At 46.2% G+C, this 71,246-nt stretch overlaps 2 protein-coding genes and 2 non-coding genes across 8 annotated transcripts; 3 read left to right on the top strand and 1 right to left on the bottom strand.

Moving 5' to 3' along the window:
• Window positions 1-11,840: 11,840 nt before the first annotated feature.
• On the top strand, window positions 11,841-21,008 carry nop58 (NOP58 ribonucleoprotein homolog (yeast)). Its single transcript, XM_039757818.1, has 16 exons — window positions 11,841-12,043; window positions 12,286-12,362; window positions 12,480-12,532; window positions 12,713-12,837; window positions 13,091-13,227; window positions 13,440-13,504; window positions 16,893-17,027; window positions 17,152-17,297; window positions 18,386-18,512; window positions 18,810-18,973; window positions 19,062-19,196; window positions 19,304-19,365; window positions 19,576-19,727; window positions 19,881-20,027; window positions 20,185-20,291; window positions 20,374-21,008. The coding sequence occupies exons 1-16, from the start codon at window positions 11,999-12,001 to the stop codon at window positions 20,428-20,430; spliced, it is 1,734 nt and encodes a 577-aa protein (XP_039613752.1). The 5' UTR covers window positions 11,841-11,998; the 3' UTR covers window positions 20,431-21,008.
• Window positions 13,271-13,362, top strand: LOC120532005. Its single transcript, XR_005634193.1, has one exon. It is a non-coding gene; the product is annotated as a small nucleolar RNA SNORD70 (small nucleolar RNA).
• On the top strand, window positions 17,340-17,423 carry LOC120532007. Its single transcript, XR_005634195.1, has one exon. It is a non-coding gene; the product is annotated as a small nucleolar RNA SNORD11B (small nucleolar RNA).
• Window positions 21,009-30,747: 9,739 nt separating the features above from the next.
• Window positions 30,748-67,549, bottom strand: carf (calcium responsive transcription factor). Of its 5 annotated transcripts, none has more exons than XM_039757815.1 (16): window positions 67,395-67,549; window positions 53,775-53,998; window positions 50,914-50,999; window positions 49,623-49,814; window positions 46,966-47,077; window positions 46,799-46,883; window positions 45,894-45,975; window positions 45,612-45,801; window positions 45,408-45,528; window positions 35,128-35,271; window positions 34,752-34,994; window positions 34,217-34,379; window positions 33,889-33,964; window positions 33,688-33,809; window positions 31,256-31,610; window positions 30,748-31,175 (listed from the first exon to the last, which is right to left on the bottom strand). In XM_039757815.1, exons 3-16 carry the CDS (start codon window positions 50,986-50,988, stop codon window positions 31,099-31,101), a joined length of 2,037 nt encoding a protein of 678 aa, XP_039613749.1. In that variant the 5' UTR covers window positions 50,989-50,999; window positions 53,775-53,998; window positions 67,395-67,549; the 3' UTR covers window positions 30,748-31,098. The 5 variants fall into 5 exon arrangements, with proteins under 5 accessions (XP_039613749.1, XP_039613747.1, XP_039613751.1 ...); XM_039757813.1 differs by having other exon boundaries at window positions 67,431-67,549; XM_039757817.1 differs by having other exon boundaries at window positions 31,256-31,607; window positions 67,431-67,547.
• Window positions 67,550-71,246: the final 3,697 nt, after the last annotated feature.

Genomic DNA, 71,246 nt, shown 5'->3' with positions numbered 1-71,246 from the left:
TTTCTAACCCGCTGAATCCGAATAGGGTCACGGGGGTCTGCTGGAGCCAATCCCAGCCAACACAGGGCACAAGGCAGGAACCAATCCTGGGCAGGGTGCCAACCCACCGCAGGACACACACAAACACACCAAGCACACACACACGGGCCAATTTAGAATCGCCAATCCACCCAACCTGCATGTCTTTGGATTGTGGGAGGAAACCCACGCAGACAACAAGCAAACTCCACGCAGGGAGGACCTGGGAAGCAAACCCGGGTCTTCTAACTGCGAGGCAGCAGCGCCACCACTGCGCCACCTAAGTACATTATAGAAAAAATAAAACAATGTGACAGCTTGGAGTTAAAAGAAAGATTTTATTATCTTTTATGCCATATGTTTTATGGATAAATAATTTTGCACATATTTTATTAGTTAAAGTATGCATTGTAAGGAAATGTTATTTCTTTTAGTATTTTATGGTCACTGAACAAATAAGCCTGCAGAATTTCCTTTTGGTAATAAACAAATGGCAGGTCACGCCTGTGGTCGTTTCCCTGGTTATGCAGGAGATTCGTGTAAAACGTTTTTCAAGGGGAAAAAGAAAATAAAACTGAATTGGAATCGGCCAATCAAGTAACATGAAGTCGGTGATGGCTTTCGGCCTTAAAACACCCGATCAGAGCTTCCTTAATTCTCTGACGTATCAGACAGCTGTTTCTCTTGAGTGGATGTCTTGTGATTTTTGTCCTGATGTAGGCCGGTGGCTGCGGTGGGCTGGCGCCCTGCCCGGGATTTGTTTCCTGCCTTGTGCCCTGTGTAGGCTGGGATTGGCTCCAGTAGATGCCCGTGACCCTGTAGTTAGGATATAACAGTTTGGGTAATGGATGGATGGATGTAGGATCTGATAAAAAGGTAGGAAAGAATCTGAAAGTGGCATTCTGATGACTCGTCGGGATATTCAGCTGAAATATTGACGATATATTTTTTTTTTTATTTAGCCCTGGAATGGGTAACTGACACAAACATGAAGAAGAGAGTAATATTAACCACTTCACAGTCATTGCTGTTGGCTCCAGAGAGTGAAAGGCTGTCAGGTCACACAGACGTGAATCTAGAAACACTACATAAATGAACGGCGCTCTCTACAGTATATATGAGCAACGTACTTATCTGGTTTGTTTGGATTGCAGGACTTCAGGGTGATGAAATAAAAGGCAAACTGGCAAGAGCTGCTCTAGACACAAGAGAAAAAGAAAATCCACACCACGATTAATAAGGCTGGAATACCTGAATGGCAAGTCACTTGGGATAACAGTGATAAAGGCAGACACTTTTATAAATGCCATCCAAAGGTTAGCCAGGGTGGCACTCAGTGTCCTCCTTCAAGGAAAGAAGAAGGCGAGGAAATGAGCACTGGACTCTGCCGTGGTCATTGAGGACTGAGCAAATACCTGCGCACGACGGGAAAACGTAAATGGGAAATGTGAGAGGTGCAGGGAAGCTGAAAATCAGAAGCATTTTATAATGACATGCAAAGGGTGAAGGAGACAAGTCGAGGAATCGCAAGGGAAATTTAGACAGGAAGGACTGCAATGTAATAATATTTTAATGATGTGGGGAGAGATCTAACATCAATGGCAAGCAGAGGTGTGCTCAGTTTCTCTTTTTGTTCTTCCAGTTGGAGCTCAGGCAGATGAAGTGACTTGCTCAGGGTCACACCGTGGTGGCAGAAGTGGGATTTGAACCCACAACCTCAAAGCCTTATTCACCTTGCCAGCCTGCCAGATACCAGAAAAGGAGAAATATGTGATAGATAGATAGATAGATAGATAGATAGATAGATAGATAGATAGATAGATAGATAAATAGATAGATAGATAGATAGATAGATAGATATGAAAGGCACTATATAATAGATAGATAGATAGATAGATAGATAGATAGATAGATAGATAGATAGATAGATAGATAGATAGATAGATAGATAGATAGATAGATAGATAGATAGATAGATGGATACTTTATTATTCCCAAGGGGAAATTCACAAAATAGTAGTAAAAAGTGTCCAGGGAACGAGTCCGCATAAAAGAAAGTGATAGGAGCGATCAGTAAAATAGAGAAAAAGGTAGAAAAATAAAGTGGTACACGGAGCTGCTGGAAAGGCTGCCACTCGCGACAGCGCCTGAGAATGTTAAAAGGAGGATTTTGAAATCTGCCCTAAACTTTGTTGTGTTGTCCTCATTTTTAAACTTAAGCAGGTAATGTGAAGAAAGCTCAGCAGCGCTTGTACTTTTTACACCAGCTAAAGAAATTAAATATTTCCCAGCCAATCCCAGTTCAATGTCAGTTCAAGATTACATCTCGCCTGAAGAAGGGCCTGAGTTGTCTCGAAAGCTTGCCTATTGTAATCTTTATAGTTAGCTAATAAAAGGGGTCATTTTGCTTGACTTCTCACTACATTCATATTAATGTTTATTTTATTTACTATACTAGCTGTCCCCCCACAGCTCTGCCCACATAGTACTAAACTTATAACCAATTAAAAAAAAAGATGCAATTCTGACCAAGCATAAGGTGGGTATGCTTCGACGTCTAACATTGGCAATGCATCTAATCGTGTTCAGCTCGGACAGGAGAGCATCGTCCGCATGGGGAGAAAAGCACAAGGCCGTGATATCTCTGCCAATGAGCAGCCACCCTCTAAAACACACGTCTCTCAAAAATGTCAAACGTTACTCCTTAACAATCTCTAGGTGATAATGTCTGCTGAGCAAACAGGTATCGCTAACTAAGCTGAACTAAGATGCACACCAACACGTGGCGAGAGATATAGAGCGACTTGAATGGAAGCTGGCGCATGAGTGAGGAGGGTACCGCCCCATCCTTTTCTCGGCCCACAGCCTCTCTCTCGGATTCGTGCAAATAAATCGTTGTCGCAAGCAAACTTTGATACTTAGCGCGATGAGATGAGAGGTCACAAAATCAACCAGAATGTTCAAGCAAATTATAGGAAAAAACCCGATGAAGAAGTTCTCTTGTTCGCTAGCTAAGTGGATGTAAGGTACGCTCTGAGGCTGGCACGTGAGTGAGGTGGGCCCCGGCCCCCTCTGCGTCTCTTGGATTCACACAAATAAATCGGTACGGCAAGTGAACTCTGATACTTAGCGCGATGACAGAAGTCATAAAATCAACCAGAATCTTCAAACAAATTTAAAAAATAAAAAAACCTAAATCCATGAAGTAGTTCTCTTGTGAAAAGCGGACAGACAGACAGACAGACAGATGTTGGATTTTATATATATAGAGACTAGCTGTCCCCTGCAACTCTGCCCACGTAGTAGTGAAACGGGACAAACAATAAACAAAAAGGTATCACCAGCTAAGCGGAGGTGAGGAACACAACGGTAGACGGACTCCCCACTCCTGACGTGACGCTTCCCCCTCCCCTCTGTCTCGGTTTAGCGTTAATGTATCACACCTGCGAGCAAGCTATGTTTCTTAGCGCGATGAGAGAAGTCACAAACTCAACCTGAATGTTCAAGCAAATTGTAAAAAAAAAAAACCGATCTAAATCCATGAAGTAGTTCTCTTGTGAAAAGAGGATGTAAATTACGCTCCAAGGCTGGCGTGTGAGTGAGGAAGGTTTAATGGGGATAGAGACATCCAATCGAGCAAATTCCAAACTAAATGGCCAAGCTCTTGGTATCGGGACCAGCCTCTGATAACAAAGGTGAAAATCTGAGTAGCACTGACACCTTTGCAATGACTGTTTCAGGCAAGAAGGCGTGAGATGGACTCAAGCAAGAACAAAGACCCATAATTCAAGGAAGGATGCCCGGCTTGGATGGAATAACTCACTGATGGGAAGGCACTGGTTCTGTAACTGGAAGTGACTTTCATCCAATCCAATTTTCTTCCAGCTTTGTCTTTCAGCCATGGTGAAGCCTTTTCTATCTCCTAGGGATTTTAAGAGAGTTACTCCTGCTTTTATTTTTTTCTCGACTTGATTACTGTGTGGACGCTGGGTGGCACTGTTGCCCCTTTAAACCCAACAGACAGACACGCAGGACACAGGGTTAAAAGCACTAAGAAGATTTTGAATTTCTTTTTCTTTCTTTTCAGCGCCTCCAAGCACCACAGCCACAATAAACACAAGTAAATACAATAATAACTGCAATTCTCTCCATATATATATATATATATATATATATATATATGTATACACACTCACCTAAAGGATTATTAGGACCACCATACTAATCCGGTGTTTGACCCCCTTTCGCCTTCAGAACTGCCTTAATTCGACGTGGCATTGATTCAACAAGGTGCTCAAAGCATTCTTTAGAAATGTTGGCCCATATTGATAGGATAGCATCTTGCAGTTGATGGAGATTTGTGGGATGCACATCCAGGGCACGAACCTCCCGTTCCACCACATCCCAAAGATGCTCTATTGGGTTGAGATCTGGTGACTGTGGGGCCATTTTAGTCCAGTGAACTCATTGTCATGTTCAAGAAACCAATTTGAAATGATTCGAGCTTTGTGACATGGTGCATTATCCTGCTGGAAGTAGCCATCAGAGGATGGGTACATGGTGGTCATGAAGGGATGGACATGGTCAGAAACAATGCTCAGGTAGCCCGTGGCATTTAAACGATGCCCAATTGGCACTAAGGGGCCTAAAGTGTGCCAAGAAAACATCCCGCACACCATTACACCACCACCACCAGCCTGCACAGTGGTAACAAGGCATGATGGATCCATGTTCTCATTCTGTTTACTCTACCATTTGAATGTCTCAACAGAAATCGAGACTCATCAGACCAGGCAACATTTTTCCAGTCTTCAACTGTCCAATTTTGGTGAACTCGTGCAAATTGTAGCCTCTTTTTCCTATTTGTAGTGGAGATGAGTGGTACCCGGTGGGGTCTTCTGCTGTTGTAGCCCATCCGCCTCAAGGTTCTGCGTGTTGTGGCTTCACAAATGCTTTGCTGCGTACCTCGGTTGTAACGAGTGGTTATTTCAGTCAAAGTTGCTCTTCTATCAGCTTGAATCAGTCGGCCCATTCATTCTCCTCTGACCTCTAGCATCAACAAGGCATTTTCGCCCACAGGACTGCCGCATACTGGATGTTTTTCCCTTTTCACACCATTCTTTGTAAACCCTAGAAATGGTTGTGCGTGAAAATCCCAGTAACTGAGCAGATTGTGAAATACTCAGACCGGCCCGTCTGGCACCAACAACCATGCCACGCTCCAAATTGCTTAAATCACCTTTCTGTGCCATTCTGACATTTAGTTTGGAGTTCAGGAGATTGTCTTGACCAGGACCACACCCCTAAATGCATTGAAGCAACTGCCATGTGATTGGTTGATTAGATAATTGCGTTAATGGGAAATTGAACAGGCGTTCCTAATAATCCTTTAGGTGAGTGTGTATATCTCCTCCACACCTCCCAGCAAGCTTTGTCCACCTCCACCTGACTCTGGCTCGCCTGCTGGGTCTTCAGCAGTCAACCCAGAAGGAGAACTCAAGTTCTTTAAGCAGCCCAGAAGTACTTCCAGGCTATGGGGAGGACATGACTCCCCATGTACTCTTGCAGCGTCCCCTGGTGGCACCTACGGTACCCAGCAGGGCTGTGGTATAAAACTACATGTCCCAAGGTGCCCTGCGGGAATCTGGGGCACTGCTACGTTGCAGAGAAGGTGCCATCTAACATCTTGCGGGAAGCAGTGTCCCAAGAAGTTTGTCTTCCCCCATCCTCCCATTCTGTGGGCGTCCCAGTCGGGTTGAACTGCCGGCCGTCTATCACAACTGTAACTCATTGTATTCTGGGATCAGCAAATCCCTGATTCGCAGGTTGCAGTTGGTTCAGAATGCTGCTGCTCGTTTCTTGGTTGGAGCAGGAAAGTTTGCCTCTGTATCCCCAATTTTGGCCTCGTTACAATGGTTGCCGGTTAGTTTTAGAATTGGTTTTAAAATTTCGCTGCTGGTTTTTAAATCAATACACGGGTCTGCTCCCTAATATTTAGCTGAATTGTGTCTTTCACACCGGCCATCCAGAGAGCTTACATCTATCGGTCAGGTGTCTCTTGTGGTCCCACATACTAAGTGTAAAACTACAGGGGTTCTGAGCTTTTACAGCCGCTGCGCCTCGTCTGTGGAATTCTATATCTTGCTACATTCAGGATGCACCTTCAATTGATTTGTTTAAAATGAGACATTTGTGTTCTTTAGCTTTTCATGATCTTCAGTGATACTGGTAATCAATCCCACCTTCTTAGTCCTATCGGTTGTTTTATGGATTTTTGTCTTACACGTCTTGTATGTTCTACGTGAAGCACTGTGGCTACAGCAACGCTGCTGATGTTGTATTAAATGTGCTCTATAAATAAACTGACATTGACATCGAGAGGTTCCACTTTCCTTCATAAACCTGTCGTGCTCATCCCATCTACGATTCTCCCCAGCACACTTGCTGAACTCTTAAGAGAATTCTGAAGAAGGTTTCAGGGTAGCACTCTGCTCTCACATTCTCCACGATGACCTTCCTCTGAAACTAAAGAGTTGATGAGCCGCTTCCTCCCATGGGAGCTGAAAGCTGAAAATCTCTTCTCTTTGTTGACCAGAAATGAAGTACTAGGGTGTTGTACCGTGTTAGCCATTGTGAATGTAGTAAGAAGCCAAGCAAGATGACCCCTTTTACTGGCTAACTAAAAAGATTACAATATGCAAGCTTTTGAGGCAACTCAGGCCTCTTCTTCAGACAACCAGAAATGAAAACTTAAAATTTGAGTGGATACAGTCTTGGACAGTGAGTCAGGAAACTAAAAGGTGAAAGAAGGGTGGCTTCTACATTCCAAAACACACTTCAAAATCTACTATGAAGTAACTTGAGATACCCAAGGCCTTCGCTGTCGCTAGAAGTGAACATCATTGAAAATCTGTGGGCTGAGCTTAAACGTGATGTGACGGCCCAAGAATACCTCATAGCGGAAAACAATTTGTAAGGAAGAATTTGGACAAATGTCCGAAACAACATTTTCACATCCATTGTTAACTCAAGAGGCAGGTTTTCAGGCCTGCATCAGCCATAATGGGAACCTGGCTTTAACCATTCCAAAATACTTTTACATGTCTGAAAAGCAACAAAGATGTCCTGCAAGGGAAAGGAAAACCATGAAACCCCTGATTAAAGCCATGATGCATCTTCATAAATCATTTATTCAAAAAATCAAAAGTGAAATGAAGACAAAAAAGATCCAAACTAAACAAGACGAGACTACACAAGGCTAAATCCGTTGCTCTTTACCTCTGGAAACCTAAATCTGCAGCCTGATGGCAATTGCTGGAATTTAGAGAAAAGAGGATGGCTACTGTCTGACAGAATTGATTTGGCTTCCTTTCGAATCTGTTTGCAATGCATTTCAGTGATAGAGGTCTGCTGTGAGCCAGTGAGGTACGCCAGCAGCAAACGTCTGGAACTCTGACACGTTCTTCAAACTCTGCGTCTATGAGGCCTGCTGCATTGCGCAGGACCCTTCTCACCCTTCATGGATTCTGCAGCATTGCAGTCAGATCTGTCAGATTATGTGAGAGCTTTCACCCGCCATGTTCTCAGTCTCCCCAACGCAATGCAGACCCTCATGATCTTCCACACTACCTTAACATTCTTCATCATGCGCTCTCCCTCCAGGTTATCACTTTATCCATTACAACAAGAGATCAGCCACCACATCGAACTGTCAAACCTGCATTTACTGGGTGTTGGTGCAACTGTGGTAGGGAATTGCATCATTACATTATCTTCAGTCGGAGTCCTCTGATCCTGCTATGGGTTCCTGCCCTATGGAAAATGCTGTAACCACCAGGGGGCGCACCCTGAGCCCCAAACCACAGACACAGTGAATCCCAACACGTTTCTAGGATAAAATAAATCATATTTCTTCATCCACAAGCACGTTCCCAAAACTACCTTTTCAAAAATCAGCCAAAATAACAATAAATTAAACCAAAGCCTCTGCTTTTCTCCTCCAGTTGAATGCTGCCCACTGCCTCCTGACCCTGACTCCCTGAACCCGGAAATGCTTCCGATGTTACACTATATCTTCCTAGAAGCACTTCTGGGCTATAGAGAATGTAGCAATGCCCTCTTCCGACAGCACCCTCTATCAGCACACCCAATGACCCTGACAGGGTTGCACTTCCGGACTCCAAGACCCAAACATCCCTGCAGGTGTCCCAACTGGACTGCCACACAAGGACCACTGCCACCTGGCATATGGGTGATGGAACTGCTTCTGACTCATCCATCCATTATTATATACCAGCCGGGCACAACATTATTTTCTTGTCCTGCCAGCCAATCCATCTGTCCTTCAGCTCTGGCCTCCTATCCAGGTAAGACACCATCCTCCTTTTCAGGCAGGATACCCGGGGAAATAGGACTATCGACCTACTGTATGCCAACGTTAAAGACGCATACAGTGCCACCCCGCTGCCTGCACTTGGGAAAACAGATCATAACCTGGTTCTGCTTCAGCCTCACTACAAACCAAGAGTGAAGGCGCTACCTACAACCACACGCTCATTCAGAAAGTGGTCCCCTGAGGCAGAGCAGGCTCTGAGAAACTGGAACTACGGACTGGGATATCCTGAAGGGTCACATAGTGAGAACATTGAGGAGGTCATTGACTCCACTACTGACTACATCAACTTCTGGATGGACATTGTAGTTCCAGTAAGAACAGTACGCTGCTATGCTAACAACAAGTCATGGATTACAAGTGACATCAAAGGCCTTTTGAACCAGAAGAAAAGGGCTTTTAAAGGCGGTGATCAGTATGAGCTCAAGTGTGTGCAGAAGGAACTCCGAGTCCAGCTCAGGGCGGCGAAGGAGCAGTACAGGAGAAAGCTGGAGCAGAACTTACAGAATAACAGCATGAAGGAAGTGTGGGATGGGAAGAAGATCATCACTGGCTGCAGCTCGAAGCGGGGTCCACCATCGAGAGAGACGTGGAGAGAGCAAACCAAATGAACAACTTCTTCAATAGTTTTGACCACCCTAACCCACTCTCACCTCAGAGTACTGCACCCTTTACCCATCCTTCTGCTGTTACCAGCATAGGAGAGACATCCCCACCCACAATTACAGCAGCCCAGGTGAGCAGAGAGCTGAGGAGACTCCGTGCCAGCAAAGCAGCGGGTCCAGATGGAGTATCGCCAGGCTGCTGAAGGCCTGTGCGCTGGAGCTGGAGAGTCCTTTACAGCGCACCTTCAACCTGAGCCTAGAACGGGGGAGAGTCCTGAGGCTTTGGAGAACATCTTGTATCACCCCAGTCCCAAAGCTATCACGTCACAGTGAGCTGAATGACTTCCAGCCTGTCGCTCTGACGTCACATGTGATGAAGACCATGGAGTGGCTGCTGCTTCACCACCCGAGGCCACAGGTCCACCACGCCTTGACGCTCTGCAATTCGCATACCAGGAGAAGGTGGGAGCGGAGGATGCCATCATCTACACGCTACACCGATCCCTCTCCCACTTGGACAGAGGCAGTGGTGCTGTAAGAATTATGTGTCTGGACTTCTCTAGCTCCTTCAACACCATCCAACCTCTGCTCCTTAGGGACAAGCTGACAGAGATGGCAGTAGATTCATACCTGGTGCAATGGATCATGGACTATCTTACAGACAGACCTCAGTATGTGCGTCTCAGGAACTGCAGATCTGACATTGTGGTCAGCAACAGAGGAGCGCCACAGGGGACTGGACTTTCTCCGGTCCTGTTCAGCCAACATACATTGGACTTCCAATACAACTCGGAGTCCTGCCACGTGCAAAGGTTCACTGATGACACTGCTATGGTGGGCTGCATCAGGAGTGGGCAGGAGGAGGAGTACAGGAAGCTAATCAAGTACTTTGTTAAATGGTGCGACTCAAACCACCTACACCTGAACACCAGCAAAACTAAGGAGCTGGTGGTGGATTTTTGGAGGTCCAGACCCCTCATGGACCCCCTGATCATCAGAGCAGACTGTGTGCAGAAAGTACAGACCTATAAATACCTGGGAGTGCAGCTGGATGATAAATTGGACTGGACTGCCAATACTGATGCTCTGTGTAAGAGAGGACAGAGCAGACTATACTGCCTTAGAAGGCTGGCGTCCTTCAACATCTGCAATAAGATGCTGCAGATGTTCTATCAGAAGGCTGTGGCGAGCACCCTCTTCTACGCAGTGGTGTGCTGGGGAGGCAGCATAAAGAAGAAGGACGCCTCACGCCTGGACAAACTGGTGAGGAAGGCAGGCTGTATTGCAGGCACGGAGCTGGACAGTTTGACATGCGTGGCAGAGCGACGGGTGGTGCGGTGGTAGTGCTGATAGCGCTGCTGCCTTGCAGTTAGGAGACCCAGGTTCGCTTCCCGGGTCCTCCCTGTGTGGAGTTTGCATGTTCTCCCCGTATCTGTGTGGGTTTCCTCCGGGCGCTCCAGTTTCCTCCCACAGTCCAAAGACATGGTGGATTGGCGATTCTAAATTGGCCCTAGTGTGTGCTTGGTGTGTGGGTGTGTTTGTGTGCGTCCTGTGGTGGGTTGGCACCCTGCCCGGGATTGGTTCCTGCCTTGTGCCCTGTGTTGGCTGGGATTAGCTCCAGCAGACCCCCGTGACCCTGTGTTCGGATTCAGCAGGCTGGAAAATGGATGGATGGATGTTATACTTTCATTGTTATCACTCTTTAATTTAATATTGTTTTTATCAGTATGCTGCTGCTGGAGTATGTCAGTTTCCCCTTGGGATTAATAAAGTATCTATCTATCTACCTGCTCTCCTCCTACACCATCTACTGTGGTCCCAATACCCTTGAGAGTGCTACCAAAAGTCTTAAATGACTACAGACTGGCGACTCTGATTTCACACATGATGAACAGTAAGATTCATGTCTTCTGCATGTTTATTACCAATCCATCCAAAACTACTAATCCGGCTGTTCAGATATTCCCAACAGTCTTTCAATACACTCTTTGTTGAAAGATCTTCTTCATGACCATAGAGATGTACACAATATGTCATACCTAACTAAAGCTTATGTAAATATATAACGGCATTGGGCCCATTTCTCCTGTATCACAGAGGCAGGAGGAGATCTAAATGCTCCACACCACATACGTGGGCCTTATGCTTCTATTTCATCTACCTTTTCCAATACAGATGGGAGCAGCAGACCTGTAAGCGATGCCCCCATAATCTATGACTGGTCTCATTAATGCACAACAAAGTGTATTGGGAGTCATTCGATTAAACCCCAGACTTCTAATGACATTCAGAAAAACATTGCACTTTCCTATTATTTTATCAAGGTAAATCTCATATCCATCCACCTTCCCAGGAAATGACACCACTGACACCTGTTGTCTAGATTGTCCTTAGTATCTCAGGTCTATTGTCGGCTTTGACGATCTTTTACTAAAACAAACAACCAGTGGTTTTGCCACAGAGACCCAGAATCCTTACTGTGTACCCCACGTCTCCACTTCTTGTGTTGTTCCCTTAACATTTTTAACTGTAAAGTTAAAAGTTCTGTCCCATCATCAGCACACAATGACTTACATATCCCAATATAGTGCATTGGGAATTTCTCTTATCATTCTATGGAATATCACCAGCCGCTCTCTTCTACCCCTCGCTTGCTGCTGGCTCCTCACTAGCCCAAGTCAGCCGAAAGTCGACCACCAGCTGCTGTCATCATCTCCTTTCGCGGTTTCCGCTGTGCGCTTGCGTACGAGCGAGCCCGCCTCTTCCGGTTAGGCGCCGACGCTTGCTGGCTACTGCGCATGCTCCCGTCTCGAGTGTCCGCGTGGTGAGTGGAGAGCGCGTGTCGTTGCAGTGCAGAAGAAGCGCGCAGTTTTCAGAAGTTTTTATTTCGGTATTTTTTGCCGTCCACACATCCCGGGAGCTGTTCAGTGGGACAGCGGCCCCGATTCTCTTCCTACGTAGCGTCGTCTTTTTCTGAATCAGAATGCTGGTGCTGTTCGAGACCGCGGCGGGCTACGCAATCTTTAAGGTGAGTTTTGCATGGTGGCGGGTGACCCCTCAGGAAGTGTAAAAAGTCATTTAAGGTGTTCATTTGTCGAACATGGGTATCCCCACATATACCTACACGAAAACCTCCAGGTCTTGGGCTTCATTCCGTAGAGTGGGGCCTCCGTAGCAGACTCGCCTGCGGCCTTGCGTATAGCGCAGCGCCCCCATGAAACCAGCAAGCCCGCCTCCTTCCTCATTTGACGATTCTTTCTTTTCTCTCAGGTTCTGAACGAGCGGAAACTTCAAGAGGTAGATAGCCTGTGGAAGGAGTTTGAGAGTCCGGAAAAGGCTAACAAGATGTAAGTAAGCTATGGGACCGAAATGCGTGTCTTGATTGAGTTGCACGGTGCCAGCACGAGGCCACCCGGCGCGCTTGTCCAGATCCGCCAACTGATTTTGTATTTGACTTTCCGCAGAGTGAAGCTTAAACACTTCGAGAAGTTCCAGGACACCACTGAAGCTTTAGCAGGTACTGAGCGCCCGGAATGCCACACAATACCGAAAAAAAGGTGCGCTATCTGCACCAGCGTGGCATTTCGTGCCCGTCTCTTTTCAGGGCATTTCATTCAAGCAGTGCCCACCTAAAAGGTAAAGCGCTCTGATTTGCGGCGTCTGCTTAAATGTAGTCTTTTTTTTCTTTACCCAAAAGCGGCCACTGCGCTAGTGGAGGGCAAGATTGGGAAACGTTTGAAGAAAGTTTTGAAGAAGGTGGTAGCCAAGGAGGCCCATGAGGAATTGGCCATCAGTGATGCGAAGCTGGGGGGCGTCATTAAGGTCAGCTGATCTTTTGAGCCGTCTAGCCAGGCAGCAGTTGAACATGTTTTGCACACCCATCAATGATGCATGCCAAATTTTCTGCTTTCTTGTGATGAAAATTTGAAATATTCGTCACTACCTCTGAGATGGTAAAGTGTGCACTGTTAAAAAAATAAACTGTTAAGGCTCCAAATGACTTTTCTTTCAATGCTTACCTTTTAAGGCAGTCCTTGGAAAATGCTTTAACTTATTCTTTCTTTGACACCCTCAGGATAAGCTGAGTTTGAACTGTGTGCACAGCCCAGCAGTAGCTGAGCTAATGAGAGGAATCCGCACCCAGCTTGATGGATTGATCACTGGTCTTCCTCCTAGGGAGTTCGCTGCAATGTCTTTGGGTTTGGCTCACAGGTATTTATCAACTGGTTAGGACTGTGCATTGACAGTCTTACATTTTACTGTTGTCAATGATGCATTCTGATTGACTGACTTTCTGTGTGAGGTATTTTTATCAGAATTCGTCACTACCACTGAGACAACTGCTAAAGAAACAATGTGAGTGCCCATGACCGCCTCCTGCTTCTGATGCACAATATATATATTTTTTTTTTCCCCTTGAACAGCTTGTCTCGCTACAAACTAAAGTTCAGCCCAGACAAGGTGGATACCATGATTGTGCAGGCCATCTGTAAGTATCTTCCTCTCACAACCAAGTGATTTACTTTGGCAAGTTGCTCTGCCCATCCAGTGTAACCCCATTAAAACTTCATCAGTCATTCACATTGTGGGTTTTAAGCATTATTATGCATTCCTCATAGTTCTGCTTGTTCCCCTGTCAAGATGTAGTTTCATAATCAAAACATTTACAAAAAAAAGAGAAATCCTAGGTAGTTTGAACTTTATATACTGTGTTATGATGGCAATAATTGGTACAGCTAACTGCCGTCTAGAAGGGTCCCAACATGTTCCTTGTTGTTAACTGGAGTGCTTTTGAGCTTACAGACTGGAACATGGGTATACCTGAATGGATTATTTTGCTGTGTTACTCACATCTGAGTTTTTCTTCCTTTTATTGTTTAATTTTTTTTTTATTTAAACTTGGTACTGTCCAGGGACATGATAGAATACTGAAGTACAGTATCTAGCACTTTTCTAACCTAATCAAACCATTTCCCGTATAAAGTAGGGTATCCACTTCAATAACCTCCAATGTTTAGCATCCTCCTGGATGATGTGGATGCCATTTATGCACCAGTGTAGTTATATTATGTATTAAATGGTTAATGAGAGAGAGTGTTAGTCAGAAAAAGACGAGGGTTAATTAGGGAGTCAAAATGACCAGGCAGTGGAGATACACCCTACACTTTAGAAAAGATGCTCAGGAATCTTTTCTGACAACAGAGTCGGGACCTTCTTGTTACATTTAACCTGATAACTGGTCCTGGGGTGCTGTACAATGGCTGTGCCTCATTTGGAAAAACAAAAATGTAAATAATTGTATCTGAAAATTAGGCGGAGTGGTGGCTCTGAGACTAGGGATCTGCGCTGGCAATCGGAAGGTTGCCGGTTCGAATCCCGTAAATGCTGATGGGGACTCTGCTCTGTTGGACCCTTAAGCAAAGCCCTTAACCTGCAATTGCTGAGCACTTTGAGTAGTGAGAAAAGCGCTATATAACTGCAAAGAATTATTATATTATTATTATGCAAAAAGACTGTTTCCCCTTGGAGACTAATACACTATATTAATCAAATCAACTCTGGAAGCCTGCTTGCATCCCCAAGCCCCCCCCAAAACACTGGGATCCACACACAGATCACAAGTAGGTGTGCGCTGTTGGCCTTACCAACACTACTTCTAGCAGCAGCCTGTGCTTTTCCTAGATGGTCTTCCACCCCAGTACCAACCAGGCCCAAACATTACATTAAACGCATTACATGTTCTGAAGAGCAGGTGGTTTGGTTGCTGTTGAGCAAACGTTTTGTGTTTGGGTGTTGTGGGAGGCTGTAGCTCATGTGCACAGCTTTTCATTTCACTAGACTCAGAACTACTGCCACTAATACAATAGTTCAGTTAATAAGAGACCCGTTTAAATAGTAGGTTGTGGTTTTTCTTGGCCTGGTTTGCTTTGTAACTTAGTATTTTAGCTACTTCAGTTTTAAACTTGCTACTTGGTCTCTGGTAAAATGTTACTATAGGGTTAACACTGTGATGTATGGAACAAATGTAAGCTTTGTACTAGAAGGTCATACACATGAATTTTCCAGTTGGTAGCTCTAAGTGAGCCTAATTGCTACCCACCCTAACCCAGCCAAGTATTATGTAAAATAATCGCCTCCTTTTTTTTGTTTTTTGTATGGTGTGATGTAATAAACACTTCATATGCCAAGTTTACTTATCTTAAAAGTAATTTAGAGTTTTGAGTTGCTTTTTTTCTGTGCACTTAACAGTGACACAAAACTCGAACATACAACAACAACAACAACAACATTTATTTATATAGCACATTTTCATACAAACAGTAGCTCAAAGTGCTTTACATATTAAAGAATAGAAAAATGAAAGACATAATTATAAAAAATAAATCAACATTAACATCGAATAAGAGTAAGGTTCAATGGCCAGGGGGGACAGAAAAAACAAAAAAAACTCCAGACGGCTGGAGAAAAAATAAAATCTGTAGGGATTCCAGACCATGATACCGCCCAGTCCCCTCTGGGCATTCTACCTAACATAAATGAAACAGTCCTCTTTGGATTTAGGGTTCTCACGGAAGGGCTTGATGATGATGATGGTCACGTAGACTTCTTCCTTTTAATCCGTCCATCATTGTTGGAGCATCATGAAGCTTTGAGTAGGTGGAGGTGGCGCAGGCCACCACCACAAAGAAACCGGAAAAAGAAACAGAAAAGAGAGTAGGGGTCAGTACCGATTTTAGAGCCACCATGAATAGTTGTTATGATGAATTGAACATACAGAGTATCAGGATTAAGTTAAATTACGATTAAAATGAAGTTATAAAAAGGCCATGTTAAAGTAATGTGTTTTCAGCAGTGTTTTAAAGTGCTCTACTGTATCAGCCTGGCGAATTCCTATTGGCAGGCTATTCCAGATTTTAGGTGCATAACAGCAGAAGGCCGCCTCACCACTTCTTTTAAGTTTTGTTCTTGGAATTCTAAGGAGACACTCATTTGAGTGCAAACTCAACAGAGCAACAGAGCAAACTGGATGGTCGGAGGCCACAAGTGGTAACTTTGGAAATTTCCATTATGCAGAATAATGTGCTGGTAGTCGGTGTGGTGCAGTGGCTAAGGCTTTGAACTTCAAACCCTGAGCTTACGGTTTTTCAATCAGGGGTTGTCAAACTCAGTCCTGGGGACCCACGGTGGCTGCAGGTTTTTCTTTGGCTAAAAAAAAATTAAAATGTACTAATCAGTTATATGGGAATAATGTGTGTGTTTTATTATTTATTATTATTATTATTAACCAATATTTTCATCTTGATTTTCATTCTACTTTCCAGGTGTTATAATTTTAATTAATCCGTTATTTACTAATTAGTTATTCTGACATTTAAAGTAGTTGCAGCCTTTCATAATTCAGTGTTCGCCTGGGAGTCTGCTCTACTGCTTTTTTAATTGTCATTGTTAAGATACAATGAAAGGAACAAACTACACAGATAAAGAGCAAATATAATGAAATCAACAAAAGAAAGTTAAGCATTTAAATCAATAGCAAAAAACAGTAATATTTTTAAATATCTTATAAATGTAAAAAAACACTACTGTGCTTTTCTGAATGTAGAGTAAAAGAAGAGGAAAAATACCAGCTAATTAAATGAGATCGGTTATTGTCACTGATTATGAATTTGTTTAAAACAAAACCTTTGAAGCCACAGTGGGCCCCAGGACAGACTTTGGGAACCCCTGGTTTAAATCCTTTTGCTGAGACTGTTGGTTTTCCAATTGGAAAACCAAAACACACGTAACCAGTTGTATCTCAGGTGTCAGCCAGATGTGTTAGTAATAATGCTATGTTCACATACTAACTGCTCAGGTTAAACTCTTGTGTTCCCTAGCTCTCCTTGATGACCTGGACAAAGAGCTGAACAATTACATCATGCGCTGCAGAGAATGGTATGGCTGGCATTTTCCAGAACTTGGAAAAATAATCTCAGACAACCTGGCTTACTGTAAATCTGTACAGAGAGTAGGTGAGTGGGATCTGTGGCGTGTGCATGTCGGTGTTTTTCTTGTCCTGTTTCTTCTGTTCTTAAGCCCAGCTTCTCTTGGTAGTTCTTGTGCTGAAGTGTTTTATTTTGTGCTGGTTCAATGCAGGGGACAGGGTTAATGTTGCCAGCACAGATCTTTCAGACATTCTTCCAGAAGAGGTGGAAGCTGAAGTGAAAACTGCAGCAGAGATCTCCATGGGAACAGAAGTATCAGAGGAAGATATCTGCAATATTTTGCATTTATGTCAGCAGGTATGCACTCGCCATAAAACCTTCAAAGGCCTTTGCTAGCAGGGTTAGCAGTGATGATGATGACTTTTGTCTCACTCCTGAAACAATCATGTGGGTGTCTAAGTCACTACCTCATCTGAGCCAACTCTTTGTTCTGTGATGACTCCAGTGTGGTGTTCTGGTGATGAGCTATTGTGTCTTTGGCTGCTCAGAAGACCCTGTTGGGGGGGTCTCTGTTTCAGCCAAAGCTGGTTGTACTCTGCTACATATATAGCCAAGCATAACCAGTGGTGTCCTTTTAAAGTGCTTTCATATTCACACTCCATCCAACCCAAACATTTAACTCTGGCGTTTAATTTTGCCTATCAAATCTTTCGCTGTCCCCTTAATCTGTCAGAATTGTTCTTAAGCCAATAAAAAGTGGAACATGTAAACACATTACAGTGTACAGATTTTGATTTCAGTTGTACAGCCTCTGCTTTTCACCACTGGGCTTGGTCGAATTTGTAAGGTAACCCCCTCTCAGACCACAGCATCTTATTGTGGGTTTATGTTTCACATTAATGGGGCCTAATTAGTATTTTTTTTATTTAATTAACACAAACTTGATGTAGCCAGTTTTTAGCTGTAAAGCAAAACCACCATCAGTTCCCCTAGGCTAGAAATGTGGCCATACAGTATTTTTTTTGTACTACTGTGGGCTGCTTACTCCATAGGCCCAGCTATTTAGTCATCTTGGTAGACCCCTGGCCTTACATCTGTAAGAACTACAGCAAGTTACAATGGTCTTGTTAAATGCATAATCTTGGAATTCTATGGCTGCTTCATCCTGGCCATCAGACCTTACTTTATTCTTTCTTACTTACTATTGCCTAATCTTATATATATAAATATAAAATAAACCTTTTCTTTCTGCATCTTGTAAAGCACTTTGACCTACATCATTTATATGAAAATGTGCTATAGAAATAAATATTGTTTAACTCTAAAGACAGACATCTAGAAAACAGTTGCAAGCTTGGAACACCTAACCATAGCTGACAAGGGCCGACATAAATCATTGGTCTTTTCAGCTGATTTTAAGGCCTTTTTATGTCCACCCTGTCCAGGTTATCGAGATCTCTGAATACCGCACACAGCTATATGATTATCTGAAGAACCGGATGATGGCGATTGCCCCCAATCTGACTATCTTGGTGGGTGAGCTTGTGGGTGCCAGACTTATCGCACATGCAGGTGAGTTCTGTCTTTTTTTTATTTTCAGGGTAGATTTTTGTCAGTGGTGTTTATGTGCTGAGAGATGTGTGTAGTTAAAGGCTAGCAAACTGAATGTTGTATAAATGTAATCGACCACTAGAAGCCCCTTTAAAATCAGAAGCACAACAGCATTTCTCCCTGTAAGAAGTGCTTACATCTTAAAACTGAGAAGACACTAGTGTGTTTGTCATCTGGCCCATACTTGTAAAACAGACGACCCAGCTGAGGGTCATGTACTACTGCTAGCAAAGTGTAACCCTTTATTGTCTCTTTTAGGTTCTCTCTTGAATTTGGCCAAACACCCAGCATCAACTGTGCAGATCCTTGGAGCAGAGAAGGCTCTTTTTAGAGCTCTGAAGTCCAAAAAAGACACTCCCAAGTATGGTCTGATCTATCACGCCTCATTAGTGGGGCAGACTACTCCCAAAAATAAGGGCAAGGTAGGCTGTCCTCCAAGCGCAGATTTAGTTTTGTCCCTCCTTTGTGTATTATGGGCCAGTTGCCTCATCAGCTGTTGTTTGGCTGTAGATTTCTAGGATGCTGGCATCCAAAACAGCTTTAGCCATTCGTTATGATGCTCTTGGAGAGGACACCAATGCAGAAATTGGAGCAGAACACAGAGCCAAACTGGAAGCCAGGTTAAGGCACCTGGAGGAGAGGGGGGTAAGTGGTGAATCCTTATGTAGGCATGTGATTGTTGTGGATACCCCACTGTTAGACTCCATTATTTATGAGTCGTTTTTCTCCCCAAAACTAACCTCTCTCAACAGATCAGAAGAATTAGTGGCACAGGCAAAGCACTGGCACGGACAGATAAATACCAGTACAAGAGGTAAGAAGTCCTGGTAAAGAATAGCCAGTTCTGTGTTTTGGGGACTTGGTGATGAGAAATCCCATTAAGGGCTGCCTGACAAACAGTGAGGGCAACTTCAGTCACTACCTCTTCTGAAAGACCCAAGCTGGGTATCTTTCATAAAGTACTTTGACCCACAGAATCCTCATGTCTGCCCTCTTGTTGTTTTGTTCTCTCCCTTAACTGCAGTGAGGTGAAGACTTTTGATCCTTCTGGTGACTCCACGTTGCCTCCTGTGTCAAAGAAAAGGCGGTTTGAAGAAGTGGAGCAGGAGGAAGAGGGTGAAGAGGTCACTGTTGCAATGAAAGTGAAAAAAATTAAGAAGGAGCCAGCAGTAGAGGGTAAGGAAAAGCCTGTAAAATAGATGGCAAATAAGCTGGCATTTATGGTGGCAACAGTTTACTGGGGTGTACAAACCACCACTGCTATATGTGCTTGGTGTCCCAAATTGACAAGAACGGTTTTGGGAATGACTGCTACCGGCTTTCTTGTAGAAGCCACAGCTGAAGATGTGGAGACGGAGACTCCAAAGAAGAAGAAGAAAAAAGAAAAGCACAAGACTCCTGAAGAAGAGGTGGAGGAGGAGGAAGCCGCCATTATTGTGAAAGTCAAGAAAGAAAAGAGAGCACCCGAGGAAGCAGGTGGGGACGAGGGGTCACTTGAGTCAAGATGTTGGTGTGACAGAGTGAATGGGCTCAGTGACATGGGGTCAGCACAGAGTCCTTTTTGGATCATCAAGCCACATTCCTCTTATGAAGTTTCCATTAATCCTTACTATTAATTTTCTTTATTTGACAGAAACAGTAGCTGAGGCAGAAGAGGAGCAGCCTAAGAAGAAGAAGAAAAAGGACAAAAAGCAGGCCATGACAGAGGAGGCTGAGGAAGAACCTGAGCTCCCAGTGCAGGTGAGCCCGAGTCGAAAAGCGCGGGTGAGTAATGAGGTGCCAGCCTTCACCCCGGGGCTCATTATATTTCATCTTCCTTTAGACATCGGAAAAAAAGAAGAAGAAAAAGAAAACGAAAGTGGAGGAAGAGGAGGATTGAAGTGCTTGCTGCACTTTTTATTTGAACCTGTCAGTTTTGTGACAGCCGGTCAGCAGGTGTGCGACTTCATGTACTGTATTGTCACATGCTGCTTTTTTATTTCTTGTGACTTATTTGTGTCCCCCTGTATATTTTTCCCCTTCTTTAACTAAAGCTAATGTTAAACTACCAGACATCTGCTGGCATTTTTAAAAACAGAAGTCCTGCCAACTCTAAGGGTCTCATGCACCAGGGGAATGTGGGGCTCATTTGAGAGTAGCACTATGTGACACACAGTAAGGTGGTATCTCCATAGGTGGGCGTAAGGCAGAGGTAAGCTGAAGTAATGTTGGTTCAAGTCCATGTCACAAGCCCACTCCGTGACCCTGAGCTGCTCGCCTTCATCTCTTCACTTGTACATTTCTGGTAGAACAATTTTGACAAGAAGAGGCCATTCAGTATAACAAGCTTTGATGGTCTTGTTCACCTTGTTGAAAGCTTGTAAAGTGCCTTGGAATGGTTGGTTCCATCGACTGTAAAGGCCGGGCAAACATGGCATCACGATATGTAAATAAAACTTGAGGCTGTGTAGATACTCATTGAGATTAGTGATGGCAGATGTTTCAAGATCAGGTAGTGACTGTAACTGTGGGGACACGCAGGTCAGAGTTTCATGGGGCCCTGTGAATGTCCAGTATAGCACCTTTAACATTGCACGGCACCTTTCTTGGCACTGATGATGGAGTTGTGGGGTGGTGAAGTGGAGGAGGACATTTCACAGGAGACTGCATGTGACAGTAGGGGACCCTGTAAACCTGTACTGGAGTTTCAGCACCAGAGGCCGATGTGTTCAGACTCGGCTTCATTTAGGGTAAGGAGGGCAGATATTTTAAGGTTGGGGTACATCTACTCGTGGCACCAGAGAGTGGTTGTGTGGCATGTTGATACACGCGTGAAGTGCGGGGCACACACAATGACTTATGAGTATATAGTGCCTTTCATGTCCGTCTAGCTGAGGTTTCTATACTCGCTAATCCTAGTGTGTTGCATGTTGATGAGTCTGCCAGTCAGAATGCCACTGGAACCTGCCCATGAAAAGTGGGGGTTCCCTGTAAGCCTTTTATATAGCGCCTTTCAAAGCTAGCACCAGTCATGGCCCTAAAGAGTGGGAACCTGCTGATTAGTGCAGGAAGGCTAGGATGTCACTGGACTGTACACAGGAAAGCCAGTATGCAGCACCTTTCATGCTTATTTGTGTTATATAGCGCCTTTCACATGCATCACCGTCGTGGACCTTGAGACCTGTGGTTTGTTGTATGCGGCGCAGCACACAAGTCATAATCTCACTGGACATTGTACTCGTATAAGAGACAATAAGGACCTTGTTAACCCAGTATATAATATAGCGCCTTGATCTCCTGTCCCATCCCTGTCTATTATATAGCGCCTTTCATATCTGTACCTGGCCCTGGAGGGGGGTGTGATGTATTGATGTCGATTCTGCCAGCCCCTCTAATCCTCTCTACCCACTGCCAGTCTTCATTTCTCCACATATGTTGAGGTCCGCTGGCATGTCGGTGGTGCAGCTAAAGCAGAGCCGAGCCACCTGCACTTGGCAAACGAGGTGGTGTTGGAGTCCACACTGAGTGGACTTTAAGGATCTTTATTTTTCACTTACTATTTCATTTACAAATGTCCATCTGCTGTGAACCTTTTAGCACGTGCTGTCCCCTTTTCGAGTATTCAGTTCTGCTCAGTTGTGACCCTAGTTCCTGCACTGGGACACTTGCTGTGCCCATGATTGGTGGGCACCCATGCTTGTTCACTGGCGCCTCTTCATGCCCAGCCAGCACATGTTCTGTTCAGATTGCTGTGCCCTTCTCCAGATTGGGTCAGATGTGGCAATGCTGTACACCCTGTGCCACTTGGCATTAAGTGCCAGTTTTAAACTGAGCAGCCATTGTAAAGACCTATGCAACTGCCCCCTTGGTCGTCTTCCCCCTAATGAGGGTTGTCCTGCTGGCCCATGTGCCTGTTGGGTGCTGACTGATGGGTTGGCTGTGCCATTGGGTAGTCTGATATCTGAGGGCAGGCTTTGAGGCCCGCAGTGATGCCACAGCAATAGGGCACCACCTGCAAACTCCATCAGGGGCCAGATTCTGTGTCCGTTGATGTTTAATCCCCCGTGTGCTGAGGTTTGTGGACAGATTGGCATAAACTGGCATCACGCATTTGATCATATGGGTCGTTATAGATAAAAATAAATGGAAATGTGATCATTTCTAGGAGTCGAGCCCTAAAACAAGGACTTGGTTAAGGACAGGGCCGTCCGCTCACTGGTGGTCCCATCCCAGCAGAGGCCTTCTGAAGCCCTGTTCAGAGTCACCATTGTTGATAGCTACTGGTTGTTTCCATGGCTCCCGATTCATCTTACAGGCTGTGCCATCGTGCTGGCTGATGGGAGTTGTAGTCCAGGCGGTGGCTCTGCCACGGGCTCATTGAGTGAGGGGCTGCGCACAATCGGATAAGGATGCCCTCTGCCCCGCCCCCACCTAACAGTCTGCTGCGTTGCTGATTGGCTAAGGAAACGTACATTTAAGGTGGAGTTTGGTGATTTTCAAGTTGAAATTATTAATTCACAAAGAAAAAAAAATACTTAAATGTTTTCTATACATTAAAAAAAAGAAAAATGTTGCATACGCCCGTTTCCACGCTCACTTAGTGATGTATAAAAACTGAACTTGGCGTAAAGCTGCACACGTTCTCAAGCCAGCTGGTGCCACCCAGCGTCACAGCAGTGCTACTGTTCCTTTCTTTTTTTAAATTCACATCCCTGACGCGACTTTATCAAACACACTGGCATTGGCATTACCCGCTTATCGTTTAGTAGTTGAAGGCATCGGCTTGGCATCAACCTGCCACAGTAGAATGGTGCGCGGAATGGCCAAACTGCTCCAAACACCACGGCTGCTTTAGCGTTGATGCCCTCTGTGCCCACTCCGGGCGTTTTACTTCAGTGTGTCCGAGTGGGGAATCCCAGCATCGAGCACGCGCCGCCACGGCCACGCGCACCGTCGGTTTGAACTTTCTTGTGCGGACCTCGCGCTTCACAAGCCGCTTCATTACAAGAGCTCTAAACGCACGGCGTCAGTAGAACTGCCAGGACTTCGAAGTCCAATCACCTCCCTGGAAACTTGGGGTTCAGTTCTAATGTCGCCCAGCCTGCGCCACGTGTGCTTTCATATTAAATATTTGACATTCATTGTCCCATACAAGAACAGTAAAGGAGAGCGCTGGGTATTCACAGAGGATGACAACTCGCTTCTAAGTCTGTCGTCGTGGAGCTCTGGATATCATTTCTAAGATGAAATGCAGTATTTATTGCATCATACAGATACACTTTAAACTTCATTTAAATAACGTTTATTGTACGTGTGGACGAACTGGCGCCCCGTCCTTTGATCGGCCCTGCCTCGCGCTGCAGGCTCGCTGGGAATGGCGCAACACTGGAAGGGGAGATGGATGGAAAAATGAAACACGAAGATATTTCAGTGCTCTTTAAAAGTGCCGAAGAATCGCCGCTCTCAGCTTCCTGATGGCTGAACGTCAATTACTGAGCTGATTGTGTGGCGATCGGTTACTTGGAGAAAGAAAGGGAGGGACAGGAATTGGAGGTCCGTACGTTTGAAAGAGGCAGACCTGCGGCACTGAAGGTCGCGCGCGAGGACAGGAACAAACTCGTCACTATCACTGCGCCACCGTGTGCCCATAGTTAGTAACTCCCATCCTCATGAAAATGATATCAAGTATCGATCTCAGTATTTAAATTATTCAGAGCGCTGTAATATCACCGATGACATGGATGTTCCTACATTGATGGATTAAAAGCCAGACGTCTGCATGACTGTCCCCGTCAGGTCCTTGAACCCTGAATACAAAGATGTTAGGTAGAATGCCCAGAGGAGACTGGGTGGTCCCGTGGCTTGGACCCTCTGCAGGTTTTATTTTTTTCTCTCCAGCCGTCTGGAGTTTTTTTGTTTTTTCTGTCCTCCTTGGCCATCGGACCACCCTACTCTTATTCAATGTTAATTAGTGTTGTCTTATTCTGATTCTTACTTTGTCTTTTATTTCTCTTTTCTTTATCATGTTAAAGCACTTTAAGTTCATTATTTGTATGAAAATGTGCAACCGAAATAAACGTTAGCCCGTTAATAAGCACGTAGTGATTCACACTCAGAGAATACGAGAGCATTTAACGTGCTACTTTAGTTACGATGGGATCTGAGAAACTCGTCAACCACACGATTTTAAGATAAAGTTTATGAAGTTCTACTTTAATGCCAAAATAAACTACGTGATAAAAGTGGAAATGTCGAGATTAAAGCAGTGGCGCAGTTCGAGTTCGTGCCGCCTGTGCTTCAGTTTGCTGCCCTCCAACTTGAATATGTTAACCTATTTAAACAGAAAATTAAAATGGCGTATCGAGAACAATGAAGATATCGATGTATTCCTGTGGGTGGCGCTGCTGCCTCGCAGTTAGGAGACCCGCCTGCTGGAGTTTGCGTGTCCTCCCCGTGTCTGCGTGGGTTTCCTCCGACAGTCCAAAGACAAGCTGGTGAGCTGACCTGGCGATTCGAAATTGTCCCCAGTGTGTGTGTGTGTGTGTGTGTGCCCTGCGGTGGGCTGGCACGGTGCCCGGGGTTTGTCTCCTGCCTTGCGCCCTGTGTGGGCTGGGATTGGCTCGGCTCCAGCAGACCCCCGTGACCCTGTAGTTAAGATATAGCGGGGTGGATAATGGCTGGATGGCTGGCTTCCTATATGAAACAGCAATCATTCTTCACATCTAATTATTTATAAGCATCAACTACAAGGCGACAGTAGAGACGCTGCACTGCCCTTCTGATTCTTACTTTAATATAATTAACGCTGCGAGTGACGGGTGAGGATGAGCAACAACGCATCGGCTTTGACAACGAAAGGAAATTCTAAATTGTAATCGAGCTTTTGATCTTCTGCTCCGATGTTTTGGTTTCTTTTTGCCTCCTAAATTGTGTCTGACGCCGTCACAGAAGGACAGGCTGGAAATGATTTTTGAATTTGCATTTGTGTGTAAAAATCAGAAAACTGGACTTTTTTTATTCATATTTTTCGAACCCCGCTGCTTACACACGAATTGTGCTGAGCCTTTTGGCCAATAATGACGCCCCCAAAAACGTGCCACCCGAGGCTGACCGCCCACCCGTAGCTACGTTGGCATTTCGACCTCCCCACCCCCATTGTGTCCTTACTTTGTTTTCTTCTTCTCCTCTCTGTACCCCTAATACGACACTCGGACGGTGGGCTACGACTTGCCTTTACACGCCACTTTGCTCTTCTTATTTACTTCGGGCACTTTGTGACTTTCTCTCTGCCACTCTGTCACTTGACTGTCTTCCTTTTGTTGTTTATGTCATTGTTTAAGCCAACAAGACAGTGCGTTTTATTCTTTGCCTCCACTTGATATTCACTGAAATTATTTCCCCTTAACCCCCGTGTTTTTGCCGTTGTCTTTATACAGCTTAAGGGGCTAATTATATTGATTTGCATATTCAAAATAGGCGTAATTCTGGGAGGGGCGGCAGGCGTGTGCACGAGTCACGCCGACCGGGAATTACGGAGCGCAAGAACGTGGACGTTGTGGTCCGCACACATTGATGGCCGTGGATTCTTTTTAGTGCGAATTAAACGCACGGCGTTATGGAGGAGGAGGAGGCCCTGGAGATTCATTCATAACGAACCCTATGGGGCAGCAACAGAAGATAAAAGGCGTTAAAGTGAAACTAAATCCGTCAACTTTGAGTTTCGATAAAAGAAGACGCGCCGTCGGTGCAGAGGTGGGTAGAGCAGCCAAAAAGTGCCCTCAAGGCAGAGTCGCGTTACTTCAAAATCAAACGACGCAAGTAGAAGTCACAAGTAAGTCATCCAGAAAACGATTTGGTGAAAAGACGACTCAAGTGCCGAGTAACTGTTTGAACATAATAAATGATTTATTTATACTAAGAAAAGGCAAAGCCCTCACTCACTCATCACTAATTCTCCAACTTCCCGTGTAGGTAGAAGGCTGAAATTTGGCAGCTCATTCCTTACAGCTTACTTACAAAAGTTAAGCAGGTTTCATTTCAAAATTCTACGTGTAACGGTCATAACTGAACCCTACTTACGTACATGTGTATATACCGGCCATAGCCTGCAGCTCGGTCGCCGTGTGAGGCGGAGTTACGTCACCCATCGTCACGCCTCCCACGTAATTGAGTGCCTGCCCATATAAGGTAAATATTCGCGGGTGAAGGACTGTGCTTAGCATATTCATGAGTGCCGCTCTGACGCTGAACAAGCCTTTGTGGACACATCAGTAGGAGAGCAAAGTGTGAAGATTAAGTTTAAATTACGTTCATAATACGCTGCCGCTAAATATTCACAGGCCAATCCACAACTTGATAACAGGAATGCCTGCTAAACATCTTAGATTCACGAGTAGCGATTTGGGTGGTGAACACTTCGCTGAATTAAAACTTTTATCTTTACAACGATTGACAAACACGGAATGTAACTTGAACACAACACGTCCTCCAAATACGAACCTGATTGAAAGAAAGAATGAGAATCAAATCCTTGATGACAGCAACACTCACGACAGTGACAAAACAATGACATTGACAATCGGGTTACGTTATTTTTAAAATGTTTCCTTTTCTTTTTCATAACTTCTTTAACACACGACTTCTTCGCTGCGAAGCGCGGGTATTTTGCTAGTTTTGTAATAAGATATAAAAAAAATAATGTGCAAATTCTGCTATTTCCAAATAATAAAATAAAAAATGAGTAAAAATAAATCACGTCTTTACAAAATAAAGAGACACAAACGACACAAAGTTCCAAATCTCAGTTTTTCACTACCCTGCAGCAGGTGACATGTCTGTCTGAGCAGTGACGAGATCTCCTACTGGGCGCTGACAGTCTAATAACTCGCACAGCGGATACACGGCGGCTTGTGGCGTCCAGGAGGTCTCGCTTTACTGTCACTGTCACTGTGCCTGTGCCTGTGCGGTCAGAAGGTGCTGCTTGAGCTCCAGCAGGAGTTCGCTCTCATGTTTCACGTACGAGTGGAGCCTTGGACTGCGAGTGTTTTGCAAGATGAGCTAAAATTTGTAATCCATGTTGACTTGATAAACGAGCGAGGGCTGGCAATACGAGTGGTCCGTCTACGATTTGTCTGCCGAGCGTCACGTGATCTCAACTGAGCCGATGGTGGCTCTCTCTCTCTCTCTCTCTCTCTCTCTCTCGCTGCGGAATTGTGGGTAATCATCTCCCATTCTCCGTCTGAGTCGGCGCGCCCATAGACATACTAGACAAGACCTGACCAGCAGCATCGCGCGTCAACGTCGCCGCCATATTGCGAGTGGCACCGCTGTGGAGTGAAGTCATGAATGATGTGCTGCTTGGGATTACAAACCGCCGGACGCTCCAAACCAAATCACGGGGAGGACATTTCATAGGTGAGGCTGAACAAGTGCTGTGGTTATAGTCGGCCATCAGAAAATCCTGTTTTAGAATCTTATTACGAGAAGAGTACGAGTAGCGTTTCTTCTTCACAAATGCACTCAAGTAAAAGTAAAAAGTACGACGCAGTAAAACTACTCGTAGAGGTACAATTTTTAAAAACAGTTACTCAAGTAAATGTAACTCGTTACTACCCACCTCTGCTTCCGTGTTTTTGACACGTTTGTGAAGCCAAAACCTGAAAATGTTTGTTTTCATCGCCTGGTCGTGGCACGCGGGTGTCCTCGAGGTAAACGGCATGCGTTCACGTTCAGTTCACTTCTGGGAGTTTGCACGTAAATACGGAAGTCAATCAAAATGACACCAGCCACGTGACACACACACCTTACGTTGATTTGTTTGCTGGAGGGGAAACCACACCACCCCGAGGGGGTGAAAGGTCAGCGGAAGGAGATGAGAGCTGAGGAGTCGCTCACGGCTGCTCATCTTTTAAAATGGCTGAAGCTCCTGCTGCTGGTGTTTTTTGCGTGAAGTCCCTCACCTTGTCCGGCACTCAGCAGTTGACGCGGATGTGCTTTAAGGGTTAAGCTTTACCTCGGGTCCCATGCGGTTCATTGTGAAATGCCAGGACTGGTAGAAGGCGTCCAACTTTAGAACACAAATTTGCTTGGCAGCCGCACGTCCAGCTCGTTTGTGAAGAATTTGACTTGAAAAAACACCAAACTCCTCCTTCAACAGCCTTTGCATCAGCCAATCAGCAGCACAGCAGAGGGCGCTCCCATCCAATTGTGTAACAGGAGAAGCCTGAGGCAGAGTGGACTCCAATTCCCAGCAGCCAACAGGACAGCACAGGGGCTGATGGGAGAGCAGGGTCGGATAAGTGCATAGCGGCGCTGCTGCCATCCAAGTGTGCGTTTGTCACAAGTGGAGCAGCGCCTGGTGGTCCAGAGGTGGCGAGACTTTTCTTTGCCACGTGACAATCTGCACAGGGGCGCAATGAGGACCAGCAGGGGGTTTCCTGCGTGGGATTCCTTATGCAGGTCCAGTGGATTGGCACCACTAAGCTGACCCCTGAGGTGTGTGTGGTCACCCTGTGACAGACTGGCACCTCATCCAGATGTTGTTCCTGCCTCATGCCCGCCATCTGCTGGCAGGGGATCCAGTCTCCTGTGCCCCCGTGCTGGATAAGCGGGTTTAGACGACGGATGGTTGGTTGGCAGATACGCATGCCCGTGGTAACCACATTCTCCTTCATCGATTTGACTATTCTGTAGGACTTCAGTGAAGCACTCGGCCCCAACGGGACCACCTCGATTACCAGTGGTCATTTCACACTCTCATGGACATCCCATAATCTGAGATATAAAAAATAAAACAATCAGCCACACATCCCATTACTCGGGCGACTGACTACGTCAACCACGTCACGCCACTGGTTCAGGAGAAACTCTCCACGTCACACCTCCAGCCACTGGCCCTCAAGTGACATCACATGGGGGTCTACTGGCAGGAAGTGGCTGTAGGCAGGATGCCAGCCCAGTCCATGCCCAGGCCTACACTGGCATTCAAAGGGCCAGCTTGGTGTCCCCATTGATCCAATGCTAAATAATAAAAAAAGGGAAAAGTCTAATAGGACAGGAGCCAGCGGCAGGATTTGAACCCACCAGGCTTTGTGTGGGCCACCAGTACTGAAAAAGTACCATAAGACCCCAATGTGGTACGATGCCAGCATTTCTTTAATTTCAGACCCCAAAGTAAAGGGTAGTTTTCACAAAGCTTACGCTCAGCTCAGCTGCTGCCACCCTGACCCACTTTGAACGTGTATATTAACAGAACTGGTGCTGCAGACTCCAAGGCGGACCGCCCACTGCTCCTTGTATTGATCTGCGGAGGGTGGCAGAGCCGGGAGGCTGCTGTGGGACGGGCGATGTCGAGGTTGGCTGGTATTTGCTTTTGTGCCATTTTGGTAGCAACACTGAAGTGGAGGTTGAAACCAACGGCAAAGTTTCAGTACTCAAGACGCCACGTGGCCTGAAAGAATGTCGCAATCAGCGAGGGCCACAGGGTGGCACCCAATGTGACCAGCCGCACTGCCACCCTGTGGCCACCCACCTGCAGCACACAGACATTCCTGAGGAAGTGACAGGCAGTCCTAGTGGTCTACGGTGGGCTACATAGCTTTGTCTTAAATGAGCACAGACTACCGTGATGCCCACACATTGTTTTCACATTTCAGCCCCTGGCATGGTGCCCAGAAGCACATATCCTTAGGTGGCAGTCAGGCCACACCAGAAGGACCACAACGTGATGACGGGTGCAATCTCACATCCCACTCAGGGGCCGCAGTGCTGACACTGGGATGTCACCTGATCCCACCCATTGTTGACCACTGATGGCCTTAAGCCCACCCATCGATCACTCCAGCCAGCGGCTGCCTCTCATCGAGTTGGCATCATTGGCTCATCAGTGCCCCTCACTCAGATTCACAGGTTTGTCTCATTTAGTCACGAGTTTGATGGCTGAAGGCCCACTGGGTTCAAACACAGCATGTGGCGTCAGCTCACATGAAACAGCAATGAAGTCACTCGAGGGTGCCAACCTGGCAAGACATTGCAAAGGGCATCACCACCACCTTAAAACCCAAGGGCACAAACACAAGGCTGGGCAGAATGGCCTCTGGGTGGGTACGAGTCAGCAGGACCCCACAGCCCTCAAGGTCCAACCTGAACAAGAAAACGGCCCACCAGACTCCAACATCAGTGCCACCTTCTGTGTCAATCAATCATGACGTGGCGCCCATCAAGAGACAGCAAACTTTTATTTCATAACACAAAGCTCACCGTTTCCACAAATCTTTGCTCCTAGGCACAGGTCACTCACCAGCTCGAAATACACAGAAGTGCTGCCCTGTGAGGACCTGTGCCAACCTGAATGGCAGCTCAAAAGTCTGTACAGTCCTTGGGTGTCCATCTGCTCCAGCCAGGACACACTGGCTGCGTTCCTGAGGTCACGTGGCTGGCACCTGCCCACTGAGGTGATGGGGCTGGCGCCACCCTGATGGCTGAAATCCTGAGGTGATGTGGACGCTGGCCTTCCTGTGTGGTCCCAGCATACCTGAGGTGATGTGTCTTCTCTGTGCGCTCGTGCCCGTCAGTCCACCGAGGCCTTGTCGCTGCGCTCGCCCTCCTCCTTCACCCTCGCTGGGCCCAAGCAGCTGGAAACTGGAGCTGAAACGGGGTGTGACCACAAGTGAGGGGGCATGGTGGAGCCACCAAAGGGGGCATTCATAGCAGAGAGTGCCACTTACCGGCTGGAGTGTCATCCCCCACAATCTGAAGCGGGATTGTCTGGCCGTCCTCCAGGAGAATCTGATGGACTCCTCCCGCCAGGTGACCCTCGCCCACTGCGGACACAGTGACCAGCTGGCCCATGCTGAACAAACCGGACTCGGTGAGGTTGACCATGGTGGGCGGAGCTGCCATGCTGTCTGTCAGAGAGGCGCTGGGCTGCAGGAATTGGGAGGGGGTCAGCAGGGGCGGGTGGGAGGTGGGCATGCTGCTGCTCTCCAGGATGTCCTCCACTTGACTCCCAGGCAGGGGCTGCGCATTCAGTGACAGGAGGCTTGGAGCGCCCTCTGCGGGAGGAAATGTGGGCGGAAGCTGCTGAGGAAAAAACACGTTTCTAGGTCACCTCGAAAACTGAGGCTCCGCCCAGACACTCATTAAAGGCTCCGCCCTTCAGTAAGTCTCACCTATAATAGTTAAAGCTTATTTTGGGCTAAATAACCTATTGTATTGCTCTAAAAGCTCCGCCTCTTCAGTCAGTCCCTCCTACTTATTAAAGGCTCCACCCCTCCAGTCAGTCTCACCTACACTTAAAGGCTCCATAACACCTGCGTGTTGGGCAGCATCGCCTGTTCTCATCAAAATCACTTTAATGTTTAAAATTCTCTGCCCCTCCTTCAGACTTGCCTACTCATTACAGGCTCCACCCCTTCAGTCGGTCTTCTATGCACTCATTAAAGGCTCCGCCTTGATTTCACCTACACTAAGACTACACAGTCAGTCCCTCCTACTTGTTAGAGGCTCCACCCCTTCAGTCAATCTCACCCACTTTCCGCCCCTTCACTAGGTAACACCTGCACTCATTACACTAAACAGATTTGTGAGCATGTTGGGCAGCATCAAAATTAATGTTTAAAATTCTCCGTCCCTCATCCAGTCTTACCTACTCATTAGAGGCTCCACCCCTTCAGTCAGTCTCCCCTAAAATTACTAAAGTTAATATAAAAATGATCAACACGTGTCAAAGTTGTGTAAATGTTTTAAAAGGCTCCTCCTTGGTCTCACCTACTGACTAAAGCCCCACCCCTTCATTTAGGTTTTCCTGTTCACACTAAAGGCTCCACCCCTTCATTAAAGTGATCGTTGAGCTTGCTGGACTGACTGGCCTGTTCTTGTTAAAATAGTCAGAACACCTCATCTACACTCATTATAGGCCCCACCCCTTCAACAATTGTTAAAGTGACTGGTGAGCTTGCAAGGGCTAAATGGTCTGTTCTCGTTAAAACTGTTAGAATGTTCTAAAGGCTCGGTCTCTTCTACTGGCCCCACCTACTCATTACAGGCTCCACCCCTTCATTCAGTAAAGGCTCCGCCTCAGCACCCTGAGAAGCTCCACCCCTTCTCTCTCTCTCACCTGAACTTCCTAAAGTGAATATAAAACTAATGAACTTGCTGGGCTGAATGACCTACACATGTCACAACTGTTTTAATGATGCAAAAGGCTCCTTTTAAGTGTCTCACCTATTGATTAAAGCTCCACCCCTTCATTAAGGCTCAACCATTCACACTAAAGGCTCCACCCCTTTAGCTGGTCCTCCCTACGTATTAATGTCTCCACCCCTTCAGTTCCGTCGGTCCCACCTACAATCATTAAAGTGATTGATGAGCTTGCTGGGGCGAATGGTCTGTACTCATCAAAACTGCTAGAACGTTCTAAAGGCTCCTCCCCACCTAGTTGGTGTTTACTTATTAGAGGCTGCACTCCTCCACACTCATCATCTACACTCATTAAAGGCTCCACCCCTTCAGTTGGGTTTACTGACTCATTAAAGGCTCTGCCTCAGTCTCATCTACACTTATTAAAGGCTCCACCCCTTCAGTTGGGTTTACTGACTCATTAAAGGCTCTGCCTCAGTCTCATCTACACTTATTAAAGGCTCCGCCACTTCGGTTGGGTTTACTGACTCTGTAAAGGCTGCGCCCCTTCAGTTGGGTTTACTGACTCTGTAAAGGCTCCACCCCTTCAGTTGGGTTTACTGACTCATTAAAGGCTCCGCCTCAAGTCTCATCTACACTCATTAAAGGCTCCACCCCTTCAATTGGGTTCACTGACTCTTTAAAGGCTCCGCCTCAGTCTCATCTACACTCATTAAAGGCTCCACCTCTTCAGTTGGGTTACTGACTCATTAAAGGCTCCGCCTCTCCATTTGCTCCCTTCTGCCTTCAGTCTCATTCATGCAATCACAGGTTAGGCAGCAGGCCCCCACATTAATCTACTTCGATACAACACCTTATTCTGTCCCACCTGACTATCAAGCTTGAGGTCTAATCAGTATCATGCCCATCTACAGGCCCCACCCACCAGTCTCACTGGCATCTGCTCAACCAGAACCTCAGCCTATCAGGTCTCTTCTTCAACAGTCCTTGGCTCCACCCCTCAGACATCACGTCTTACCTGCATGTGCGCCAGGATCTTTGGCTGTAGCGTCGAGAAGGAGCCTAGTAGTTGCACAGCCTCCTGTGAAAGCGTCTCACTGACCTCCAGAGATCCAAGCGGTGACGTCAAGATGCCCCCTACTGGTGTCAAAACGAGAGGAAGACAGGCTTCAGAACAGACTGGTGCAGACATGGAGGTGTAGTGAAGTCACATCTTTACCTTCTGTAGCAGCTGGGGCGAGCGTCAGGGTGACCGTGTCCAAGGGATTGTTCTCTGCGTCGGCGGCAAAGTGCAGCTGGAAGACAACCAAAATTGACATCACCCGGCGCCAGTGATCCGGACCCTCAGGTGCCCTACTTTCCAGCAGCACTCCGATGCCACAAGTAGCCCAGAACCTTCTAGTCAATACACCACCCAACACCCCCATTTCCAACTCCCTGACCCTGGAGTTTCTCGCTCCATCATACCCCTGACTTAGGGGTCTTTGTTCACTTTTGCCTTTTATCCCCTATTGAAGAACACCGCCAAGCAGCAGCCCCTCACTCACCGGAGTCTCCGTTGGAGCTGTGGGGTCATTTGCACCGTCGGGCTGGAGAGCCTTCTGCGCTTCGTGGATGTGGTTTTTGATGTCGTTCACAGTAGGGAAGTACGTCAGGTTGTGTCTTTCTGGGACTTCGTCAGGCTTGAACATCTCGCGCTCCACAAACTTCCTGCTTGACATGAAGAGGGGTCAGACTTAGGGAGGTCCGAGACCCTGCCCTGCCAACAGGGCCACCTGGAGATGTACAGAGACCTCCTCCAGCCTCAGTGCTAACTTGGAGTCTGAGGTCACCGATGTCCGAGTCTGTGCATCACTTTTATGTGACTGATTCAGGTGTGTCTCTGCCATGGAGTACAATGGGTGTGAACTTGCATGTTCTGCCACTCTGTGCCCAGGCAGGTTTGGGTGGAGGTGGGCTAAGTCCTGCCCTCTGAAGCAGCTGAGTAAACACCCAGCTTACCACCCTGAGGCACCCATGTACCCATCTAGCCCACATGTTGCAATACAACAGGCCCAACCCCCCAACTGCAAGCGCACCCACCTGAGCTGTTTTCTGACCAGATAGACCTGGTCCATTCCCTGAGAGACCAGCTCACGGATCTTCTCGGCCACACGGGGGTGCAGACGGGAGGGCACGCAACTTTCATCGTCACCTTCCGCCTTCTCCTCGAGCTCCTCCTCCACTGGCACTGGCGGTAGGTGGTTTGGAGACGTCGGGGGGAAGTGAGGAGCCTCCAGATCGTGGTACTGGTGTGCCTTCTGGGTGGGCAGCTGGACGTAATACCTGTTGAGAGAGAGAGAAGGGGAGAAAGCTGAGCAACAGCTTGGCATCACAACACTGGCACAGAGGAGCAAATCACATCAATGAGCCACCTGATCATCTGCCCAACGGCGGCGAGTGGCACCAGGTGACGTACCTCAGCACTCCTCCGGCCTCCCACAGGCTCTTCTTGAGGTTGAAGAAGGCCTTCTCCTGCTCCTGCCGCACAATCTTCTTGTCAATTTTGGGGTCTGTAGGCACTCGGTGCTCGGGGAACTTTCTGACTTTCTTAATGTAAATTCTGTGAAGAAGAAGAGTTGGCTTAGAATGACGAAGCGCCCCCTAGTGGTGGGGAAAAGAATGGAAAAAAAATGTAACAGAACTGCAATGATCTCCCGGTGTGGGAACTACAGCTTCATCTTTGAACTCTGATTTAGGGCGTTGTTGGCATCAGTCCGGCTGTGCCTTTTGACTCTCTAGTTTTGACCCTTGCCCGTTTTCTTTTGATGGCTTCCTGTTTAGAAACCTGCCACCTCCATCTACGGCAGTAGGCAGATGTTTCATACACAGCAGTGTCTCATTCATGGTTGTGCACTCTGGACATTTCATCTCCGTGTTTAGTTTAAGGTTAGAATGGTGGCCTGGTGGGCTACGGTACAGACAAACCCCCCCCAAGGAGAGGGCACGATTATAATATGAGCGGCAACATCAAACTATTTGGATTGTTTTAATCCATCGACACTTCAAGTCTGCTTATTCCAAGCAGAGTACAGGCAGCCTACCCCAGCAAGCATTAAGCACAAGGCAGGAACAACATCTGGATGGGGCACCAGTGCATCACAGGATGGGCACCAGTGCATCACAGGATGGGCACCAGTGCATCACAGGATGGGCACATGCATCTCCAGCCCACCTAACCTGGATGTGTCTTTCTACTGTGGAAGGGCACCAGAACACCTGGAGGAAGTCCACGGCCAGGACACATGCAGAGAGTACCCAGGATATGAAGCCTGGTCTCATTGTTTGCTACCACTGCACTACAATGCTGGGGACCGAGGTCTGATTTGTCAGGACTTTATGAAGGGTGTGTGTGCTTCTGAAGAGGGTGATCTTCTCCACCTCAGCGGTACTCACTATTCCTGGCAGTACATGGAGATATTTTCGTAGACTCAGTCGAGCACTTCCAAGAGCTCCGTCTACAACTAGAATTGCACAAGACTTTGTGTTCCTCATCAAGTCTCATTTTGGAGGTCTTTGCGTTTCCTCAGTTTTTCTACCTCTTTGAATGAGACTTTGCTGCTGTCATGGAGAATGAAGTCTGGTCACTTGGCTCCAATGGTACAATCGACAACCAGATGTTTCATGCACAGCAGCGTGTCATGGTTGGGCACTCTGGACATTTCATCTCCGTGTTTAGTTTGAGGTTAGAATGGTGGCCTGGTGGGCTACAGTACAGACAAACCCCCTTAACACCCCCCCTGCCCCGGAGAGGGCACGATTATAATATGAACGGCAACAAAGACAGAGAGATAAAGAAAGAAAGAAATAAATAAAGGAATGATCCAGAGGGGCGAGCGACCAACACCACCTCCCTACTAGACCACCACAAGTGCAGAAGAAGTTGAGTGAAATGACAATCGTTATCATACACACGCGTGTTTAGGAGGCAACTAAAGGGCTCGAATACAAGTAATTCCACGCCGGACCAGGGGGTGGCAATGAGCACTAATTCTCTCTCTCAATCTCTTACAGACCATTCTAGGGAAATCCCGCCCGGCTCCGGGGCAGCCAACGACGTCACTTCCGGTTCCGGTCCTGATGACATCACTTCCTTTAATGGCCTTTAAAGCCGCCATCTTGTTAATACTGAGGCAGCTCTGTTTTGGACTGCGCTGTGTGTACATGGACTTGATTATTAATACGTTTTGCAGCCGGGTACAATTATACAGGTGGCTGCCCCAAAGCTTCGCAATGTCTTTTGGTCGTTATTGTTACAACAGTAAAGTAAGGAACTGTACAAAATGAACAAACAAACCCCCAGTATACACGGCACCGACACACGAATCGCGGAACAACACACTCCACAAAATACACCGCTAATACTCAAATGAAGAAGGAGTCCTTTAACTATCCCCTCATCTACAGGCCGTCATGGTGATGGATACGTCGCGCCGTACCTCACGTCCTGGGTATCGTAAACGCTGTCCCGTCTCCCGAAGAACTCCGCCACATCCAAAAGACAAGGACGATGATGCTGACTAAAATGAAGCCCGGGATCACCGGACGTTTCCAGCCTTGCCTTTTCTGGGCTGTCTGGTCTGGCGCTCTTGTCTCCTCCCACCACAGATTTACATACGGTCAGCTCCTCCCCTTACTCTTTCTGTGGCCAGGTGTTCCCTTCCCCGTGAACCACTGGCCGGCCATTCAGCCACTCCACACCATTAACAGGAGTAGGGGAGGGTGCAAACTGAGGGGACATCCACACACAGCCATGACAACCGTTACAGGGGGTTTCAGCGAGACTTTTAGGGTCAAAGGTTTCGGTTAGCCACTCATATGTGTGTAACACCAAGGATGGCTCACCCACAGGTGAGGGAGGGGACCATACAGCTGGACATCGAAGACCCCTTCCATGCACAGAAGCTAGAAAGTTTTTTCTTTACTCAGACACAAGAACTAGAGAGAAGGGGGTTAGTGACAGACACTGATATGGCGCATTGCCGCACCCACCACATGACAAACCAACTCAGGATCCCAGATTAGGACCCGAGTGCAGCCATGCGACGGGTGACACCTCAGCACCACCCTAGTTGAGATGGAATGGAACCAGTGGGAGGTTTTTTATGGTGACCATACCTAAGAAATCAAATCCAACCTTCCTGGATGACCACCGTCCCGTCACATGAACGCCAGCGGCAGTGAAGTGCTTCAAGAGGTTAGTCAAGAACCATCCATGCACTCCGATGCCCAAAGACCTAAAGCCGTTGCAGTTCACATATCGCTCCACTGCCAACCTCATGATCCTACATACAGTACCGGACCACCTGGACAACAGGAGAGGAAGTTACGTGTGAATGCGGTTCATACACTAATTTAACACAATAATCCCTCCTAAGGTTGTCATGAAGCTCAAGGACCTGCGTCTGAACACCTCACTGTGTGGATGAGGTTTTAACTTCCTGCCAGGCAGACCCCAGGTGGTCCGGGTGGGTGGCCACCCTTCATCACTCCTCATCTTCAACACAGGGCTGTGTGCTGAGTCCTCTGCTACATGACAGCATGGCTGCACAGGACTCTAATGTCACCGTCGTGTATCACAGCTGTGGTAGGCCTGATCTCCAACAACAGTGAGCAGGACTACCTGGATGGAGTGGAGAGTCAGGACAACAGTCTACAGCTGGATGTCAGCCAGAGGAAGGAGACAGCTATGAAAACAACAGGGGGACAACCACCCATTTCAGGAGTAACAACCCTCACGTGGAGAGGGTGGACAGTTTCTGACACCTAGGTGGACCTGGTGTGGTCCAAGCACATCGACACCTTGGTGAAGGTGGCACAACATCATCTTTACCACCTCAGACATCTCAGGGATTTTAGGCTGTCCTCCCAAATATTACAGAACTTCTACACATCCACCACTGAAAGTGTTTTGACAGGAAGTTATCATCGCCTGGTTAGGAAACTACAGCCGGAGACATCACTGGGTGTCCACTCTCTAACGTCCAGGACTTCTACAGCAGCTAACATTATTGGCAGGCGGTGTGGCATGGTGGTTAAGCGATTTGGACCTCAAATTCAGAGGTCGTGGGTTCAAATCCCACTACTGGCACCACTGAGTGACCTTGAGCAAGTCACTTCAACAGGAAAAACGAATGAAATGCAACCAATCGTATCTCAAGTCACCCTGGATTAAGACATCAGTCGAAGAAGAAAGAAGAAGAATGTTAGGAGGTCACCCTTGAACAAGCAATAAACAACTGGCTGTGAAGAAAAGACTCCTGCAGGAGACCAATTCCTGCTTCTCCCAGTGTCCTGGTGTCACCTTTCAGCGAGCCATGTTGTACGTCTGTTTAGTTCATTCTGGATTCTTTTATTTATATTAATCTTACCTGTGTTTTAGGCATCCTCCCTTAGGCTTTTCATGTGGACAGTGCGTGGACGCTGCCTGTCTGTGTTGTGTTTTCTTGGTGGTCTCTCACCACCAGGAACTGCCCTCCACTCTAGAATTCTGGTGGGTCTCCCAGAGTCCCTGGCGGTTCATTGTGAATGCGCTTTAGAGTTGGGGAGTTATTTTGGGCTTATTTTGACCCTCGACCACTCTATTGGGACTCTGTTTGAAGTGGAGTGCGTCTGTCACACACAACTCCATTTTGGCTTTGTGCTCCACGGAGCTTCAAGGAATCTGAAATACTTGTTGTGAAGAATAACTCTTATTTTATAAAGATTCACTTGCCAACCCCTGGGGATGGGCACTGGGTGCCCGCTCTCTCACGGCTGAGCCGCTCGAAGGGCGTCAGGGAGCTCCTCCATTAGAAAAAGTGATTGTACTTAAAAGAGTATGTGTGGCGTGGCAGGAAGACGGTTTGGTGTTTAGTTATTAACGACAGAAAATCAGTTATTTGAGAATTTCACTACAACTGTCTATTTTAAATACTAATGAATTATAAAACATAGTAAGAAGTAAAAAAGTAAAAGGTAATAAAACATAAAAAGAAAATGAAATACATTAATTCTTCATCAAAGACAATATGAATTTCTGTATCCTCTAACTTACGTTCTATAAACGCTGCTTGTTTGCATACATTTTGGGATATTTTTCTCTTTCTTGTTTATTGGACGATTCTCTTTGTTCTTGATTTTTATTACATGCAGTTCTTTTTTATTCATTTTCTTTTTTTCAACGTTCATTATGTATCTGCTCTTTTTCTATTGCGATGTAAACTTTGGCGTTCTTGAAAAGTAATTTGCTTATCTCCCTTGTTATTATAACCGACCACATTGAAGGGCGAGTTAGCGGCACCGAGAGAGTCACGGGGTGGTCCGGAGAGAGGATGTGTGCAGTAGGATTGACGACAGACAGACAGACAGACAGACAGATAGATAGATGAAAGGCACTATATAATAGATAGATAGATAGATAGATAGATGGATGAAAGGCACTATATAATAGATAGATAAATAGATAGATAGATAGAGTGAAAGGCACTATATGATAGATAGATAGATAGATAGATAGATAGATAGATAGGAGTGAAAGGCACTATAAAATACATAGATAAATAGATAGATAGATAGATAGATAGATAGATAGATAGATGGATGAAAGGCACTATATGATAGATAGATAGATAGATAGATAGATAGATACATAGATAGATAGATAGATAGATAGATAGATAGATAGATAGATAGAGTGAAAGGCACTATATAATAGATAGATAGATAGATAGATAGATAGATAGATAGATAGATAGATAGATAGACAGATAGAGTGAAAGGCACTATATGATAGATAGATAGATAGATAGATAGATAGATAGATAGATAGATAGATAGAGTGAAAGGCACTATAAAATAGATAGATAGATAGATAGATAGATAGAGTGAAAGGCACTATATAATAGATAAATAGATAGATAGATAGATAGATAGATAGATAGATAGATAGATAGATAGATAGAGTGAAAGGCACTATATAATAGATAGATAGAGACAGACAGACACTCACTCACTTTATTAATCCCAAGGGGAAATTCACATACATGAATAGACGAGTCTCGGCGTGTAAAAATCCATGTCCAAGTAGTAAAAAGTGTCCAGGGAATGAGTTCACATAAAAGAAAGTGGTAGGAGAAATCAGTGACATATAGGAAAATAGAGAAAAATGTAGAAAGATAAAGTCATACACAGAGCCGCTGGAAGGCTGCCACTCACGGCGGAGTCCGAGTCATATCCTGGGCGAGTGGTGTGGAGGGGCGGGGTCAAGGCTGAATATCGCAGACAGAACATAAAGCCTTTTTTTACTTTCTCATATATGAAGTACCGTATAGGGAAAAAGATTTGAAGTCGAGATTTTGATGAATCTCAATGTTTTAAACCTCCCTGAGTCCATAAATACCATTTTAGGAATGTATGTCTGTCTGTCTGTCTGTCTGTGTGTGTGTGTGTGAACACGATGATAACTTGAGCACACTTTCACTTTGGTCAACTAAACTTTGCATACAAGTATTAGGTACAAAACATAGATTTCTATCAACCTTTGGACTATTTCTGCTAACCCGAAGTGGTCCTTTACTTTTTATTCATGCAGCTGCAGAGTCCGATTTATTCAACTTTACTTTTATAATAATTGTTCAGTGTATTATTAGTTTAATTTGATTTGATTTGTTGTGGATGGTGCTTTAATGTACATAATATAAAAATACAATCATTGTCTTGTGGTTTACTCCTCAAATGTCCATCCCCATATCTGAGTATACGAGGAAGTCGAGGGGAGAGCACTCCTGATTTTTTAATATCACAGAGAGATTCAGTGCTTGTCCTTATTGCCAGCTGGGGTTTGACCGAGATATCCCCCTCTAGTGGCCATTATTGGAAATGTTTGGAATTCTTTAAAGCAGTGAAAGGCAACCGTTTTCGAGTTGCGGCGCACTAAGTCCAAAAATTTTCTTTTGCGTCGCACATGAGAGACTGCCCATAAATAAAGTCGTGACGACACAATCTATGGACAATCACCAATAAAAATAGTTAATTTTACAAGTTTGAAAGACATCTTATTAATAAAGGAATCAAAGGATAAATCTTAAATTTAATTAATGTGAACGTTGAGATTGTTTTTCAGCACATGTGAGACTGATGCGAGGATCAATTTTCGAAAGACAGACGCACATTTCCTTGTCGATCATTTGAAGTCTCTCACGTTTCTTAGACTTCATTTCCGTAAGTGTTCCGTTATCTGTTTTTCCAACATAAATTATGTTTTTTTAAACATTATCTTTTTAATCAACCAAAAGTTCAAAAACACTAGCAATATTAAATATTTTACAAAAGTTTTTGCGGCGCCCCTAGGAAATTCGCACCGGTTGCCTGACAATGCTTTAAAGCTCTGAGCTCACAACACTCGGCTTTTGTTGATGGTCATTTACAGCAGGGGTCCCCAACTCCAGTCCTGGAGGGCCGCAGTGGCTGCAGGTTTTCATTCTAACCCTTTCCTTAATTAGTGACCGGTTTTTGCTGCTAATTCACTTACTACAGTAATTTGAATTGACTTGCCCTTGAAGACTCAGACCCTTTAATTGTTTCTTTCTCCTTAATTAGCAGCCAAAGAATAATGAAATAAAAAATGCGCCAAAACAACTGGTGTCCATCATACAATATCTGAAAGATGAAGATGAAGGTCTCAGGAATGTCAATCTGCTCAGATCCCCAAAACATTTTTTAATAGAGCTGCTCTTAGAAAGGAGAAAGTCAGCAGTTTTGTGAATGTCTGCTGTGGCACAATGAGAGCAGCAACAAGCCACAGAATTAAAGGACGAGTTTAATGAACGACAAGACTCGGCGCCTCATTAAGCAGCTGGTTGGAGTGAATTTGGTTGGAGTTTGAGGCCCTCACTCAGTTGGTCTTCTCTTGGCTCCCTCACTTCACAATTCATTTCTGTTTGGGTGCCATTTAAGGAAAGAAATGAAGAAATTCAGGGGAACAAATCTTAAAAAGACAAGTCAATTAAAATGAATTCACAAGAAGTTCATTAGCAGCACAAACAAGGCACTCACGTAAAAAAGGGTCAGAATGAAAACCTGCAGTCACGGTGGTCCTGCAGGACCGGACTTGGCGACCCCCTGGTTTACAGGAATGTGTAATTCTTTTGAACTGAAACGGGTCCTCAGTGTGACGTTTGAGTATTAATTATTTTTATTACTAAATGTTTTCATTCCTTCACATTGTTCACTCAAGCATTTCTTTTCGTGATTTTTGTATTTTTTTTTTCCTGCCCTAGCCATAGGCAGACAGACAATGAGGTGCCACCACCGAATCGCATTTTACTTTAACGTGTTCCCAACAGCAGTGACGTTCACCGGCTGCACATTTGGGCGGCCCATGCAATGAAACTGAATGTTTTAACGTTTGCCGTTGTTTTCTCTTGTGTACTAAACTCTCTTCCTTTGCTCATTAATTTGGACATCCCATATTACCCACAATCCACAACTCATAAACTGTGTGGCTCCTCGGCCTGCCAGAGGTTATCAACGAGGAAGGGCTGAAGTGCTGACCCGACCACAGAGTGCCACGTGTATGGGGATGTGAGGAATTTTGGTAAAGTTTACCTAATAAAAAGTATAAAAGGGGTCACCTAGGACCCTATATGACAAAAGAAGCACCAAAAGAAGATCTGAATGTTGAGCACAAAAGACATGGAAGGTTTCTCCGTGTACTCAGATAGAGAAGTGCGTCTCGGGCAACCATTTAATTGAGCATGAATTAGTGTGAGGGTCATGACCTCCGTAGCCCCACCCACCAACCACAACAGCACCCCTAGCAACAGGATATGAAGTGGTGGCACCTGCGATATACAAAATGGTGGCAGAAACGGTTCAAAGTGAAATTCCAAAACCCAAACTAAGCTTGGAAGTGTGAATCAAGAAAACTGGGCTGTCTGACCAACAAAACTCTAAAAGCGGCATCTACTGGCATAATGTCACCCAATAAGAGGAGCAAGAAATGATCAAAACAGGCATCTCATAACAACAAGAGCATGGACAGGTAAGGAAGAAGCCCCATGCTACCTGGACCACGGAGTATGGAAGTTACAGACCCCTGAAAGTATTGGAATTCATTTGTTTTTGTTGTACACTTTGAGTTTGAGATCAAAAGATGAACACGAGACGAGGGTTCAGAGTTTCAGCGAGCCGATAAACATCTCGACGTGTTCAACAATCCAGAAGATGGCACCTTTTGTAGCAGACCACCGCCCCCCGTGTCTTTGTCTAGGGCCAGGGGTGTCCCGTTTAAACCCTCTGACTGCGACCTCTCATTTCTTTGACCGGCGATGAGCACACGTGTTGTTAAAAAGGACAAACCAACATAAGGACCACAGAGCTGTCTATGGGCGAAAAGATGGACAATCAATCCGAGGAACTGCACAAGATAATAGACCAACAATCTGCAATGTTCTGAAGAAGGAAGAAACCACTGGAGTCCTGAACAACTGACATCAGACGGATCGGCTGAGCAGCTGAAGACAGAAACATGGAGAGAGCTGTGAAGAAAAGCCCAAAAACAGAGGACAGTGACGGGGCAGGAGTGAAGGCGTCACGACCCACCAATCAAAGACTTTAAAAGCAGAACTACAGAGGCCACGTCACAAGAGGCCAACCCTTCATCAGTAGTAAGAATCAGAAAGCCAGATTGGACGAGCCACAAGTTTTATGGACTGAGGAGACCAAGATGAACGTCTGCCAAAATGTTGGAAAGTCCAAAGTGAGGAGGAAGACAGGATCTGCTTATGGCCCAAAACATATGAGCTCGTCTGTCAAGCACGGTGGAGTTAGAATCATGTGTTGGGCAAGGATGGCTGCTTCAAGAGCAGGCTCACCAATCTGATGTTCAGGGTAAATTTCACAAACATCTTCACACTGAGGACCACAGACGGGTGGAACAAGTGACCCAGTAGTGTGGTAGACAGTAAGACTTTAGGGACTTTCACAACCTGACCTGATGTCATTTGGAGGAGTGAAGTGGATGGGACTGGCAAGCTTTGCTGGGTTCAGATGGCCTGTTCTCGTCTAAATCGTTCTGATGTTCTAACAAAACTCATGACATCAGACATCTACAGAAATATTCTGTCAGCCAATTAACAGAGAAACGCATCCCAACTCATCAGTTTGAACTTCATCATGCAGCAAGACAAGGATCCCAACAACACCTGCAGCTCCATAAAGGACTGGCCAGGTCAATCGCCAGACCTTAACCCAAATGAACATGAAGAGGAGACTGAAGAGGAACAAACAACAACTGAGAGAGGCTGAGCGGTCACAGCCTGGACAAGCAGAACAAAAGAAGAAACCAACCCTGTGGTGATGCTGAGGAGTCGCAGACTTCAAGCAGTTGCCACCAAAATCTGATGTGTTATTTACGTGAACTTACTGTATGACGTTCTGTTCCTCTACTTTTGCTTGCCTAAAATAAAATGGATGGTCGACTCCCCAGGCTGCTGTCTTCTGCCCTAGATGTGTGTTACCATAACTCTGGTCTCGTGCTCATCTTTTGGTCTCAAACCCAAATGTCTTCAGTGTAGAACAACAACAAATGAATTGGCCTCACTGTTCAAATACCTTTGGACAGGAGGGTACGTGATCTTCCATACCTGGTCAGATGAGTAAAGGACAGCATCCTGGCACTCTGGACGAGAGAAGTAAAAGTCAAGAGGACTCGAGTACCTGGCTGGACAGGTGGCCTTATACTTCTGGTTGAAGCTGATGTCAGTCTCTCCTCCTTTTCTGCTCTGAACTCCTTTGCGCCTCGGTCCAAACTGGCACTCCATCACAATTGCCCTGCTGCCTGCTCACGTCAACAAAGCACAACAAGCTTATTTTAGCCTAATCGGCCAAGTGCCATCTGCTCTGCGTGCCACCCTCTCTTACCTGCATTTACAAATGGTATCCCATCATACGGTACATACTGGGACTTCCACATGAGTCGGGTGGCAGGCTTGGCAGGACTTGGCGACTGCCTCGTGCCCCACACGCTCTGCGTCAATTGCTTGTGCAGTGCCAGCACGCTCTCCAGCTCAGAATCGTTCACGCAGTACCCGCGGTACGAATCCCCGATTTTCTGATAATGAGAAGAGAGATGTAGAATTGGTTAGTCAGGTGCAGACCCGGAATGCATTGACAAGAAGCAGACTGCAAACGACAAGCACCAACCTCACAGCTACGCAGTCTTTGGGCCCAGGCGGGGGCACTGGCGGGCAGGGGCTGTGGAGGTGCCAGGAAGCAGCTGTCAGCACTGTGTGATGAAAACATGGAAGGGAAAGACAAAGAGTCAGCGAGTCATCCTGAAAGAAACAAAATGCGTGCGTTACATGGGCAGACACTGAGGGCAGCGAGACTGGGACAGAGAGAGGAAATACTGCGAGCCTAACTGGGGAAGAGACCAGGGGCACAAAGTGGGTTAGAAGTGGAATGAGAAGACATTCTGGAAGATGCCAGGGTCACTCAGGGCCTCATGGAGTTCACTGCAGCCAAACTGGAAGACTAGGAGGACAATGGAATAGGAGACTGGGGCCTGTGGAGTTTAGGATGTAGAGATACTGTAAGTGTAACTGGGTGGAGAGTCAGGGCACACTGGGGAGCTACAACTGCACTGGGAGGAGATGGAATCAAATATCAGGAGAGAGCAAACCAGCAGTAAAGGGCTCAACAGGTAGGGACACCGGAATTGTGGGATTAAACCAGGATGACACTACTGAAATATTGTGAGCTTAACTGGGAGAGACACTGGGCGTCAGGAATGAGCCATGAGGGGTCTCTGAAATGTGACTGGGGACTTGATGGGAGTGTGGTGTGAACTTTGAGAACAATCTGAACTGGGAGGTGCTATGGTGGTGGGTGAACTGGGGTGCTAAGTAGGGTTGTGCCAGGAGTAGCTAGTTTTGCAGAAGAAGACAAGTGACCAAAATAGGAGAGGACTCGGAATGAGCCATAACTCAGCTGGAATGAACTACCTGACAGGAAAAGGAACTCTATGGACAAGCTGGAATTGTGTCTCTGAACCACTGGGAATTCAGGGCCTCAGCCTTGACCATTTCACACAACTGGGCAGGACCCACCTGAGCACTTCATTCTTGATGAGGGTGGTCAAGGACAAATTAGATGCCACATCTTCAACATGGGACAGCTTCTCTTCAGGGCAACCTGGGGAGCAGAAAGGTGACAAGTTCTGTGAGACACGTCTGCAAGTGGGAAGTGCTGCGACCAAAAGGAACCTGAGTCTCACCTCTTGAGTCCTGCTCCTGTCCTGGCGGTACCAACACCTGGGCTGATCCCAACTGGGGAGACGGGATGACATGTAGAACCTGGCCATTCTCAGACTGGCCGGCAACAATCATCTGTGGGCAGACAAAGTGAGACTTGGGACTTTCAAAAAGCCTTTGACTCAGAGGTCCCACACTGAAGATTAATTCTAAAACTACAGGAGGTCCCACTCGGGAGTCCAACTTTAAAAATGCAAATTACTCTGCAACGCGTACATGTATCATCATGCAACAAGGTTCAAAACATTCCTTATTTAATGAAGAATTGATTCTGTGTCATAAAGAGGCGGGCACTACAGGGGGTGCCACTACAGCGGCCCCGGATGTGGCAGCGGCCGGGCTGCGCCAGCCAGGCACAGACGGACGTCTAGCCCCAAACGCCAACCCTGCAGAGTGGCGAAAGCAAGCATGCAGTATACCGTATCACAAAGAGTGTTCATTGGGAAGACCTACTGGGTCACCGGGTCAGCAAAACAGTGTCAGAGGGAATACTTGAAGAAATTTGGAGGGAGAAACCCGCCTACCTTCAAAACCAGGAGGCGACGGGAAGCCTGGTTGATTAGCATTCTGGAGGACGGCCTCGGATGTCGGATGAGACTGTGCAAGACGTTACGAACCGTTTGAAAAATTCCCCAACAAAATCATTACGTCGGTTAGCTCAAGAAACCGGGTACTCAAAGTCGACCTGTCAACGAGCCGCCAAGAAAGGGAAAATCAAGCCATACCGCGTCACATCTGTTCACGAGTTGAAAGCGCCAGATCTTCAGAAACGTGCGACATACTGCCAATGGTTCCTTCAATTTTTTCCCCTAAATGCAATACTGCTAGACATCACTCGGTTCACTGATGAAGCGTGGTTTCATCTCTCTGGTTACGTAAACTCACAAAACACCCGTACATGGGCCTTGCAAAATCCCCACGGCTTGCACGAGGCTCCCTTACATGATCAGAAGATCGGAGTGTGGTGCGCGATTTCTTGTTCTCGGATCATTGGTCCAATTTTCTTTGAAGAGACTGTGAACACCGACCAATACTTGTCCATATTTGACGAATTTGTGACACAACTGGACGACTACGGATTTCAAGAAGGTTACTTCCAACAGGACGGGGCAATGTGCCATACCTCCCATGCCAGTATGGAAGAGATCCGATCGTTTTTTGGAGACAGGGTGATCTGGAAAGGTTTGTGGCCACCTCGATCGCTCGATTTAACTCCCCCAGATTTTTTTCTATGGGGATATTTAAAGCGCAAGGCTTATGCAAGCAAACCCAGGACCATCGAACAACTGAAAGCAAACATCGAGCGTGAAATTGCTGCCGTCGACAGTGACACGTTGCAGAGGACATTCTCAAATATGGAGCGTCGTGTTTCCTTGTGCTGGGGAGGCCATTTTCAGCACCTTTTGTAATGTGGACTTGTTTTCCACTAAATACAGGTATGTTCAGTTCTTACAGCTCGCCTTTACGTTCACGCGTTCGCAAGTAATTCGCATTTTTAAAGTTGTACTCCCGAGTGGGACACCCTGTAGAAGCTGCAAGCATCAGAGGTGGCCTACAAATGTGGGTCTCAAGGTGGACAACATACAAGAGACAAAGACTACAGGAAAGAGGAGGTCATCAGTGAAGTCCCTCAGGGGTCTCCCCTTGGTCCGTTACTTTGTCTGATGTACTGTACATTAATGTCACTGATTCTAGAAAACTTGTGAAATTCACAGATGACACGAACACTGGAGGAATGGCAGACACTGAGGAGGCAGACCTGGACGAGCTTCAGCACTAGGCGAACACTCGGAAAATGGAGTTAAATGTAGAAAAGTGCAAAGTGCTACAAGTGGGCAAAAGGAACACAATTTACAAATACAAGATGAGGAACACTGAGTCACAAGAAGCAATCTGTGAAAAAGGATTTAGGGGTCTATGTTGACACAACACTTTCATCATCTAAGCAGTGTGCAGAAATGAGCAAGAAGGTTCATAAAATGTTAGGTTACATCATAAAACATGTTGAATAGAAATGAAGGGTCATTAGGCTCAGACTACATAACACACTAATGAGCCCACATTTTGAGTCCTGTGTGCGGTTCGTGGTCACCACAGTGCAAGAGAGACACAGCAGCACCTGAAGCCGTGCAGAGGAGAGCAACCAAGGGCGTCTCAGAGCCTGAGAACACAAACTACTGTGACAGACTCTGAGAAGTAAACCTGCTTAGTGTGAGCAGAGGAGACTGCAGGGGGACCTCGTCCAGGTCTTCAGCATCCTCAGAGGCACTGATAAAGGAGAGCCAGTGGAATTCTGTCAGCTTAATGGGAAATCGTGCACTCGAGGACACCAGTGGAAATGAAAGGGAAGGGCACTTGGGATTAAAGACAGAAAGCAGTCCTTTAGTCAAACAGTTGTGGGAATCTGAATAAACTGCCGAGACGTGGACTTGTAGCAGAAACCATGAGAACCTTTAAGAAGGATCTGGATGAGATACGGAGACAGCTCAGTCATCAGCTAAACAACAAGCCTGATGGACTAAATGGTCTCCTCTCATTTGTCAAATTTCTTTTGAGACTTTCAACCTCAACCTGCACAGCACAGCAAGCAAGCCAAGCACTGGCATGAGGGTCTACTTACCATTCGCTCACACTTGATGGGCTGTCCATTCTGGTCAAAGATGTGAAACTCGGCACTCTGCTGGCTTGGAAATGTTTGCTCGACAGAAGTCTGAGAAACGCAGGGACTGCTGGTGATCTGGACAGTGATGGGCAGCAAGGCAATGGGATTTGGGCGCTCCTGGGCTGGCTCACTGGACAAGACACTGGGCAGCTGCAAAAGTCAGACAGACAGATAAGTAAGGCACTATATGATTAGCAGATAGATTGAGAGAGGGATATGAAAGGCACTATATAATTGACAGCTAGATATGAAAGGTACTAAATAATTGACAGATAGATATGAAAGGCACTATATAATTAATAGATAGATAGATAGATATGAAAGGCACTATATGATAGATAGATAGATAGATAGATAGATAGATAGATAGATAGATAGATAGATAGATAGATAGATAGATAGATAGATAGATAGATAGATAGATAGATAGATATGACAGGCTTATCCACCTACATATCCCTGTGCTTACCCCTTAACTGAGATGGCTTTAGAGAAATCAGAACACATCATCCTCAGTGATAGACTACCCGGGAGGCAGGGGACACCACAAAACTGGTCAGCATGGGCCTTATGGACTTAATGACCAACTCCTTCCCACACCATGGTTCTCCCATGCTTAGCTTTCTCAGCTGATCACCAGTTATGGATGGCCCATTTTGATGGTCAGAGGTGGTCTCATTACTGGCCATACCAGTTGAGGTAACTGGAGTTGTTAATGTGGCAGAGATAGTGAGGGGTGGCTGGCCAGTGGAAGAATGAAGTGATCTATTAAGGAACTGGTAGGAGGGTGTTGACTTTGTCCAAATTCCCATCCAGTACTCAAGTTACCCAAGTTCAGTAGTGATGCCCAGTCCATGCCACCCAAGTTTCATGCTATTCTGAGTTAAGTCTACTGTCAATTTTAGAAAAGAAGAAACGTTGTCAGCGCAGAGTCTGGTCAGTTTAAACAGCACCATGAAGAGTAACCATGAAGATCTCACCAATAAGGGGAATGGCTTGGCAGTGAGACGGCAGAACAGAGCTAAAGCTCCTTTAGAAACAAGGAGACCTCCGCGTTATTCTAAATAGTGCAACAGATGAAGTGGTCCCTTGGCTGGGATAAGCCAGCATGGTGAACCAATGAGCACTCGGAGTGACTGGATTGCTGGAAGCCCACTTGCACAGTGGGTCACTCCAGGGACCAGCAGAACTTGTCATAACAGCTAGGAGATGGGGAAGAATAAGCAGGAAAAAGAAGCAAATGACACACCTGGCAATCAGCTCCTAGAAGTTCGCTCAAGATCACATCCGTATAGACTTTATTCTGGCCATCAGCCTCTTCCATGTCCCATCAACCTGCATGAGAGGAACAACTTAGTCTCAGAACTACTGGATAACCAATCAACCCTCCCTGTCTGCCTCAGTGGTGTCAGCAGTGGGATGTGGGTCTGTGTCGGACAGACTTACTGAACAGGCAGCAGAGAATCTCAAATCCCCTACGTCTGTCCTCCTTGCACAATACCGTGAGGTGCGAGTGTGTGGACTGGGAGAGGAGCGCACCACTGGATGCTTCCTGAAGGACACGGCCATCCAATGAGCGATGCAGACAAGAAGTCTACCAAAAACACCAGTATGTTCAAAATACAAAGAAAGGACAATGTACTGTAACACGTGTAAGAAGAGTGCATTCCACGGGATGTTGAAAAGCGGTTTACCGTATAAAAGACAAATCAGGGAGGGATCATCACGGATACCTGGGGCCCACCTGTTTGTCTGGTAGAGTGGCTCACCCACCTGCCCAGCCTTCCACTACTGAACCTTCACCGCCGCTCTACTTCCAGGTTTAAGCTGCAATTGAACCAGTCCAGGGCATCTTTCAGGCCATGGTCATGGACCCTCATTGTAACTGAGATGCCAGGCCAATGCCCCCTGAAGCAGCCCCAGTGTCCCTTACACACCGGCTCAAGTGCTACCACCTACACCACATTGGGGCCCCAATTTATTTATTTTCTTCTACTACAGCCCATCAAATTCTAGTTACGCCAATGGATGGGGGTCTCTCTTGCTAAGTCACAACCCCCAAAACTCGTGTTGCATGACATCAATATCTTGATGATATATCAGCAGACGCCACTCAAGGACCACAGTAATGATGCATACTTTCTAAATCCTTTGATTCGTAATCTCGGTGGAACATTGGCACATCACACAACTTCTCAGAGGGGATGTCAAACCTGACGCCCGAGGACATCAGATTGTGTGACTAGAAATTGCATGGCACGTGTCACAAACGTGTGCATCGGAGACAGCTTGAGGGGCCAATCCAAGGTAATTCCATGCCAGGCCAGGGGCCAGTGGGGTGCACTCATCTTTCCTCTGATATTCCTGCAGATCAAATACTGGAAATTGTGCCCGAGTCCGAAGATGTCACTTCTGGTTTCCAGCCCCCCTGATGACGTCACTTCTGCCGACCTTCTTTAAAAGCAAGACAACCTCCACTCGTATTCAGTTCTGTTTTGGACTCAGACCTGTTCACAACTTTATGTGCATTTACCCGTTTTCTGCCAGGCTGCCCCTAACCTTTTTCTGTGTGTCAAGGCTGATTATGTTCACACACGACTCTCTGACGACATTCCAGCGGCTTCACATTTCTAAAGTATCGCCAGTTCACCACATTCTGATAACCAATAACACGTTGCCTGACGGAGCCGCTGCTGTACGAAGGGTTTATGGGTATGGCAAGTTAAGCCACAATCTTGGCCCCTTTTCTTCCTTTGTTCTACTCTGTTGTGGTACGTAAAGCACAAGACATCAGACAGACGGGCCTCGCTACTATTTTTGAGGTCCACAGCTCCCATGTTGCTTATTTCTTGATGCTGCACCATATGCATTGTACCTGTGGGGTGGGCCTTCATTGAGCCCACCTCTATGACTTAGGCCAGTCTGATTTTGTCCGGTCCAGTCACCAAGTCGCTGGGGATATCAGACTACATGACCGGTGGGCACATGAGCACTGGCTTAATGAGAAGATGTCAATGAAGTCTGTGACTGAGAGGTTGTGACGATGCGGGTTCGGCTCCACGCTCCCACCTGCTATTTGGAAGCCCTTGAACCCAACACCGTCGATAATGTCACCGAGTGAGCTAAACAGTAAAGGCAACATTTGAGCAAGGGGATGGCTCAAAAAAAAGTGCAATAAAACAAAGTGTTCAAATAAAGTGCAGTGAGTCCCAAAATCTTCATTAAATAAATACGTAATCCATAAAAGAAATGTGGAGGTTAAAACAGAAAAAAAACAATCCTTTTAAAAACGAGGTTAAAACGTTTTACAGGAAGCAGTCTTTAAAAACAACAACAACAAGCCCGGTGCTTCTTTTCCGTTAGCGTCTCACCTGCTTCTCCCAACTAGGCTATGGAGCAGGCGAGACGCTCTCTGCAGCTGCCCTCTTCAACTCACACACACGAGACTGGAGACCTCCCGATCCCTGGCTTCAGTCTGGCACTCATCCCAGTCTCGAGACTTGGTTTCCACCAACGGCCAGGTCGCTCACATTGGGGACTCCACCACCAAGCCTCCCGACTCCCGCTGCCTTTCCGGTCTTCTGCGGCCAGTCGCCTTCCCCTTGTCACTCCCGCTACCTGCTCGCTCAGCGGGAGCGACATCAACTACAACCCCTGGGTGTAGGCCTAACACCCAGGCCCTTGCAGCTGCCCACGAGCGCTTGCTCTCCACACACTCCGCGTGTCTCTTTCTCGCACCGACCTGCTTCCTCTCTCGCTCCCATGTAACCTCCGTCCTCTCTTTTTCTCTTTTCTTTTTCTCGTTCTTCCCCTACCAACCGACTCGCGCTTCTTTTACACAGCAAGGGGCCATTGCAGCTGCAGCACATTAGCCACAGGAACAATCACGGATGTGGGCAGATCCTCACCTGTGCACTAGGTGAGAAACGGCCACACCGCAGAACGCCCCGCGGCTTGCTACGGCCACTACGCTCCCTCACGAAGCTGCGAGTGCGGTGATTAGCTATTTAAAAACTGGCCCTTACTGAGAGTCCTGTGGACCCGCTATACCATAGAGGTCTTTACAGAAGATACTCAAGAGGAAGGTTACGTAGCCCCCTTTACACCCACCTGTTAAGCCGTCTTGTAGCGCCAACACCAGGTCTGCCCTCGCCTCACCGTCTGAAACAGTTAGGCTCAGCTCTACATTTCAATGACCCTTCACGCCTCAGATTGAGAGTCTCTATTATACAGCGCCCCTCACTCGGCGGCCCACCTCACAGTCATCACGGACGTCCACTGGCTCGTCGATTCCTTTGGGCCGTCCTCTGCCTCCAGTCCTTCAAAATCACCAACTGGAATAAAGAAACACAAGAGAAATTCTTAGAGAGTGGGGAGACTTGTGAGTACTGATCCTGCAGGGAGCGATGTTACCAGTAAGTACCTGACCAGCACACCCAGTTTACCTGCACAAGTAAAAAGGTTTATAAGAGGAAATAAAGGTACAGGCCCAGACCCTGTGCATGGGATTTAGCTCGACTGCTGCCCAGCGCTGGACAGACTGCATTGTCCATTCTACCTGGAACACAAGTCCTTTAAATGGCCGCTGCCAGACAGTCTTAGCCTGAGCTTCTTCTTGACCAGGCCACTGCTGCACCTTGGCTGATAAAACAAGCAATCAGAAGCCAAGTGACCTCCCAGAGACAGCTCTTCGAGGTACCATCTAAGCCAGGGGTGGGCAATGTCGGTCCTGAAGGGCCACAGAGGCTGCAGGTTTTTGTTCCAACTTAAGTGTCTTAATGAGAAGTCAATTACTGCTGAAGAAGTGACATTTTGAGGCTTCATTTTAGTGGTCTCGCATGTTAAGGTTCCCCACCCTTAATTGATCAGCTGCATTGGCTGCTTTATTGGCTCCTTATTAGCAATACAATGCAAAGGACAAAGCAGCCAGCAGTTCTCCATCTCACTTGTTCTCATTCTAACCTGTGGGGACTCGTCGTGCACCATTTGGTTTAATAAAACACTGACTGGCAGACTGAAAATGATCCATTTTAGGGCTCGGCTCATTAGGATGATACCTTTGTAAAGGAAAACAAAATCTACAACAGAAGAACCTAACATTGCAGACGAACAATCAAATAAGGTCTGAGACTGGTAAGGACTGCTTTCTGATTAAGCACCTGGCTTGGAACGGAAACCTGCAGCCACTGCGGCCCTCCAGGCCCGACATTGCCCACCTATGATCTAAATAGTCAAGGCAACCTTGACAGACTAAACTTTGCTCCAATGGTCAAACAAAAGGGATGGGCTTATGAGCCCCCAAGAAACCAACGGCAAGACGTCAATTCCTTTCTTTAAATCTGGGCTCCCTCCGTCAAACTCACTGCTCCCAACCTGGCAGTGGCGCCTGCTCTCCACAGCTGGTACTCCATTGCCTAGGGCAGGGCTCGCCAACTCCGGTCCTGGAGGGCTGCAGTGGCTGCAGGTTTTCATTCTAACCGTTTTTTTTTAATGAGTACCCTGTTTGTGCTGCTAACTAACTTCTTGTGAATTCATTTTAATTGAATTGCTCTTTTAAGATTTGTTCCCCTGAATTTCTTCATTTCTTTTCTTACATGGCACCCAAACAGAAATAAATTGTGAAGCGAAGGAGCCAACAGAAGACCAACTAAGGCACGGCCTCAAACTCCAACCAGCTGCTAAATGAGGCGCCGAGTCTTGTCGTTAATTAAACGCGTTCTTTCATTTCATGGCTTGTTGTTGCTGCTCTCATTGTGCCACAGCAGACATTTCCAAAATTGTTGATTTCCTCTTCTCTAAGAGCTCTGGTCAAATGTTTTGGGCATTCCTGACACCTTCATCTTTCTTTATTTTCAGGTATTGTGTGATGGACACCAGTTGTTTTGGCTCATTTTGTATCTCATTGTTGTTTGGCTGCTAATTAAGGAAAAAGAAACAATTAAGGGGTCCGAGTCTTCAAGAGCGACTCAATTCAAAGGAGTTCAAAAGAAGTGAATTAGCAGCGGATGGCACGGTGGCGCAGTGGGTGGCGCTGCTGCCTCACAGTTAGGAGACCCTTAAGGGTTCGCTTCCCGGGTCCTCCCCGTGTCTGCCTGGATTTCCCCCCACAGTCCACAGACATGCAGGTCAGCTGCATTGGCGATCATAAATTGTGCTTTGTGTGTGTGTGTGCCCTGTGGTGGGCTGGTGCCCTGCCCGGTGTTTGTTTCCTGCCTTGCGTCCTGTGTTAGCTGGGATTGGCTCCAGCAGACCCCCGTGACCCTGTAGTTAGGACATAGCAGGTTGGATAATGGATGGATGGATGACGCCGTTTATGAGCCTTGGCCATTAATTACACAGATTACTTCACTTTTCTGGTGTACCTGCTGGAAGGTGAAATGGGCGGAAGTTAAAATCCTTACACACCTCTAACATTAATTTGGGCATCCTATTATTTATTTTTTTTAATCAATCACAAGCATTGCCACAGACAACGGTGATACTTCATTAACTGATTGAGTAACATCAACCAACCAGTTCCAGCCAGGAAGCCAAGCCAAGCCTCCCCATTTTACATTTATTTGCTTAGCAGACACTTTTATCCAAAGCAACTTACAAAAAGAGGTCAACATAACCAAGTAACGTCATCTTTGTACCTTTTGGGCCCGATTGGAAAATTGCAGAGGGTTCAAGTGGTCTTTCACCAGAGGACTTGTACAGTCCGGGACCCCCCTCTCAAAGGTCTCCACGATGTAGGACATAGCAGCCACTGTTCAGTAGTCATGAAGTGACAAGATGTCTGCTTTACAATCCAGGGTGACTTTTTTCTGTGCAGGTGAGGTAAAGTGACGATTCTAAATTGGCCCTAATGTGTGACTTGGGTGTGTTTGCCCTGCGATGGACTGGCGCCCTGTTCACGGTTTGCTCCTGCCTTGTACCCTATGCCAGCTCCATTCAGGACGATGTTAAAACGTTAAGGCAGACTTTCTTTACCTGCGACTGACTGTAAATGAGCTCCCTTATCCATGTAGAAGCCTGCCACCTCCTACCTCCATGGGGTCTCAGGATAGTGCAGTCAATCCTGGTGGTGGCAGTGGACAGAAGGTAGCAAACCATCCTAGATGACCCACCTCAAGTGAACCTATCATGGTCCTTTTGGCAAATAGAAATGGATGTACGCTGGGAGAAAACTGAGCAGGCCAAGCATGGAGTCAATGGCCTGAACTCAAAAGGCACACATCGGGCTACGTGAGTCCACACAGAGGGACCACAGACAGCAAGTAGTGTGGTGGACAGGAGGACTTTAGAGACCCTCGTCATCTCGACCTGATGTTACTCTGGAGAGAGAGATTAGGTGGACGGGACTGGCTGAAGGGTCTGCACAGTCGTGGCCAAACGTTTCGAGAATGACACAAATATGAATGTTCACAAAGTCTGCTGCCTCGGTTTTTATGATGGCAATTTGCATCTCCTCCAGAATGTCAGGACGAGGGATCAGATGAACTGCAATTAATTACAAAGTCCCTCTTTGCCACGAAAATGAACGTCACCCCAAAAAACCACCGCGTCTCAGCCCTGCCACAAAAGGACCTGCTGGCGTCATTTCAGTGATCCTCTCGTTAACTCAGGTGAGAGTGTCGATGAGGACGAAGCTGGAGGTCACTTCGTCACACTGACTGAGTTAGAATGGAGAGGTGAAGAAGGCGTCAGGGCGCCCAAGAAAGTCCAGCAAGCGCCAGGACCGTCTCCTAAAGTAGATTCATGACTCGGGATCGGGGCACCACCAGGGCAGAGCTGGCTCAGGAATGGCAGTAGGCAGGTGTGAGTGAAGCAAAGACTTTTGGAAGACGGCCTGGTGGGTGTCAAGAAGGGCAGAGTCAAGTCATTTTCTCTGATGAATCCCTGTTTTGATTGTTTGGGGCATCCGGAAAAAAGAAAAGGTGAGTGGCGCGACCATCAGTCCTGTGTCATGCCAACAGTAAAGCATCCTGAGACCATTCATGTCACATTGGGTTGCTTCTCAGCCATGGCAGTGCAGGGCTCACTCACAATTTGGCCTGAGAACACAGCCATGAATAAAGAATGGGACCAAAACATCCTGCGAGAGCAACTTCTCTCACGCATCCATGAACAGTCTGGTGACCAACATGATGGAGCATCGGGCCATAAGGCAAAAGTGAGAACTAAGTGGCTCTGGGGGAAAAAAATATTGACAATTGGGGTCCACGACCGGGAAACTCCCCATTGAGAACTTGTGGTCAAGAGGCGGGTGGACAAACAACAACCCACCAATTCTGATCATGCAAGAATGGGCTGCTGCCATCAGTCAGGGTTGGGCCCAGTCTTTAATAAGATGTTAAAATTCGACCACAGCAGCATGCCAGGGTGAACTGCAGAGGGTCAACACTTCAGATCTTGACTCTTTGTATAAACGTCACGTCATTGTCAATCAAAGCCTTTGAAACTTCTGAACTGCTTGCAATTCTACTTCAGTATCCCAGAGAAACATCTGACACGAAGATCAAAGACATTGAAGCAGCAGAGACTCGGTGAACACCAACACTTGGGTCCTTCTCCAAACTTCGGGCCACAGCTGTAGGTCTCTGACTGCAGGTTTCCGTCCCCCAGTTTCTCTCAAACTGTCTAATCAGCAGGCCTCTCTTTTTCTTATTCTGCACTTGGACGAGGGCACTAATGAGAGATTCTGTTTGTAAAGATTTGTGTTTCTGCCACAACTCCCAGTGCTTGAACCATCTTTTGTCAGGTTTGTACCAATTCATCTTTTCGCCGACATTCTGTCTCTTTAGCTCAATTGGATTCGCCGTGCGTTTCATTAAATCAGCGCACAATTCAGGCACTAGCATGTCGTTTAAAGCACACATTACAAAAATATCTAAAACTTACAATTTTTTTTTCCCCCTCTTAAAAATGTTGGAAAAAACCACGCAGGATAGTGAGAAATCGGAGACCCGGGTCCTCCCTCCCTGTGTGGAGTTTGCATGTTCTCCCCGTGTCTGCGTGGGTTTCCTCCCACCGTCCAAAGACATGCAGGTCAGGTGCACTGGTGGTCCTAAATTGTGCTTTTTGTGTGTGGCCCTGCGGTGGGCCGGCACCCTGCCCGGGGTTTGTTTCCTGCCTGGTGCCCAGTGTTGACTGGGATTGGATCCAGCAGACCCCCGTGGCCCTGTAGTTGGGATGTAGCGGGTTGGGATGTGAGATTTTACATAGAACTTGATAAATGTTTTGTATGTCTTTCTTTATAATTTAGGCAAACCAAAGTCATTTAGAGGTATTCGTGTTCACCCCCCTCACCTTTTTACGACTGTCTCTTTGTAATTTTATGACAGGATTTGGGGGGTGTGTCTTAGACCAGTTTGCTAAAGTCTTTGAACCCCCTGCAAGGAAGCCAGGATGTTTAACGTATGGTTTTGGGGGGTTGCAGGTGTTAAGATGTTCTATTCCCCCCATTGGTCTGAGGTATGGCTGTCTGGATTGGCTGTAGAGGTTGGACAGAAAACCTATAAATCTGTTTGCTCAACCACATTCTCTCTCTCTGACCCACATATGATGAAGAAGCATCTCTCTTGCTAACCTGTGATGATGAAGAAGTATCTTTCTCTTGATAACAACTGAAGAAGACCATCACACCATGAAGTGAAGAGCACAGCGTCAGCCATTTTGAACAGACGTGTGGCTGAAAGCTGAGCACCAGTGATGCCTTAACTAGAGACATTAAGTAACTACAAGTCTGTGTGCCACCCGAGTTACATACACGTCACCATTTGATCAGGTTGTATGGCTGCCAATATTCAAATGTACTTTGCATATTGTTATTATTTCTGAATATTATCAGTAATACATTATTTTATGTGTAACTTAACTCCTGCTTGTCTTTTTACTACATATAATTGCCTGAGATTGTAGATATAGAAGGGAAGGTGTGGATAAGTTATATAAAATAAGATCTTCTAAACAGTGGTAAGTCTGTGAGATTAGGCATTCTAAGGCTACATTATTAATAATACAATAGGGGAACGTAGAACAATACATATATTACTCTACCAAGATAAAACAGATGGATAGTGAGAAATCCCTGGACTTATTACTAGTAGGATTCGGTACAGCAATGTGCCGTTCACTAGCTGCTCAAATCCATCTTCAGGCAGCTTTCAGTTCATTCAAAATGCAGTTGGCAGAATCGCAATCACAAGAACTAGAAAGTCCAAACACATAACCCCTGTCCTCAAGTCCTTACGCTGGCTCCCAGTGACAATTAGAGCGGATTACATGTAAAGAATAAAAGGACCGTGTTATAATAAGTTTGTTATAATATTAAGGTTAATGTCACTTTTATGGATTCATTCACATGGCACGCCGGGGCTAGTCTGCCTGCATTTAGAAAGCCATTACTTTAGCAGTTTGAAGATTGAAGGGGACAACTGCGAGTGTAGACATTGTGCTATTCTTGTATTTTTGGAGGTGGGGTTGAGTCCTTTCCTTTCCTTCTTTGGAGACCAGAGAGAGCCCGCACGTGGAGCAGACCAGTATAAAAAGGCTGGGACAACAGCCAAACCCTTCGAAGCTGACGGCCGGATGATGTTATCGTCATCTGTCCTGAAAATACTTTCAGCGCAGCGTCGGAAAATGGCAGACTGTATACATCGAGTTCCCACCTCGTGTATTGTCTGCTATAGCTTCCTCCGTTTGTTAGGCCGTGTAAATCGTTATTAAAGAAAGCCAAGTTATTCATTCTTATGCGATTGTTACCGCCGTATCACTATGGGAGGGATATCGCCTTTTAATATCATATCTCTATATTTTTCGGTTACTTAAAATGTCACAATTTAAAAGAACTTATTCCAATTAGGGAGCTTTTGCTTCGAAAGGAAACAGGCCGAGGCCCCGCTAACTTATCTGAACTTCTCGTTACTTACAAACCAGCGTGCACATGAAGATCTCAAGACGAATGGAACTGCTTGCGAGCTACTGAGAGTTATAAGCATACAACGCCGTGTCGCTCCAGCGGCAGGCTATTCATACAGACGTCTGTCCTAAGACAGCGGGCAGTAAGCTGACCAAAGCCAGTTTCCAGTTTCTTTAGGAACGCCTCGTCTATTTGACTCAGGGATGATGACCTTTGCTTCTTTAGGGTCCATCTGACAAGTAAAAAAAAAAATAGAACAGACGGCCCATTAGCGTAATAAAATAAAATGCTTAAGTAAATGATATTATGCTTTTTGATTAAGTAAGGGGAAGGGGGAGGAAGAAGAAATTATAAAAAGCCAATCGAAAAAATCTAATTTTGCTCTTCTGCCTTGCCAAGTAAAATCCAGGTACTCATCTGTGACTGAATGAAAATCTAACTGATTGAACTTGTCCTGTCTTCCTCAGGAGGTTTTCTTCCACACTGGCCTACTAAAGGATTACACAAGTAACAGTGTGAGGTCGAGCTTTTAGTTACAGGACCCCAAAGCTGTGGTCAGACCTACCTAAGAGATGCCCCTTCGGTCTCAGGACTGTAGCCTGGCATACCCTGACTAGAGCTGCTGATTGGCTGTGCATAGTGAATCCCTGATGCAAAAATATATGTAATGTATTAATTATGATGGGTTATTAAGCCAACTCTGTTGCATTTCGCTTCTCTGTATGCGGATGTCACACTTGGTGCTCTACGGTACATGGAAACGTCACCTCAGAGAAAGATTCTCGTGTCAGAATGGACAGTTACGTGGCTGACATTGAGGGCGTTTCACGACAGAAAACTCCCCATCAGGAAGGCCTGGAACTTGAACTGGAATCTACCATCCGAGTACGGAGGACACTTCTGCTCCAGAACTCGTCAGAACTCATTCAGAGGTACCGTGTTCTTGTCTACTACTTCTGCATTTTCGTAAATGAAAGCAAGGTCACCGTACCTTGAGAAGATTTGAGAGACTGTGATATTATAAAAAGACATCTTGGATGATCGGTTGTGCTTTTGCCCGAGTCATTGAAGCCTTGTTACAAGGAAGTAATCTGCGTTGTTGGAACGTCCCGATTGTGACGGAATTGCTGTCAGGAAACGTCCTGTCACTTACTCGGACTGCTGTCATGGCAACGTCTAAGCATGGCTCAAGTGAGATCGGCAGTGATCGAAGTACAGACTCGAAGTCAGAAAATCTAATTTAGAGATCTTAAAGGTCACATAAGTCAGAGGAAAGAAAAGCTTCCTGGGTTTATAACTAAAATCGAAAGACATTCCAGGAAATCATTTAATAGTAGCAGAAAGATTTGAAAAATGTTGTGTGACGCACAGAGAGATAGAGGAGTTGCATGAAAGGCTACTATCTGCATTAAATATGGAAGGGGGTCAGTCATGTAATGTCCCAACAGGTACTGCGGTTTGCAGTTACACTCTGTTGTAAATTTCACCACTTCAAGATCAGGTCTTATTGGTGGTCCTATATCGTCATCATAAAGAAATAGCCAGAATTTGTGTATTTGAAATAAATGAAGAGAAAATTACAATCATCTATTAAATAACAATGAACAGCCACGTCATTCAGATGAGAGGTAAAGCCGAGGTCTCGCAGCGTCCAGGCTAAATCGGCCACCAGAGCCTGGTCATGCCAGCCCAAAAATCATCCGCTGTCCCTAATTGGCTCTCTCTCTCGCCCCTACACCACCTAACAGGTAACGTGTGGCGCGCGGGCTGGCACAAGAATGGCTGCATCATCCAGGTGGACACTGAACATTGGTGCCGACTGACGTGGCCCCCTACCGTCTATATCAGGGGTGGCGAACTCCGGGCCTGGAGGGCCGCAGGTTTTCATTCGAACCCTTTTCTTAATCAGTGATCTGTTTTGACTGCTAATGAACTCCTTTTTCCTTCATTTTAATGGCCGTGTTTTTAAGGAGTCGGTCCTCTGAATTGATTCTTTTCTTCATTAAATGACAGCCAAACAGAAATGAGATGTGGAATGAGCGACCAGACGACCAGCTAAACTGGGGCAGCAAACTCCAACCAGTTTCATTCCAGCCAGTTTCTCAATTAGAAGCCGATTCTTGCTGTTAATTACACTCGTTATTTAATTCCATGGCCTGTTGCTCCTCTCATTCTGTCACAGCAGACATTTTCAAAACGGTTGATTTTGGTTTTTCTAAGAACACCGTCAAGATGTTTTGGTGGCCTTACCGAGACCTTCATGGGCACAGTGATGATGGGCACAGGTGAGCTGGTCTTGTGGTGGCTGGTCTTGTGTCTTGTTATTATTTGCCTGCTAATTAAGAAAAGAGAAACAACAAAGGGGCCCGAGTCAAGTTAATTAAAATGAAGGCAAAACAAGTTAATGAGCAGCAAGAACTGGTCACTCATTAAGAAGATGGTTAGAATGAAAAGCTGCAGCCACTGCGGCCCACTGGGACTGGAGTTTGACACCCGTGGTCTATGTGAAGCACTTTGAGTAGGTCCGAAAGGCACTACAGTAATCCCTCGCTGTATGGCGCGTCGACTTTCATGGCTTCACTCTTATCGCGGATTTTATGTGTAAGCATATCCAAATATATAACGCGGATTTTCCGCTGCTTCGCGGGTTTCTGCAGACAATGGGTCTTTTAACTTATGGTACGTGCTTCCTCAGTTGGTTTGCTCAGTTGATTTCATACAAGGAATGCTATTGGCAGATGGCCGAGAAGCTACCCAATCAGAGCACGCAGTGAAGTTCCTGTGTGCTGATTGGCTCAGCGACGGAGCGGCGAATTCGATTGCGCTGCGTTAACCAGGAAGTCTCGTCTCGCTCATTCAGCATCAACGTGTTTCGCTGTGTAAAGAGTTGTGCTCTTTTGTGTTTATCTTTGTGTGTAGTCAAGCCCTTCATTGTGGCTCCAAAACGATCTGCTCCTGCTTCAGGGGCCGTGCCCAAGCGCCAACGGAAGATGTTAACGACTGCCGAAAAGGTAAATGTTTTGGATTTGTTTCAAGGAAGGGAAAAGCTACACCACTGCAGGACGCCATTACGGCATCAATGAGTCCACGATTCTTTTTATTTAAAAAGGAGGAAAAGAATATAAGATCCATGGCTGCGCAAGGGCGCAAAACGAGTTGTGAGTGGACGTAATAAGGCGGTAGTCCGGATGGAATCTGCTTTAGGGATTTGGATTGAAGACTGCCGGAAGAAGAACAACGGCGGTGCTACACAATCGCCTGAAGTGGCTCCTTTAAGGGCTGTAACGCTCTCCTTTGTTGTGCAGTACAATGAAACTCATCGTTATCAGAGAAGTCGTTGTGTCATTGTCCGTAATTCATTTTCTATGTACAGTACTTCGTACGTACGTTTAGTGTCACTGCACACACATTTTACTAAATATGCTTTTTCTTGCATTGTACGTATTTACTGCTGGTGACCTGTCTGTCATAATGGCTGTAACATAACACGTAACATCTGTGATATCGGAGATGCTCGATATCTTTAAAATAATATTTAGGTTTTACTGTGTGCTTACATACATAATTTCAACAAAGCTTACCTAATATCTAAGAGAATACAAAGAGTTTATGCTGTATAACTGTGCGGGGAATATTTATAAGAGTGTGGGAGAGTTTATAAGGGCTTAAAATATATAAAAAATAACCACATGAACGTATGGTTTTTACTTCACGGATTTCCACCTTTAGCAGGGGCTTCTGGAACGCAACCCCAGCGATCGAGGAGGGATTACTGTATAGAAATTCAATGAATTAATTACAAAACACAACTAAAGTGCTAAACAATACAATTACAGACGTTAAACTAAAAATATCAGTTTAAGACAAACGCAACATGACGACTGCACTTTGACCGTATGTGAGAAAAATAATAAGGTAAAACAAAATGAGGGGCTTCAGGTAGATGTATAAAGATTACAAAGGCACAGGGAGCCATTCACACACAGGTAAGAATATCCCAGATACACACAAAGAGGACGGCGGACGAGTACAAAAATAAGAACAGAAGAAATCGCTGACACGGCGTAACAATCGGGCGTCTTCTGTGACGTGGTCAGCGGCTTTGAAAACTGGGGGCGCTTACTTTACCTCCATGTAAATGGAGTCACAAGTTCGCTATCAGGTTGGGTTCACATTCTGATTCTACAAAGGTTCAAAACACTGAGAAAACAGGATTCTGGGATGGCGCCTGTGGAAAATCTAACTTTACACATCTTAAAATTACAATTCTTGTAGGAAGAGCAGCCGTTTTATTTTTTTTTCCTTTTCCGTGTCGTGCTGGGCCTCGAGGTGACGACATCCTTAGACCTCAGTATGTGCGTCTCGGAAACTGCAGGTCTGACATTGTGGTCAGCAGCACAGCAGACTGGACTTTCTCTGGTCCTGTTCAGCCAACATACTTCAGACTTCCAATACAACTCGGAGTCCTGCCACGTGCAGAAGTTCACTGACGACGACACTGCTATGGTGGGCAGCATCAGGAGTGGGCAGGAGGAGGAGTACAGGAACCTAATCAAGGACTTTGTTAAATGGTGCGACTCAAACCACCTACACCTGAACACCAGCAAGACTAAGGAACTGGTGGTGGAGTTTAGGAGGACCAGGCCCCTCATGGACCCCGTGATCATCACAGGTGACTGTGCAGAGGGTGCAGACCTATAAATACCTGGGAGTGCAGCTGGATGATAAACTGGACTGGACTGCCAATACTGATGCTCTGTGTAAGAGAGGACAGAGACGACTATACTTCATTAGAAGGCTGGCGTCCTTCAACATCTGCAATAAGATACTGCAGATGTTCTACCAGACGGTTGTGACGAGCGCCCTCTTCTACACGGTGGTGTGCTGGGGAGGCAGCATAAAGAAGAGGGACAAATTGGTGAGGAAGGCAGGCTCTATTGTAGGCACGGAGCTGGGCAGTTTGACATCCGTGGCAGAGCGACGGGCGCTGAGCAGACTCCTGTCAATCATGGAGAATCCACTGAACGGGATCATCTCCAGACAGAGGAGCAGCTTCAGCGACAGACTGGTGTCACCATCCTGCTCCACTGACAGACTGAGGAGACCCCACACTATGTGACTCGGGGGGTAAACGCTAACATTATACAGTTATTGTCTGTTATACCTGCATTGTTATGACTCTTTAATTTAATATTGTTCTTTATCAGTATGCTGCTGCTGGAGTTTGGGAATTTCTCCTTGGGGATTAATAAAGTATTTATCATCCTACCAAAGATTTTAGAACAAACCGATTTCAAGCTTATCTGCCTTGGACACCAAGAGCCACGCACAACGAGAACTTCAGAAAGAAGCGCGCGACCTCCTTCAATCCATCTGCCTCGTGTTTGTCGTGTTACAGGCCCCCCCAAATCCCCCCCGTCTCTCTCTGCACACTTCACTGTCTGGTAAATTTCACTTTCATGGATACATCTGCCGTTTTTGGCCCTTCACTCTGCACTCAATAACCCACAATGAAAAAGTGTTTACAGAAACGTTTGCAAATTCCTTTAGTGGAGTCAAAAAACCTGAAGCAATGGAAGCCCCGCCACCAGGGTCCTAACTTGTGAACCTCAGCTTTACAGGATGGATTTCCACTGAGAGAAAATCATTAATGAAAAACGCCCAAAAAAGCTTAGTGCTTCGTAAACAATTCCGTGTGACACGGGGTACAAAAATCCAACTGATAACAGAAGAGTGACACAAAGATGTCAACGAGAAATGAAGAAATCAGAAGACAGATGGCCATTGTGCCGAGACCGATGTCCATTAACCTGGAATCAGTAAACAGCTCTCTAACACCACCTTGGCCAGTTCTGAGTCACCACGTGTTGGGAACATTAAAAAAATAATACAGTCTATGAAAGGCGCTATACCCGACAGAGAGAAGCCCAGTCAAAAAGAGAAAACTCCATCCAGCCACACATCTTCCAAACCTGCTATATCCTGGGCTGGATAGCAGGATCAAACACAAACACGTGGAGCAATGTAATCAACGCCAACCTACCAAACCTGCATGTCTTTGGACTTTAGGAGGAAGCCGGAGCACCTGGTGAAACCCCACAGAGAGAACATGCAAGGTGCACGCGGGGAGAAGCCGGGATGTGGACCCTGGCCTTCGGTCTTGTGAGGGAGCAGCGCTACCTCTGTGCCACTATGGTGCCTTCATGAGAAAAGAGCGAAATGTAATTTGGGTTGGGCACAACTGTTTATCTGGATGGGATATCTGAGGAGTCGTCTTGACAAGTGGGCATCCAAAATAAAAGAGCAGAGCCTCTCCCTGCCTCCGGTGTCCCCTCGAGTCGGTCTGTGATGATTCGGCTCAGCCGCACTGTCTGCTTCGGGCCTCCTAGCAGTTTGTTTTAGGGGTCTCTATGAAAGGTGCTATATGCACACCTTAACACCCCCCATACGGAGCCCCTCGCCTGCTCCACGTGTGCACGTCCATCACTAGCAATGCCCCGCCGCCGCTCCGTGTCACTTCTTTAGCAGCCCTTTTATCCCTCGGGCTTCTCCGCTCTTCTTAGCCCCCCGGCCCCGTTGTCTTCGTTCGCCACCACCCTGCACTGTACCCCCGCACGGCCCCTCGTGCCTATGCCACCCCAGACTGCCAGGTCCAAGTCTCGCTGCCGCCGACGCCCTCGTTCCGTATTCGCCATATCGCGGGCGCCGCTGGGACACACAGCAGCAACAGCAGAATTAGCGACGGCGGCGGCAGCGTGACCTCGTCTCCCTCATCCCTGCCGCCCACACCGCCTCCTCAGACGCAACTCGGGAGGAGCCACACACACCGGCGAGGACGGCGCACCAAAACGAGTCTACTCAACCTCGTCTTCGTTCGGCCTTCTCTCTCTCTCGCTCTCTCTCTCTCTCTCTTGGCTCGGCGTGGCGCAGCGACCATAGAAACAAAGCGCGGTCCTGTGTGCCTGCGAGCCACCGTATCCGACCACCGACAACCGGAAATGGCTAGAGCGATGGTGAGAGCGGACATCTTGAACAGGTGTGTACCTGCTAAGGTCAACGACGATGCAGATTTCATTTTAAAGCTTTATTGTTATACCAGTAAACCCCCGATTAAGAATGGCAATCACTTTCTGTTCCGTCCGATCTTTGGAGGGATGACAAATCATGGAGGGTGGGAGCGTCCTGGGAAAGTTTTAATTTAATTAAATACATATATTTGTACTAAAATTAACCAATTTATTACAACTAAAATTGAAATTTAATTGTTATATCATTTAAGTCCAAATTGTCTTTGAGTTGCTGCACTCATAAGTAAAAAAATATCGGAGTGCAAAGGTTTAAATGAAGTAAACTAGAAACAAAAAAATCATAAAATGGTAAATTCAACATAGTTAATCAAAAATGTCCTTATGAACAACATTTCTGGTAAAGATGGTTTCCTGTCTTTGAATCAGCTCTGCCTGGTATGGAGTAGTTAAAACCTTCACTTTAACGTCACACGAACGCCGGACTCTTGAAAAGGCATCATAAAGTTGTCCATGTCCAAATGCAGGCTCCGATAAGGAGATCCCTACAGGTTGTGGTGTGTTGTTTGTGCGCCACCTACTGACTCTGGGAAGCCGTTGAAGTGACCATGGCGACGGATCCCGGTTTGGAGATCTACAGTACATTACTAAACGAAGGTGGTATATGCGCTGGTGTGCGCGTTCGCGTTAGGGCGGCGGTTGTTTTGTGCGCGTTCGCGTTCGGGCGGCGGTTGTTTTGTGCACGGCTTGCTTCTGGCGTCTGGCATCCGTGCATATATACAACCTTAATTTAGTAATATAGAATCAGTGCAAATGTCAACGATGAGCACGCTGTGTGATCCAGAACTTAACGTGTGCTTGATAGTGCACGGCCGAATGGACAACACGTACCTCTGCTTTGGTGATTTTACTTCATCCATTTTGTAAACCCTTTTAGGCCAATTCAAATGTGGAAAAGGTCTTTCTGTAAAGTTTTGATTTCTCCTTCAACTCTATCTATCTATCTATCTATCTATCTATCTATCTATCTATCTATCTATCTATCTAATATAGTGCCTTTCATATCTATCTATCTATCTATCTATCTATCTATCTATCTATCTATCTAATATAGTGCCTTTCATATCTATCTATCTATCTATCTATCTATCTATCTATCTATCTATCTATCTATCTATCTGCCAAATACCATCAGTATCATGCAGTATGGTGGTGACAGTGTCATGCGATGGGCACAGGGAGACTGGTCAGAATTAGGGGAAGGATGAATGCCACCAAGCACAGAGAAGTCCTTGAAGAAAACCTGCTCCAAAGTGCAGGCCACCTCAGACTGGACTGATGTTTCAATGACCTGAAGCTGGAGTGGCTTTGGTACAAGTCTCTGAGTGTCCATGAGTGGCCCAGACTTCAATCCCATGCATGGAGAGACCTGAAGGTGGTCTTTCACAGATACTTCCCATCCAATCTAATGGAGCCTGAGGAGGTCTGCTAGGAAGCATGGAATCAACTGCCCAAATCCAGGTGTGCGAAGCTTGTAGAGACTTCCCAAACAGGACTGCCAAATGGGCTTCTACAAAGTACGACACTAAGGGTCTGAATACTTCTATGAATGAGAGATTTCAATGTGTGATTTTTTCATAGACTTTTCTAAAACATGTCTTCACTTTGTCATTTTGGGCCTGAGAGAGTAGGATGGTGTGTAACAATGTCAAATGTACCCATTTCAAATTAAGTCTACAATACAAAAAATGTGCAGAAGGTGAGGGGGTCTCAGTACATTTTGAACCCACTGTAGTAGAGCAGAATGGAAAAAAGAAAAAAGTAAGGCAGAGATTGCGGCTGAACTCTCCATGCTTGGCAGGCATTCGTGCTGCACCAGCTCTGTCGGGTGGCACCATGTTGGTTGATGATGCTATGGAAATGGGAAGTTGTGCTGCAAAGTCGTCTGAGAGTCGGGGCCTTTTCATCCCCTGCTATGGCCAGTCATGTAATCTGACATCCTGGGGGGATGAGGTCAGCAGTTACCGTCATCACATTTGATGTCCCTACTGACCAGACATCATGTCATGAGACAGAGTCTGCGTTTGTCATGTCCTGTCATTTCTAGTCACATAACTTCACATCCTCAGGCAATGAGATTAGCGGTTATTGTCATCACGTTTGATCTCCCGCTGATTAGATGTCATGTCATGTGATGCTGGCTGTGGCCTGAAGGCCTTAAGTTTGAGTGTCACCACCGGTCAGGTGGCAGGATGAGTGGCAGAGACTGTGTGGTGCCACTCTAAGGAGGTCTTTATAAAGGAAAGGACAAATGAGGGGCGTCGTGAGACTGAGGGTAAGCTGTGCCTTGCCAGTTTTATGGCTTCTTTGTTTTTTTTGTTATCTTTTATTGTTTTCTATTGTTGTTGTTTTTTATAGGATTGTTCTGTTCATTTATTCATGTATTGTTATTTTTGGCTATTATTGTTATATTTCAGTCAGGATACACAATTCATGTTTCACGTCTGTTTTGTTCATTCTCAATTCTCGGATTTCTGTTAATGTTACTTTTGTGGATGATGTGCATTTTTCTTTGTTTTTGATTTTGTTTATTTATGTAAGTCTCTCTCTGTGTTTTGAGCCATTTGTTTTGTGGGTGGTCCCTCCGAAAGGTGTGGCAACCTGTCAATCATCTTCAGGAACTGCCCACCGCACTATAAATGTGGAGGGTCTCCCACAGTCCCTGGTGGTTCATTGCGAATGCGCTTTGGAGTTGGTGAGTTTACTTGTGCTTTTTGACATTATGGGATGTTTTTGGACCACTCTCTGCGTTACGTTTTGGGCCTTTGTGTGCTTCTGGATTTGTCTTTAACAGGAATTGTATGTCTTCTGTTCTTGCCCGGAGTGTCGCAGTACTACAGAGCATTTCTGTGATGAATAAATCTTTTAATACGTAAAGATTTAGTGTCTGCTGTCGTTACTACTGCCCTCTAGTGGGCCTTTCTGGAACTCTTTACTGCTGGGATTCTCAATTCATAGCAGTTATAGTTATGTTCATTATATTATGTTTTGCCCTGCCCCTTGTGTTTTGTGGGTCACTCCCCAAGAGGCGGGGCCACCTGTCACTCTCCACTGAGGGACCGCCCCCAACCCGACAAAGGCTCATGGGAATTGCAGTCCCTCTGCAGTGGTTAGTCAGTTTTTCCTTTTTACTGTTTTTCCATTTTGAGTCTTCTGCTTTTGGGATTCTGATTTCTGGTTAGTATGTTGGAGCCTGTTTGCTTAGAATTGCCTCTTTGTCTTCTTTGTTGCCTTTTGGATTTTCTGTTAACAAATTCTCCTTCCATAAAGATTTTTTTCTTTTGTTGCCTTGCTCTGTACTTACCAGGGGCTGACAGAGATTGTAGGGGTCCATGATATTCTATACGGCATCCACAAGACCTACTCTGGACCTGCTGCCATTTTCAATCTCCAACCTCCCATTAAGTCAGATGATCTGAAAACCCCAGGTGGGCCACCACAGCCATGCCGATGACACGCGGCTTTGCTCATCTGCAGCACCTGATGGCTCTCTGAACAAATGTCTGTCTTGTGTTTCTCAATGGATGAGCAGCCATGTCCTAAATAAGGAAACAAAGTGAAACCTCAGTCACCAGGAAAAATGGAAACAGTGAG

This window comes from Polypterus senegalus, chromosome 6 (assembly GCF_016835505.1).
Source record: "Polypterus senegalus isolate Bchr_013 chromosome 6, ASM1683550v1, whole genome shotgun sequence".
Lineage (NCBI taxonomy): Eukaryota > Metazoa > Chordata > Cladistia > Polypteriformes > Polypteridae > Polypterus > Polypterus senegalus.
The sequence above is the reverse complement of the archived record's forward strand: the minus strand, read 5'-3'. Positions and strand labels throughout refer to the sequence as shown.

Excerpts from the sequence above, each read along its gene's own strand:
- nop58 (XM_039757818.1), top strand. The coding sequence starts at position 11,999 with ATGCTGGTGCTGTTCGAGACCGCGGCGGGCTACGCAATCTTTAAG. Across the intron at positions 12,363-12,479 it reads CCGGAAAAGGCTAACAAGAT|AGTGAAGCTTAAACACTTCG; the intron begins GTAAGTAAGCTA and ends GACTTTCCGCAG. Across the intron at positions 17,298-18,385 it reads TTTTGCATTTATGTCAGCAG|GTTATCGAGATCTCTGAATA; the intron begins GTATGCACTCGC and ends CACCCTGTCCAG.
- carf (XM_039757815.1), bottom strand. The coding sequence starts at position 50,988 with ATGGAAGAGGCTGATGGCCAGAATAAAGTCTATACGGATGTGATCTTG. Across the intron at positions 45,529-45,611 it reads GATACCATTTGTAAATGCAG|GCAGCAGGGCAATTGTGATG; the intron begins GTAAGAGAGGGT and ends TGACGTGAGCAG. Across the intron at positions 34,995-35,127 it reads GAGGCCGGAGGAGTGCTGAG|GTATTACGTCCAGCTGCCCA; the intron begins GTACGTCACCTG and ends CTCTCTCAACAG.